Source organism: Pelobates fuscus, chromosome 4, assembly GCF_036172605.1.
Source record: "Pelobates fuscus isolate aPelFus1 chromosome 4, aPelFus1.pri, whole genome shotgun sequence".
Lineage (NCBI taxonomy): Eukaryota > Metazoa > Chordata > Amphibia > Anura > Pelobatidae > Pelobates > Pelobates fuscus.
This window is the reverse complement of record NC_086320.1, coordinates 198,752,740-198,824,828: the sequence shown is the minus strand read 5'-3', so window position 1 is coordinate 198,824,828 and position 72,089 is coordinate 198,752,740.

Sequence of the window (72,089 nt, the reverse complement as noted above, 5' to 3'; positions counted from 1 at the left end):
AGCAACCTCTTATAGTATAACCTGTGCAACATCAGGGAGCATCCACAGAGAATGATGCATGTCTAAGAGATACAGACACTGTTAGTCCATTGCCACCAATGACAACTGGTGTGTCTTGAGGACTGTCTTATATTGTGGTCACCTGTACGCCCAACCAGCCAACCCCAGATATTTCAGTCCAGTGGACCAGTCCAGACCTCATGGACAATGAAGTCACCATTTGTCAACACCAGTCCGTGCAAAAAAATAAAAAAATGTTGTCCTGGGCCAGAAAATAACCTGTTCAAATCCTGCCTTCTGCATTACTCCTGCAATACTGCTAAGCTTGCAGACATCATATCGAGATTATTATATCTTTTTTTTTTGTTTTTGTTTTTTTTGCCAGTATACATTTTACATTAATAATAATATACTCAAAATGAATACATACACACCTTTTTAGAAGCCAGATTAACGAGTTACTACAAACACCATGACCACGTCAGTTACTTGAAGTAGTTGTGGTGATTGGGGTCTGTATGTGCAGTGTTTCAGTTTGAAACACTTTGCTGCCAGAGGTGTAACAGAGGCTATTTTTTTTTTTTTTTTTTTTTTTTTATATAAAATACTGTTTTTGGTTGGAGTAACGTTTTAAGATGTGATCCTCTGTTGCTATTGGTTAAAATATTTTTAGAAAAAAAATATAGAAATGCTACTATTAGCATTCACTTAAACTGGATGTGATGGATAACAAACCAGAAAGCATTTATAATGATTCTACTATTCTGTTTACATGTATAACCTTACCTGCTGCCAAGAATGAATTAAGTGGTGTGATTCTGTTAATGTTACACTCTGTTACAAAGTACTCTATGTGAAGAAATAAATTCTATAAAGGTGACCTCCAGTAATAATGTACAAATAAGGCAGGAGTGAATAGGGAAATGGATTGAAAGAACTATGTAGGAAAAATAGATTTAAATGTAAATTTTTGTTGTTAGAATTGACCACACTAAACAGTCAGTTATGCCAACCAACATTTCTATTAAAATTGTAGAGACTAAAAAAAAAAGTCTTTCAGAAAATTAAGCTGTTTTTGTCAAACTTTTGCAAGCGTGTTATCAAGTCACTGCAGCTCAATGTTCTATTACACCTATCTATTAAAGGGGCACTAGGGGCACCCAGACCACTTCAGCTCATTGAAGTGATCTGGATGCAGTGTCTCAGTCACCCTAAGTCCTGCAATGTAAATCATTGCGGTTTTAGAGAAACTGCAATAATTATGATGCAGGACTAAAACTGCCTCTATTTCAAAGACACCCCCTACAGGCACTCCCTGCTTGCTAGGTGACTTTATATCACCTAACTGACGCTGGTGCCTCAAGCTCTGCATGCAGATATCCTTTCCTTGGGGGGGCATACTGTTCTTTGTATTCCTTACATTATAGAATCCCTTTAAAGGTGTGTATGTATTCATTTTGAGTATATTTTCCTATTATTAATGTAAAATGTATACTGGCAAAAAAAAAAGATATAATAATCTCGATTTTACTTTTTTAAATTATGGTTATGAGGAGCAAGATGCTGCTTTTATTCCCACTGAAAGCACTGCTGCTAGTATACATAGTTCTCCCCCTGCAGTGGGGAGGCCACTTTCATAATTTTTAACCATACCTTCAAACACAGCATCCGTTGCAAAGTGGCACATGACATTTTCTTCTTTAAAGCATTTGTCATTTGTGTGAACTGAAAAGAGGGACATGGGGGCGATATCCCTCTAACCATTTGCATACAAGCATTGTGTGCAGCAGCCTCTTATTTTTTTATGTGGATTAAAATAGAACAAGCTGTGATATGATGTCTGCAAGCTTAGCAGTATTGCAGGAGTAATGCAGAAGGCAGGATTTGAACAGGTTATTTTCTGGCCCAGGACAACATTTTTTTATTTTATTTTTAAAGTGGCTCTGTCACCTCAAACTTGTCTTTCTCCTACTCTTTACTCTTCTCTTTCTTATTCAGAATCTGATATTTGTTTCTTCATGTCTGCGCCATTTCTCTTTTAAACATGATACCAATGTAGGGACTACTTTGTCTTATGTATTTTCCTACACTTGGCTAATCTTGAGGAAGGGTGGAGCTTAAGGCAAGCTCCGCTAATTTGACAAAGCAATTGGAACTTGCCTTAAGCTCCATCCTTTGTCAAGACTGCCAAGCATTTGAAAAATACAGTAGTCCATTCTTTGTCTTATGTTGCATAGACATGTTCTTGCAGTAAAACTGCCTTGAGACCTACATGCATTACCTGCTATCTGTACCCAGTTCAGTGGCGGATCCAGAGCCTGATCTCGGGAGGGGCACTTGTAGATTATTTAAAAAAAATAATCCTAGCACAATAACCACTACAGCTCAGTGTAGTAGTTATGGTGCCAGTAGTGCCAGGATCCCACCCCGGAGTAAGTAGTCATACCGTTTAAGAACAGTTTGACAACTTACCTGGGGTCTGCTGGGATATAGGGCATAGGAGAAGTGGTGTGTGTTAGGGGTGAAGTGTGTGTGAAAGGTGCAGTGTGTGTGTGAGCGGTGAAGTGAGTGTGAGTGCGTAAGGGTGGCAGTGTGTGTGTTAGGGGGCAGTGTGTGTATGGGGGCACTGTATGTCTGTGTGGGGCAGTGTGTGTATGGGGGGCACTGTATGTATGTGTGGGGCAGTGTGTGTATGGGGGGCACTGTGTGTATGGGGGGGTCGTGTGTGTATGTTTGGGGCAATGTGTGTATGGGGGGGCAGCAGGGTGTGTAGGGCACTGTGTGTGTATAGGTGTGCAGTGTGTGCGGGGCAGTATGTGTGTGGGGCAGTGTGTATGGGGACAGTGTTTGTGGGACAGTGTTTGTGGGACAGTGTTGTATGGGGACAGTGTTTGTGGGACAGTGTTGTATGGGGACAGTGTTGTATGGGGACAGTGTTTGTGGGGCAGTGTGTGTATGGAGGCAGTGTTTGTGGGGCAGTGTATGTATGGGGGCAGTGTGTGTATGGGGTAAGTGTGTGTAGTGTTTGTATGTGGGGCAGTGTTTGTGGGTCAGTGTGTGTAAGGGGGAAGTGTGTGTATGGGGCAGTGTTTGTGGGGCAGTGTGTGTGTGTGGGGGGTCAGTGTGTGTAGTGTGTGTATGGGGTCAGTGTGTGTAGTGTGTGTATGGGGTCAGTGTGTGTAGTGTGTGTATGGGGTCAGTGTGTGTATGGGGTCAGTGTGTGTAGTGTGTGTATGGGGTCAGTGTGTGTAGTGTGTGTAGTGTGTGTATGGGGTCAGTGTGTGTAGTGTGTGTAGTGTGTGTATGGGGTCAGTGTGTGTAGTGTGTGTATGGGGTCAGTGTGTGTAGTGTGTGTATGGGGTCAGTGTGTGTATGGGGTCAGTGTGTGTATGGGGTCAGTGTGTGTAGTGTGTGTATGGGGTCAGTGTGTGTAGTGTGTGCATGGGGTCAGTGTGTGCATGGGGTCAGTGTGTGCATGGGGTCAGTGTGTGTAGTGTGTGTATGGGGTCAGTGTGTGTATGGGGTCAGTGTGTGTAGTGTGTGTATGGGGTCAGTGTGTGTATGGGGTCAGTGTGTGTAGTGTGTGTATGGGGTCAGTGTGTGTAGTGTGTGCATGGGGTCAGTGTGTGCATGGGGTCAGTGTGTGTATGGGGTCAGTGTGTGTATGGGGTCAGTGTGTGCATGGGGTCAGTGTGTGTATGGGGTCAGTGTGTGTAGTGTGTGTATGGGGTCAGTGTGTGTATGGGGTCAGTGTGTGTATGGGGGCAGTGTGTATTGGGCAGTGTGTATGTTGGGCAGTGTGTATGTGGGGCAGTGTATGTGGGGCAGTGTATGTGGGGCAGTGTGTATGGGGCCAGTGTGTATGGGGGGAGGGGAGGAGGGAAGGGAGGCTTTTTAATTAAAAAAAAAATTAAAAAAAAAAATGTATTTAATAAAATATATTTATGTCCCCCCTCCCTTCTTACCTTTATTGAGGAGGAGGGGGGACATTTCTGGATCCCTGGTGGTCCCAGTGGGGAATCCCTGGTGGTCCAGTGGTTCCAGTGAACTCTAGCCCGCGCTCCAGGGCTAGAGTTCACTCTCGCGAGATTTGGAGCGTTGCCGTGGTAACCGCGGCAACGCTCCAAATCTCGCGAGAGGAGGACCCGGAGGAGCTGCTGGTAACAGCTCCCGGGTCCTCTCTCCCTCCCCTTCCGGTCGGCTGTCAGTAATGTGCCTGCGGACCGGGGAGGGAGATCACTGATCACTGATCTCCCTCCCGGTCCGCAGGCACATTGCAGGGCTGGCGCTTGGGCAATGCCAGCCCTGCACTAGCCGGCAGGGGAGAATCTCGGGGGGGCAATTGCCCCGTTGCCGCCCCCCTGGATCCGCCAATGACCCAGTTGCTATACAGAGTACAGTAAAAGGCATGTTAATTTACCTTGGTCTGTTTGTGATTATGAATGATAACGCTAACGTTTATTATGCTATAATAATTTTATCACTATGTAGTCAGTTAATATTGCTTCTGAAAGGGGACCCATCTCTGAAAACAAGATCATTAAATAAGAAACTAAAAACATTGAAAGTCATCTATGACTTATGATAACATTTTTAAAATGCAAAACTGTTTTCTTTTAGCTTTATTTAAAAATAAATAAAAATAAAATAGCAGTTGACATCACAACCCAGTTCAGTTCTAGTACAGCCAGGGCACACATTGCATTTTTACCCCCCTCTATCTCTGCATACTATGTCATCGATGACAGACAGGGAGCCATGATGTTGTGGATTTTTTTTTCATGCATTCTAATTAAAGTGATTTTGGCTACTTTTATACTGTGATTGTGCCATTTTCCTTTTTTATTGCTTTTTTATTTTTGCCTGGCATCCTGTGCATCACTCCAAAGAGGATCTCAAAAAAGAATCCTAGTTGTTGATTATACCAATCACACCTTATTCATTGAGTGTTGTGTCTGCTCAATTAAATGTGAGTACATTTATTTTTATTTATTACTCCTGGCTTAGTGTACACAGTGAGCACTATTGTGGTCATTGTATGTCTTTTTGGGGCTCATGGTCCCTATACCACTGTGAAAACTGCGCTGATAACTTCACTACTACATGTATCCTACAAGTGGGGATTATACCACTGTATTCCCATCATACTAGAGCTGGTCTTAGCTCTATAAAACATAAGTAGGACCATATTATATAAGACTTGCACTTTAAAGTACCACATAATATTGGAACATATTGCACTATTGGTGTTTTTATTTGTTTTATTTTGTATATCTATACGGTTTTCAAGAAACTTTAGATCCCTTATCCCTATCGAAAAGGACAAAAAAAAAACTTCTCTATGGGATTTGGCTGCTACCTTTGCAGGTTTTATACCTTTGCACATTTACTTTTAATATTCTAAACACATTTGCTCATAACTGGCACAACCGTTTCCTCTTTTGCTTCATTATTCTATTTCTGTTGGGTTTTTGAGGGAGACCCATTTTTTAGGTTTCCTGACGCTTTTTATTTTCTATTTGTTTGTACAGTGCTGATCCTTCTGTTTGCTTTTTAATAATAGCCCCAGTCGTGATAGGAGCACTCGGGGCTGTGACTCCCAAGATTGGAAGTTACTTCAACCGATTCCAGGTGGGACATGTGAGATCGCTGTCCAGAAGATTGCACAGAACTCTCAGAATCCCAGGCCTCTGGAAGAGTACACAAGAATGAGGAATAAATATACCACCCAGGATTGGTGAAAAAATCGTATATTATATATATTAACATACATATAGTTTACCTTTTTCCTCTGACTATTCCCCATAGCTTGTAGTTTTCTGTTATAACCATGAAATGCAATAGCTTTGTTTTGAGTCCATTTATTTTTCTATTTGTTCTGTACTTATATGTATTTACTAGTGTAGATTGGATTAGCCGTATTAGTTCAGTAGACAAGATGCCAAAATACCAGAGTATTGCAGTATACAATGATACCTTTTTTATTGGACTAACATAATATTTCAAAGACAAGCTTTCAAGAGTTTCCTCTCTTCCTCAGGTCTGAAGCAATACTGATCAATCTTAAAGATTAATATTCCCATTAACCCATCTTTGAACTCAGCAGGCTCTAAACTACTTTCAATTACTTTCCCCCGCAGACTATCACAGTGGGCTAATTCTCCCACCCATGTTGCTGGCAATACCCTCGCCCTCATTTTCTCTAATGCATGTACAGTATCTAATATCTGCAATACTCCATTTCCTCCCTCTGATCACCACTTCTTATTGTTTGCTCTCAAGTACAACAACCTCAGCCTAACCATAGGCGTGCGCACGGGGTGTGCCGGGTGTGCCTGGGCACACCCTAATCCCCGCGGCACGCCTATGTATTGAGACCGGCAGGGGAGATCTCGGGATCTCCCCTGTCGGCTCATGCAGAGCCGGCGCTATCCGAGCGCCGGCTCTGCTCTAAGCCTCCCTCCCCACCGACCCACAGGCAGGGAGGGAGGCAGGAGAGGACCCGGGGAGCTCTTGCCAGCAGCTCCGCCGGGTCCTCTCGCGGGATTCTGAGTGTTGCCGCGGTTACCGCGGCAACGCTCAGATCTCGCGAGAGTGAACTCTAGCCTGCAAGGCTAGAGTTCACTCTCCACTGGACCACCAGGGAAGGCAGCAGCAGAAATGATCCCCCCTCCCAGGCATAATGTAAGAAGGGAGGGGGGATATTAAGAAATCTGCCCCCACCTCCACTGGACCACCAGGGAAGGCAGCAGCAGCAAGGTCCCCCCTCCCTACATAAGGTAAGAAGGGAGGGGGGATATTTACCAAACGGCCCCCACACAATACACACAATCCCCCAAACATACAGCACACAAACAGCACCCTCACACACACATCACCCTTACACATACACACTAACAGCACCCGTACACACACCACCCTTACACACACACACACACACACACTAACAGCACCCTCACATATACACACTAACAGCACCCTCACATATACACACTAACAGCACCCTTACACACCCTAACAGCACCCTTACACACACATACAGCGCCCTTACACACACATCACCCTCACATATACACACTAAAAGCACCCTTACACACTAAAAGCACCCTTACACACGCATACAGCGCCCTTACACACACACAGCGCCCTCACACACACAGCGCCTTCACACACACACCGCACCCTCACACACACACACAGCGCCCTTACACACACAGCGCTCTTACACACACAGCGCCCTCACACACACATCACCCTCACATATACACACTAAAAGCACCCTTACACACTAAAAGCACCCTTACACACGCATACAGCGCCCTTACACACACACAGCGCCCTCACACACACAGCGCCTTCACACACACACAGCACCCTCACACACACACAGCGCCCTTACACACACAGCGCTCTTACACACACAGCACTCCTTAAACACACAGCACCCTTACACACATCGCCCTCACACACACAGCGCCCTTACACACACAGCGTCTACACACACACACACACAGCAGTATATATATATATATATATGCGGCGTGTGTTTTTGTGCTTTAGGGTGCACACCCTTATACAATAGGCTGCGCATGCCTATGAGCCTAACCCCCCTCAACTCAGGAGGAAACTTAATTCTATTGATCTCCAGCAGCTGTCAGCTGATATTGAATCACAACTGCTATCCATCCCTTCCCTCTTCTGTCCCTCACTGACCATCTCCACGTATAACACTACCCTCACTTCTGCCTTGAACGCTGCAGCCCCGCTACACACATGCACCTCGAGTAGGGCACGCCCCCAACCGTGGCATACAAAATCAACATGCTACCTGCAAAGATGCTCCCATTGTGCTGAACGCTCCTGGAGGAAGTCTCGCACCCAGGCAGACTATCTCCATTATAGATTCATATTGTGTTCAAGCAGCGCAACCCTTACCCTCGCCAAACAGTCATACTTTTTCTCTCTCATTAGTTCATGCTCCTGCAATCTCAGGCGTCTCTTTGACAACTTTAACTCTCTTCTTTGCCCTGCTGTGGCCACCCCCCAAACTAACCTTACAGCTGATAGCTTTGCATGCTATTTTACCAACAAGACTGAACAGCGAAGGAAAAAATTCTCCCCATCCTGCCGTTCGCTTTCTCAACCACACGTTGATCATGCTTTTCCTACCCTTCAAACCTTCTCCCTTATGATTTCTTTAATAGAAAAATCAAACAAACTTATTCAACAGCACTTATGAATGAATATATAAACAACTCAAGTAACTAGTAAATATCAAGTTACAATTTATACAAAATAACTGAATTAATGATGGCCTTGCTGAAGCAAACTTGTCCAATATAATCATATTTAAATCAATTGGTTTTTAGGGTGTTCTTAAAACAATGGGATGATAGAATTAATAGTGATTACATCATTAGTCACCATGAATAGAGCCATTTCAGTTTAGTTCTTGAAGCAGAAGTCATAAGGGTGTCAAGTTGGAAGGGTATACCAAGGCTGTTCAAAGGGTATTAAAGCTATGGTATAGTAAAGACTATGAGTAGTTCACTAACTCACTTCAGATTTTTGAGATGTTAAAGAATAAGAGTTATATAATGTATCCTACGTATGCTGTGTCCTTATCCCACTCTTTCTGTGTAATGAATGGCGTATGTTAGAAGTAATTTTATAGATGTTAGATATTTATTGTTGTTTTTTTAATTTTGGTATGAGATATTTGTAAATTATTCTTGTCTAAAATCAAATAAAGATTTATACTAAAAAAAAATAAAAAATAAAGCTATGGTATAGTAATTAACCAAAAAATTTAGATCATTGGAGTGCTTTTTTAATTGTGGGAGTGATAGCAGTATTTATAAAGAATCCTGTGAAGTAGAGATGTCTCGAACATAACATTTTCCGTTCGCGAACGGCGAACGCGAACTTCCGCAAATGTTCGCGAACGGGCAAACCGCCATAGACTTCAATAGGCAGGCGGATTTTAAGACCCACAGGGACTCTTTCTGGCCCCAATAGTGATGGAAAAGTTGTTTCAAGGGGACTAACACCTGGACTGTGGCATGCCGGAGGGGGATCCATGGCAAAACTCCCATGGAAAATTACATAGTTGATGCAGAGTCTGGTTTTAATCCATAAAGGGCATAAATCACCTAACATTCCTAAATTGTTTGGAATAATGTGCTTTAAAACATCAGGTATGATGTTGTATCGATCAGGTAGTGTAAAGGTTACGCCCGCTTCACAGTGACAGACCAAACTCCCCGTTTAACGCACCGCAAACAACCGCAAACAGTCCATTTGCACAACCGCAAACTCCCCATTTGCACAAGGTTGGATACCAAGCTAGCCATGTCCCGTTCCTTGTCTTCACTGATGTCATTAAAGGTCTCTTCCTCCACCCAGTCACGTACAACACCAAGGGTCCCCGAAAGGTGACAACAAGCCCCCTGGGATGAAGGGGATGACCCAGCAATGTTGCTCCTACCTGACCGCCCCAACATGCTTAATAGCGGTCAGCAACTCAACAGAGTCTTACTTACCTCCGCGTGGCAAGTGTGGCCTGGTGCTCACCGGGCGGGAGAGGCGGACGATCTCCCGATCCTGGGATGCCCAGGAGCAGCTACTTCCCGGCAGGAGCTCCATTTCCCCCCCCCCCTCGGACCGGTGAGGGTTATCCCGGTCCACCCCTGAGAGGCTGTCTGGAGCTAATGGACGCACAGAGCACAGCCGCCCAGGCTGACATACTCATCTGTGACTCTCCCAATATGGCGGCAGCCGCGTGTCCTCAAGGTACCAGCAAAGCATGGCAGGATATTGAGTCTAAGCTGGACAGACTCTTTAATCAATTTTGGAAGCAAATTACAAGCAGGAAGCCCCAACAAGCTCCACCACAGCCCCAACAAGCTCCACCACAGCTAAGCGAAGCAGTCCCCATTAAAATCCACCAACACAAAAGGCGTCGAAGACGGGACCGGAGGCACAAACAGAAATGAAGAGCCTGCCCCACGTCAAGCACTCGCCTCCACCTTAAGCCACCACAATCCCGCACCGGACGTGAAGCACCACCGGGACAGATCCGACCACCCGACAAAACAAGCTTCCACCACCTCAAGCCGCGAACCCGGCACTCAGCCAGAGACTTGCCTTTGTTGTTCCAGGTATCAGGGACTCCCAGGGTCTGCGCCTGGCGCCCAGAAGGGATTGGATGAGCACAAACAGTAAACAGCAGCCTCCCAAGCATGTCCCACTATAGCCGATCCTCCACACCATGCCTTTGATCACATGAACTGCTCTCTGCACATTAACTAATCGTAAAATAGCAAGCATTTAAGCATGTCATTATTTCACCTCCTAAAGAGTTTATTGTCGTAGTTCCTTACATGCCTTTACCTTAACTGTTCATGTATTATGTTATTCACTAGTCTCATCTCATGGGGCGACTCACACTTGATTTATAACTAGTGGTGGAGCTGCTGATATAAATACACAGTTGATAACGTGCAAGCTACAAACATGACAGCCATCTTTTACAACAATGTACTGCTATATACTCATACCCTCAGTGCAACTAGCCATGATATATGCACATTCAGCCTAGCATGCTCAAATATAACACACTTCTGTCTAAAAAAAAAAAAGAAAGAATGCAGCTTCAGCATTAATCTAAATTGTATGCTGTCTAGGAGGTGAGAGGGTCTGGGAGGGAGGGTCTGCTGCTGATTGGCTGGAATGTGTCTGCTGACTGTGAGGTACAGGGTCAAAGTTTACTCAATGATGACGAATAGGGGGCAGACCGAACATCGCATATGTTCGCCATCCTTGGCGAACGCGAACAAGCTATGTTCGCCAGGAACTATTCGCCAGCGAACTGTTCGGGACATCTCTACTGTGAAGACATCATCAAAAGAGAGAGACATATAAAGGGATTGAACCAATGGCGCAAAGGAAGAGAACGACAGAAACATCCACATATCTTATAGCGCCATCAGAAGAGATGGCAGCATGTTTATATGCAATTTACATTATAAAACAATCTCCAGTAACAATAAAAGGAGTGTAATCCTAACTCCACATGTAGTCCCAAGAGGAGCGCCATATATGCCACATGACCACATCTCAGTTAAATCAAGTAGATTGCAGTGGCTAGAGCACTCCAAAAATATATGAAAGCTCCAAGACATTAGCTCAGTATCAAAATGGATATACCACACAGCAGCTAACCTTAGTATGCACTACCCTGCCTTGGGTTGATAACATTAAAGCGACCTGGGTTTTCAGTTCTTTCACTGTAACTATCTAATCTGTTGCTGGCCCAGCATTCTTTCAGACAATACGATGAGCTGCAATTAAATCTGCATTCAAAAAATAAATTAGGCCATTATATTCAATATATACAAAGCCTGTCTTGATTGACATAAAATCATGTATTTTTACATATAAAAAAAAATGGAGTCCCATAACTGGAAATATGATCCTTCCCAATCATTCACACCACAGATGGCTGTATGAGGCATAAAATAGAGCAAGTGGCAGTTAGGGCATCCATCCCAGTCCTGACAACATTCACTAAAAGGTGGGATTGGGACTTTTGTCTTAATTAAGTTTGGGTTCACAGATTTCACATATACTCTAGGGCAAGGCCCATTTACTAATCCTTACTAGTGCTCATTTAGTATCTGATGGGTCAGGGGTTAGTGACAGAACATATGAAAAGCTGTGGACAGTTATATTTGCTCTTCTTCTATTAAGTTTTCTTCTGTGATATAACAGTGTGATGGACAAGATCAATACAACCAATTATCCTAACCTCTTACAGCAAACAATAAAAGACAGGTCCACATGGGTTAACAGGGAAGTCTAAAGAACCTGCTGTTTTTCTTTTTAGACTTGTGCATAGTAAGAAAAAATCGACTGAGCCATTTCGTGTGGAAATAAAAAAAATTAGGACAGCAGTATTTGGCGGTTTGGCTCATTAACAAAAACAAAAGCAGCCAAAGTACTGCAAAATGTGTACATAATATAAATATTTGGTTCACTGATGAAGTAAAAAATAATAACCTCCACCACCGCCAACCCACAACAAGCGACGAACATGACGCTCATCTACCTAACCCCCAACCCAATCCACCCTATTCGGGGCCCTGGGAGGTAACCAAGAGGGCAGCATCATCGCACCTTCCCCCCCAAGATACTCCCCTCTCCCCTGCCCCCCACAAACCTACCTCACCTACCCTATCGTCCCCCCGACCAATTAATCGAACCCACGTGCCAGGCTCTACTGAGCCAGCCCTACCCAACAAACCTACCTAAGGCAGCAACCTCCACACCAGCCAACACCCTCCCAAAAAAGACTATTATCAATACCCCTGGCACAACAGACACACAAGCTATACCTCCACTCTCAGCCGAAGAAGCCAACAAACCGGACCGCTACCCAACTTAGAGCATCGCATCTCAATTACAACCCCTCCGTTAAAACACGAAAACAGACAACACAAACAGCTGACTATGGGACCCCCAACAAATAGCGGTCCACGACAGAAGGTATAGAAAACGACACCAAAGACCAAAGTGCCAGACTCGTATGCAAAAAACCCAATGTCATACCCTACTGTTGTTACCCAAATAACCAATTTCTTTTTGTACAAATGCTCATATGAAATATGAAAATGAAAATAAAGAATCTTTAAAAAAAAAAAATAATAACCTATAGAGGAAAAAAATGAGAAGGAACAGTAAAACATCTACATTTTTAATATTTATATATAATATATTTATTAAATATGTAATATATAAATATAGATTTTTTTCATGCTTTTCTTTTTCCCCTTTATTGGTTATTTCTCACTTGATTTGTAAAACAAATCAACATTTAGAAGCTGTCCCCTAACCATCAATCATCTTTGATTCCCATCAAATATCTCTTATTTTTGTTGCAACCCACAGAAGTCGGATTTACAAATTAAACAAAAATACTTAATTTCAGTTTGGGATTGCATAAATCATATGATCAGCTCAATTTTCAACAATTTTCATATTTTTTTTATACCATCACCACCCCCTAGGGTAATTATTATGTAGCAGCATTTGCTGCTGACTCCTATCGGCTGACCATAGTCAGTAAACGCATTGAATACCGAATACATTGGGTCTTAAATTAAATATATGAGATTTTAATCTTTTCTATTCATATTTATTTTTGATCGCTGGAATTACATATATTCGTTAACTTAGAATTTTGAGGAATGACCTTATAGCTTTGGCTATCATCCATTTTTGGATGTCCTCTGTGTTTGGGTTTACTTACAGCTTGAATCGGCATTCGTTCTTAAGTGTCATAACCTAAATATAAATACGACGGCAGCATTAGATATGTGCACTTACAGTTTACACATTCCTTTTATAAGGATCGATACATTGTTCCGATTGAATATATAGTCAATGTACATTGATAGGGCACATATGCAGCTGACTATATCTCATGGCAATTTAATGTAGTGTCTTTTACTGTAATAATATTATTCCCTTTATAGATTATGGATTTGTAATAATCTGTAGTTTCCCCTTAAATGCCAATTTAGGTATGGCATTGAATGGGTTAAATTCCAATGAATTATGAGATCTGCATTAACATATCACTCTAAATACACTGAAGGGTGTTAATATTCATTAGAAGTTTATTCTTTGATCCCATTATGGAATTTGTTTTGAGGAATTACTAAGACATGTAGTATCTTTAGTCCACATTACTCTTCTTTTCCCGTTTGATATATATTTACAGATGAGTTGAAAGGTCATGTGTCACGTAGTATTGTATAATACCAGCGGTCTTTTCCGTTTCAACATCGGAGCAATTATACTCACAATTAGACATCTCTATAGTTAGATCTGTACCATTGAGTACCTATAGAGTTAATAGTCAATTTCACTGACGTCAGTGTTTGCTTTGTGTGATTGGACGATGCCGAAAGGCTCATTAGCATAATGGGCGGTCGGCAGTTTGGCGCCCGAAAAGGTACTCACGCTCTATCCTGATAGGCTTACTTTGAATTACCAGATAAGGTTGAACATATATAAATTGAGACCCTGAGGTCAGTGTCACGTTAGCCCCTGACGAAGGTGCATTACCGAAGCACCGAAACGCGCGTCGGGTTTCTTCTTCTTTCTTTCTATTACTGTCATTTCACTAGGGCACTCTGTCGACATGTGCAGGTAACCAACATATCTAAGTATGGGTCTGCACATTAGCACATTTTAATCTTATTTTATCTTTTCACCTCCTTATACTGGTCTTGATCTATAATGTGGGTAATATAGCATTTTAGGCTGACACCATGGTATAATATACTGTATCAGTACAGACTTTACATTGTTATTGCGATTATTAGATACATTATAGTTTTATTAGACTTTGTTATTTAACTGTAGCAGTCTTTTTTCTAGTCATGCTTTTGCAGCTATATATTTCAAAGACTGTTTCCTTACCCACTCTCGTATTCTGATATTTAAAAGGTAGCCTTAGAGAATTTATAGTATAGCTACCGATAGCTTCTCAGATTTATACTAGTTGTTTGTCGTTTGACCAGTTTCCTAGTTATTTATGTATGTCCTTTTCTCAGGGACATGACAATTTAACCTCTTGGCTCTCAGACATTTGACCCCACGTAATATAATTAAAGTCTGCGGTCTGTAGCATTGTAGAGATATAGATTTTGATAACTAGGATATTTGGAGGTGTAGCCATTAGGCTCGATTGTTACCACTTATGGGATTCTGACTATTTATGGGCATTTATGCTGTACTGTCATTTACTTCTTATTATCAATTACCATTACATAGATTTCACTTTAAATCATTCCAGAGCATACTCTAAGCTTCGGGATTTTCCATCCAGAGGCTAGAGTATTCTTTTAGTTCTACGCATAGGGGTTAAGCCCCAGGGCACTTCTGGAGTGTCCACTTAGGTGTTTTTTCAACAGGTGAAGGTGGTACCATATTTGGACCATCACCACTTGTGGATTTCTTCACTTTTGAGTATTTTCATATTTTACCTTTGTTTAGTTATGTTGTATTTAATAACTATAACTAATAATTATAAGGATAGAAAAAAATTAGATATGGGGACAGGATTTTTAAAAGGACACTTAATGTACCAATAAAAAAAAAAAGCACTATTAAGCTGACATACCACCAATAAAAACATGCATGCATTTAATTATGTTTTTTTTTTTTTTACCTGATGGTATAACTGAAAGCACTTTTTGAAGCCCTCATTGTTGTCCCCAACCCAGACTTTCTGCGGCTGTCCAATCACAGACTAGCCTATCCAACTCAATGAGAAGTCTTTGCAAGGCAGGTGTTCGGGCAATAATCTGCTCATGTGTTTCACTCCACTGAGCTAAACGACCTAAAAGTAACAGGACCAATGGCTATTGGGGGTTAACAATGATATTTATAAAATATCCAATTTCTATTAAAATCTGCACATTTTGTAAAATGAAAAATGAGAATAAGCTCTTCACGCATAAAGCACTTCAGCAAACTGCAGTGCTTTAGTTTGGTGTGTTTGGTGTGTTTGTGGAATGTAATGTTTTCCATTTCAATGCAATATGCTCTAATATACTTGGGTATGAACTTCATAGCATGTATAGCAATTTGAGTGCTAGAATAGACTGGTATTAAACACATTCCATGTTATTTTGCATTTGATTAAATCTGAAAGAAGGGAACATTTAAAAAAAATTGCTAACAGCAATGTACAATAGTTGTACAAAACCATTCGCAACATTCTCACGTGACATTTTCTCTTTAATTTGGAATAACAATAAACAACAGAGTGTACAATGCATGTACCGTATATACTCAAGTATAAGCCAAGTTTTTCAGCACATTTTATATGCTGAAAAAGCCCCCCTCGGCTTATACTCGAGTGAGGGTCTGTATTATGGCAACTTACATTGCCATTATACAGACCAGGACCGCCAGGCTCATGACAAGCCCGGCGGTCCTGGGGGGGCCCACAGAAGCTGTTACTTAACTTTCCAGCAGCTCCCTTCAGCTCCCCTGTCTAAATCTTGCAAGTCCCGCGGCCCTCAGAGCGTTGCCATGGGTTACCATGGCAACGCACCCCACGGCACGCAGACCGCGAGATTTACACAGGGAGCTGAAGGGAGCTGCTGGAAAGGTAAGTAACACCTTCTGCGGGCCCCCCACTGCTCAGTACATGCCACCGGACCACCAGGGAATGCCATAGACCCCCTCCCTGGCCAGGTAACAAGCAGGGACGGGGGACAAAAAAAAAGTTTAAAAATTATATATTTAAGTAATAAATAAAAATATTAAAATAATAAAAATGAGCTCCCCCACCCAGTTTAAATTTGCTTCCATTGTCTTTTCTATCTATCTACACAACTGTTATATTTACACACACTACATAAACACACACACTCTGCATTATATACACACACACTGCATTCACACAAACACACACTCTGCATTATATGCACACACACTGCTTTCACACAAACACACACATTCTGCATTCATTATATACACACACACTGCATTCACACAAACACACACTCTGCATTATATACACCCACTGCATTTTCACAAACACACACTGCATTATATACACACACACTGCATTCACACAAACACACACATTCTGCATTTATTATATACACACACACTCTGCATTCATTATATACTCACAATACACAAACACACACACACACTGCATTCATTATATACACACACTGTAAATAAATATTCAAAAACATTTAACCTACTGATGCCCCAATTAATGTAATTTTATTGGTATCTATTTTTATTTTGCAATTTAACAGTAGCTGCTGCATTTCCCACCCTAGGTTTATACTTGAATCAATACGTTTTTTGTGGTAAAATTAGGTGCCTCGGCTTATATTCGGGTTGGCTTATACTTGAGTATGTACGGTAAGTCTAAATACAGTAATAAAAATAATATATCCAACCTCCACTTTTGTGAGATAAATCCAATATTATCTCAAACATGAGAGCTTGTCTTTGAAGGCAAATCATCAAATTTTTATTTGTGATCATTTATTTTATTAGTATTAGTGTTTCTTCATACTAAATATACAGCAAAGGATTGTAACAATCTACTCATCATCTACAGCAGGTAGTTTGTGCACTGAGCTGCCATAAGTAATTGTAGAGCCCTTTTTGCGGGGGGCTTGACATACATGCCTTGATATTGACAGATATTCAGAGCAAGAAATATTCCTAGTCTCAGGCACATGCAGATACAAACACACACAGCTATACACTGCCAGCTACACGCATTCCAAAATACAAACACAGGCACACTCACAGTCACTCACCCTCAGACACAAAGTTTCACATATATATGCTGCTTGTCACACAAATTCTCATGCGTACTCTGACAAAAAAAATTACAAAAACATATGCACAAACATAAACACCCCATGCATTGTTGCAAACTACCACACACAGATACACAATAACACACACACACAGATACATAATGATACACAGAGATGTGCACTAACACACATAATTTCACACACTTATACACTGCCACACACATACATATACCTTGCCACACATATAGAAAACTATGAATATACACTTATTTTAGCCACTGTCTTGTCTGCATAACTTGTGTGCAGGATAGTGGTTTTCCTGGAGTCTAGGGGAGAGCAAGCTTGTGAAGGTAGCAAACTCTGTTCTCTCGGGTGGCTTCCTGTGTATGCTGGGAGGAAATGTATAAGGTCACAATCTCCCAGTGATGCTGAACAAATGAGCTAACAAATTGGCTTAGTACTATTGTAATGTGGCTGCTAAATTGGTCCAGTCTGTGGAGATATTTCTATCTGTCAAATTGGTCCACTCCGTGTTAATGGGCCCAAAGCGGGCCCCTAAACTTGACCAAATTCCTTACCAGAGTATCACCTTTACTGATGTGATGCCGGCCCTGATATTTCGCCACCAAATACATTTTCTTAAAGGCAGTGAGTCTTGGGAGTAAAATGATGATGTCCAATGCTCAAATATAGCAAGGTCTTGCTTACTTCTTCTGCACAGTTGACTGGTCAAACACAGCAATATATTTACTGGAATAAATAAAAAAATTAAAAAGATACAGAATGTGACAGAAATACTTTAAATCAATTCAAAGTAAATTCATGGTTAGTTTCCTATTGACTAAGAAAGTATAGGCTAAATATAGAATAAAACTTTTTTTTCTCTTTTAATTCACGAGTATTCTATTCTAAAAAGTTCTTCCTTTAAATGACTATTCTTGTCTGAGCGAGTGCAATTTTATCTCATTTGTTTGCAGTGATATTGTAACTATATTTGGAAATGCAGCAAATATCAGTTAGAAGGATGTTGCATGATTTCCCCATCACATTCCTCATTGACCACAGTCACAACTGAATATATAGAATGTGTCAGATGTGACTGTAACACAGCTAGAATCTAAACATAAGCTTAAAAATAACAGGTTAAATTTATTGTAGAATGACTGCATAAATGTAAAAATATATATTCTGTCTATCTATCTATCTGTCTATCTATCTATCTATCTATCTTTCTATCTTATATATTTGAAAGAGTACTCCCATCGGAGTTGGTCCTCCGTTGCTTGGCACAGCTGCTCCATGACTTCCTTCCTTTCTGAGTTGCAGTATGAGGATAGTTTAGTCGGTGAGGAGCTTCAGCTGACCTTCTCAGCCTATCACTGGTCACCCATTGAGAGATACAATGCAACATTTTTTAAACCCTGGAGGTAATATGGAGCCCAGACTCAAGTGACCCATAACAACTTTTCATGATTATCAATGGGGCTCCAAAGTCAGATTAGAATAGTAAGGTACTTTTACCTGTTGGTAAATATTGTATACCAATAAATATATATACACACACATACATATTTTTGGGAACTGCTAAATCTATTCAGGATCAGGATTATTTAAATCCTTTGTTTATTATGCAATTTTGTGAAGTCACAAATACTTTGAAAGTGATGATGTTAACCCTTTCAGGACCAAGGGACGTATTTGTCCCATGTTTTTAATTGCCTGTATCATCTGATTAAGAACTTAAAATACTTAAAATGGCTTAGTTACAGCAACTGAAGTGTACGAACATAAAAAAAAATAACAAAATTGTTTCTTTTGGGCTTCCATAAAAAGTGACCTAAATAGTCAGAATTTGACTCAATTTATTATTATTTATTATGACCTTCTTTAGAATTCATTGTAAAATAAATTAAAAGTTCCAGAAACAGACAATGCTTGTAACCTTGTCTCCCTTGAGGGCCATAGGGGCACATTTGTCCCGTGTCATAATTCCTCCCCCAAAAATGACACAAGTGTGGAAATAGTTTTATTAATTGTTCAAATACATTCTTAAGGGAAAAAAATATAATTATTTTTATATTGATGACGGTAATCTTATGGTCCTCAAAGGGTTTTAATGTTGTTCTTTTTTTAGTTGACAGATTATCTTTACGAATCTCTTTAAGTGTGGTGGTTCAATTTGGGAGAGAAAGTGATTACAGATCAATATAACTTTTAAAAAGAACAAACCTTGCAGTTTTAATTGCTGTGAGACTGAACTGTATGACAGTACCATGCATTCTAAGCAAATAAATTGAAAAGCACACTTTCCATGATAGATTCTTTTTTAGTCATTCTGCAAATCCTACAGATTCTGAAATGAGAAACAAACCGCTCATTTTGTGTACTTTGAAAAAAAATTACAGAGCAGCAGAGAGCTAACAGCACACAAAGTTGGCAATTCTGATACATACATTATAGGTCTGCAGTGCTGGACTGGGAAGAAAATATGGCCCGGGCATTTTTTAATCACAGCGGCCCACTGAGAAAGGCCAGATAGGGTTTGTTTTGTCATCACCAATGACGAGCACGCCCCGTCACAAAGTGAGCATGTTGGTTCAATGCTCTTCCAGGGCAGACCATGCAGAGAGCTCTGCCAAAGAGCTCTAGCATGATGAAAAGTCCCTGTGTATTCTGCACAGCGCTAGCAATTTAAAAAAATGCTTGCACTGTGTTTGCTTGATACTTGTCTCTGGTTTCTCCATAGATAGGATACCAGAAGACACAAATGCCAGGAAGTACCCAGAGTGTGTGTATAGTAGATTGTGTGTGTGTGTGTGTGTAGTGGATTCAGAGTGTATATAGGGATCAAGTGTGTGTGTGTGTAGATGATCCAGAGGTGGGTAAAGGGTCTTGTGTGTGTCTGGAACATAATATGTTTAGGGGTGCAGTATGTGTGTGAGGGGTTATCTATCTATCTATCTATCTATCTATATATGTTTGGAGGTATTGAGTGTGTGTGTGTGTGAGTGGTGAAGTGTGTGTGAAGGGTGTAATGGGTCTGTGTTAGGGGTGTACATGTTTGGAGGTATTGTGTGTGTGAGTGGTGCAGCGTGTTAAGGGGATGCTGTGTGTATGTGTGAGGGTTGCAGTGTGTGTGTGTGCGTGTGTGTGTGTGTGAGGTGCAGTGTGTTAGAGTGGTGAAAAGTGTGTTCTTTTAACTGCCAAGCGTTCACCACCATAGCCATATAAGTGCTGAGGTGCCAGTCGCAGAGTGCACTGAGTTTCAGCTTATTGTATTCATATAGGGAAATTACATTGCTTTGGGCCTGTCAGGGTACCTGAGGTCTCTACCTCTAAGGGAGGTAGAGATTTGGTGGTTTGCCCGTCCAGGCGAGCTGTTTCCTTCGTTCCTCGCGGTTCATCCAGTCACTTAAACACCGGCCGCGAGGAATCCACGTCCTTTTCTAGCGGGACGCTCAATACGTGACGTCATGACGCTATCACGAGCGACCTGTCACTCAAGTGTCCGATATCCAATCGGTACTTGTCAGAGGCGTGATTACCATCCAGAGCCAGGGTATTTAAGCTTACTTCTCTCTTCAGCTCATTGCCCTGTCGTGGTTCTAGCTTGTCTAGTCACTCAGTGCTCTGGTATTCTAGTTTACTCTATTTGGTTTTGACTCGGCTTGTTGTACTACCCTGCTTCTCTGTTCTCCCTTGACCCGGCTTGTCTCTCGCTTATCTGTCTTTCCGTTCCCTCGACCTCGGCTTGTCTCTGACTATTCTCTATTACTCTCGGTACGTTAGTCCGGCCATTCTAAGGCCCGGTATACGTACCTTTCCACTCTTTGTACTCTGCGTGTTGGATCCCTGTCCCGATCCTGACATTACGACAGGGCCAATGGATCCTGCAGGTACAAACAGTCAGCTTGGTTCTTCTGATCCCAGGTTTGACGCCATGGAGCATAGGATGGATCAGATGGCTCTAGCACTACAGGCACTTTTGTCTCGTGCTAGTAACCCACCTGAGGAGACACGTACTCCTTCTATTTCTCCTGCAGTCTCAGGTCTAGAGGTAGCCACTGTAGGTGCTTCTTCCCGTATTACCCCACCAGTACGTTATGGCGGGTCACCGGAGAAGTGCCGTGGTTTTCTGAACCAGATTAGCATCCATTTCGAATTACAACCCCGCTCTTATCCTACAGATAGAGCGAAGGTTGGATTTGTTATTACTTTACTCATTGAGAAAGCTCTGAGATGGGCCAATCCTTTATGGGAGAATGATAATCCACTAGTCTATAATTATAATGCCTTTGTAGCTGCGTTTAGAAGAACTTTTGACCCTCCTGGTAGAAAGGTCAATGCAGCTAGATTACTGTTGCGCCTTAGACAGGACAATCGAACACTTGTGGACTATGCACTAGAGTTCAGGTCCTTGGCGGCAGAAGTTAAGTGGAACGAACAGGCTTATATAGATGTGTTTCTGAATGGGTTATCAGATGTAATTCTTGACGAGGTCGCTACTAGAGAACTCCCTGAGAATTTGGAGGATTTAATTTCTTTTATATCTCGTATTGATGAACGCATAAGAGAGAGGCAGAACACTCGAGATAGGACCCGTAGACCCTCCTTTAAACTAGCGCCTACCTTTCAAAATTCTGAGTTCGAGGACTTACGTATTTCTGAACCTATGCAGATAGGCAGTACTCATCTCACAGAGAGAGAGAGACAGTACAGAAGAAGGGAGGGTTTATGTATGTATTGTGGAGTCAGAGGACATTTACGCCTAAATTGTCCTAATCGTTCGGGAAACGCTCGCACCTAAGTTTCTCTAGAGGACAGGCCTTGGGTGTTTCTACTTTGTCCTCTATTCACAACTACAAAGAGTTCAGGCTTCTGTTACCCGTTTCTTTGAGGTGGGAGAAGGGAGTAGTAAAGACTATGGCACTAATCGATTCTGGAGCTGCTGAGAGCTTTATAGATCAGGGTTTTGTTGCCAAGCATGCTATCCCATCCCAGTTAAAAGAGACACCACTGGCTGTTGAGGCCATCGATGGTAGACCGTTACTTGAGCCTGTTATTTTCCATGAGACCATACCGATTAACTTAACTGTTGGCATCCTACATAAAGAGGATATATCCTTAATGCTCATTTCTTCTCCGTCTATTCCCATAGTCCTGGGGTACTCCTGGTTGAGGAGACACAACCCTATTATTAATTGGGAGTCAGGGGAGATAGTTTCGTGGGGAAAGAATTGTCAAGAAAAATGCTTGCGGAAGGTCTTACCTCTCGGATTAACTAACACATCGACTACCTCTGACAATCCTACAGAGACACAAATTCCGCCTCAGTATCTAGATTTAAAGGCAGTATTTGACAAAAAGAAAGCCGATACCTTACCCCCACACAGGTCCTTTGATTGCAAAATTAACCTACTCCCTGGTACCATGCCTCCCAGAGGTCATGTATACCCATTATCTACGAAAGAGAACTCAGTTCTAGAGGAGTATATTCACGAGAATTTAGACAAGGGATTCATCAGGAGGTCCTCCTCCCCTGCCGGGGCTGGATTTTTTTTTGTTAAAAAGAAAGATGGTTCTTTGAGACCTTGTATTGATTATCGAGGCTTGAATAAGATAACCATTAAAAATGCCTACCCGATTCCCTTGATCACCGAACTCTTCGATCGTTTGAAGGGCTCTACAATTTTCACCAAGTTAGACCTCAGAGGGGCATATAACTTGGTGAGAATCCAGCAGGGACATGAGTGGATGACGGCATTCAATACTCGCTATGGTCACTATGAATATACGGTTATGCCTTTTGGGTTATGCAATGCACCAGCGGTATTCCAAGATCTGATAAATGAGGTTCTTAGGGAATTTCAGCAAGAGTGCGTCATTGTATACCTAGATGATATACTTATACATTCTAGTGAGATTGAGACTCATCACAAGCAAGTCAGGAGGGTTTTGCACAAGCTTCTTCAGCATGGTTTGTACTGCAAGTTGGAGAAATGTAGCTTTGATCAAACCCAGGTAACCTTTCTCGGCTATGTGATCTCTGGGGAGGGATTTAAGATGGATCCGGATAAACTCCAGTCCATTCTAGAGTGGCCTTTACCCAAAGGTCTTAAAGCCGTACAGAGATTTATTGGTTTTTCCAATTATTATAGGCGCTTTATTAAGGGCTATTCTTCAATTATCGCACCTATCACTAATATGACCAAACAGGGGGCTGATACTAAGAATTGGACTACTGAAGCTCTTCTTGCGTTCAAATCTCTCAAGGAGCTTTTCGCTTCCGCTCCAATTTTAGTTCACCCCGACACTTCCCTGCCTTTTCTGCTTGAGGTAGACGCATCAGAGACTGGTTTAGGTGCTGTCCTATCTCAAAGGTTGGGTGTTGATAAACCATTACATCCATGTGGATTTTTCTCTAAAAAATTGTCCGGTACTGAGAGCAGATATGACATTGGTGACAGAGAATTACTAGCGGTTATCAAAGCTTTGAAAGAGTGGAGACATTTATTGGAAGGTACTTTACATCCTGTTACCATTCTAACAGACCACAAAAATTTGTCTTATATCGGAGAGGCCAAGCGTTTGTCCTCCAGGCAGGCTCGTTGGTCATTGTTTCTTACCCATTTCAATTACGTTCTGACTTACAGACCTGGCTCAAAGAATTCTAAAGCCGATGCGCTATCTCGCCAATTTGAGCCTTCTGCTTCAGTTGAACCACTTGTGTCCTCCATTGTACCCAAATGCAATATTATTGCTAATACCAGTCTTAAAATTCATTCTCCGCTACTTGACCAGATCTTGAAGTCACAACATCTAGCTCCCGGAAACACTCCTGAGGGAAGAAACTTTGTTCCTCCTGAACTTCAACTGGAGCTCTTACAATGTTTTCACGAAAGTAAGATAGCTGGTCATCCTGGTATTCGCAAGACATACTCTCTGATATCCAAGGATTTCTGGTGGCCTTCACTTCGAAAAGATATTGAGGAGTTCGTCGCAGCTTGTGAGACTTGTGCCAAGACTAAACTACCTCATGCTTCTCCATGTGGCCTGTTACACCCCTTGGACGTTCCTGAGAAACCTTGGTCCTGTTTGTCCATAGACTTTATCGTTGATTTACCTGCTTCCAAGAGACAAACTGTTATTCTCACGGTGGTGGATAGATTTACTAAGATGGCTCATTTCGTACCATTACCTAAACTTCCGACTTCTCCTGAATTGGCGGAGATTTTTGCGAGAGAGGTTTTTCGCCTACATGGGATTCCTTCGGAGATTGTTTCTGATAGAGGTTCTCAATTTGTCTCACGTTTCTGGAGATCCTTTTGTTCTCAAATGGGTATCAAATTGAACTTCTCCTCTGCCTATCACCCTCAGTCTAACGGAGCTGCTGAACGTACTAATCAAAAGATCGAACAGTATCTACGTTGCTTTGTTTCCGAACACCAGGACGATTGGGTCGGTCTGATTCCTTGGGCGGAGTTCGCACACAATAACCTTGTTTGTGATTCAACTCGCTCTAGCCCTTTCTTCATGAACTATGGCTTTCATCCTTCGATTTTTCCTTCGGTTTCCTCTTCTCAGGGGATACCGTCGGTTGATGATCATGTCGCCAACCTGAAGAGATTATGGGATCAGACTCGGCAAATTCTATTACATAGTTCTTCGTTGTTCAAGAAACACGCTGACAAGCATAGAAGAGCGGCTCCTGTTTTTGTTCCTGGGGATAGGGTATGGTTGAGTACTAAGAATATTCGCCTAAAAGTCCCATCTATGAAGTTTGCTCCTCGCTACATAGGTCCTTACAGGATTCTCACTCGTATCAACCCGGTTGCGTATCGCCTTGCTCTGCCACCTGCCTTACGCATTCCTAACTCTTTTCATGTCTCCTTGTTGAAACCTCTTATTTGCAACAAATTCTCCTCTAAGGTTTCCTCCCCTCGTCCTGTTCAGGTGGAGGGTCGGGAGGAGTACGAGGTCAGCTCCATCATTGATTCCAGAATTTCAAGGGGAAAATTGCAATATCTGGTCAACTGGAGGGGATATGGTCCTGAGGAGAGGAGTTGGGTACCTCAGGAGGACGTTCATGCGTCTCGCCTTCGCAGAGCATTTCACCTCCGCTTCCCATCTCGCCCCGGTTCCTTCCGCCCGGTGGGCGTATCTGAGAGGGGGGGTACTGTCAGGGTACCTGAGGTCTCTACCTCTAAGGGAGGTAGAGATTTGGTGGTTTGCCCGTCCAGGCGAGCTGTTTCCTTCGTTCCTCGTGGTTCATCCAGTCACTTAAACACCGGCCGCGAGGAATCCACGTCCTTTTCTAGCGGGACGCTCAATACGTGACGTCATGACGCTATCACGAGCGACCTGTCACTCAAGTGTCCGATATCCAATCGGTACTTGTCAGAGGCGTGATTACCATCCAGAGCCAGGGTATTTAAGCTTACTTCTCTCTTCAGCTCATTGCCCTGTCGTGGTTCTAGCTTGTCTAGTCACTCAGTGCTCTGGTATTCTAGTTTACTCTATTTGGTTTTGACTCGGCTTGTTGTACTACCCTGCTTCTCTGTTCTCCCTTGACCCGGCTTGTCTCTCGCTTATCTGTCTTCCCGTTCCCTCGACCTCGGCTTGTCTCTGACTATTCTCTATTACTCTCGGTACGTTAGTCCGGCCATTCTAAGGCCCGGTATACGTACCTTTCCACTCTTTGTACTCTGCGTGTTGGATCCCTGTCCCGATCCTGACAGGGCCACAGAGTCTACGAACATTTCATCATGCTCTTCTGGTTCAGTGTCTTCTTTGTTAACAGCATGGACATTTGTCCTGCAGCTGAAAAGGCACACTTTGGCGAAGTGGTTAAGTATTCCACACAATTTGCATATTTTCCCCCTTGCAGGACATTGATAGCGGGTGGAATGTGCTTTACTTACACAGTAGTCAAACTCTGTGTTGTGCGCTGAGTGAGAGCCACAAGATCGTAAAGCTTGCTAATACTTCTGTTTGCGAGGGGCACTATGTTGTCTCCAGTCTCCAGTCTGCATCTTTGCTAGTATGGCAGAAAGCCTGGTGAATGATGTCGCCATGAGTAGTATCTGGGCATTGGCCCTTGGAGATGGACAGTAGCTGTGACAGGGCCAATTCATGTGATCTGGTGATATTGATTGCTTTCTCTAGCGTTTACTCAGGCCTGACTTGATCATTTTTCTCTCACTCTTGGAGAGTATGCCGAAGACAATGCGGTCTCATATCATCTCCTCTCTCTGAGCATAATTGCAGTCCTGAGCAGTGGCGTACACACAACCCATGGGGCCCCGGTGCGAAAACTGATCCGGGGCTCCCCCTCCCCCCGCGCGAGCGCTTACTCTGCACAGGCTGGGGCCGCAACACATGGCGGCGGGCACCTGGTCGCGGTATGTATGCCAGTGCATGCATAAACACATACACTTAAAGGAACACTACAGACACCCAGATCACATCAGCTCAATGAAGTGGTCTGGGTGCCAGGTCTCTCTAGTTTTAACCCTGCAGCTGAAAACATAGCAGTTTCAGAGAAACTGCTATGTTTCACTGAGGGTTAATCCAGCCTCTAGTGGCTGTCTCATTGACAGCCGCTAGAGGATTTTCTGCGATTCTCACTGTGAAAATCACAGTGAGAAGACGCTGAACGTCCATAGGAAAGCATTGAGTAATGCTTTCCTATGGGCGGTTTGAATGCGCGCGTGGCTCTTGCCACGCATGTGCATTCGGAGCTGAGAGGCGGATGGGGACGGAGAGATCCCCAGCGTTAAGGGAGTCCGGCGCTGGAGAAAGGTAAGTGCTTAAGACACACACACACACACACTCTCATGAACAGACGCACACATTTACTGACATACACACACTCAGTGACAGACGCACACAAACATACTCAGTAACAGACACACACACTAACACACACACTCTAACACACACACTAACACACACACACTCTAACACTAACACACACACTCACTAACACTAACACACTCACTAACACACACACTCTAACACTAACACACTCACTAACACACACACTCTAACACTAACACACACACACACACTAACACACTAACTCACTCACACTCACTAACACTAACACACACACTCTAACAGTAACACACACACTCTAACACTAACACACACACTCACTAACACACACACTCTCTAACACTAACACACACACTCACTAACACTAACACACACTCACTAACACTAACACACTCACTAACACACACACTCACTAACACTAACACACACACACTCACTAACACACCCACTCACTAACACTAACACACTCACTAACACTAACACACACACTCACTAACACACACAAACACTAACACACACACTCACTAACACTAACACACTCACTAACACACACACTCACTAACACACACACTCACTAACACTAACACACTCAAACTTTTTTTTGTTTTTTTTAATCCCCCCAGCCTCCTTACCTGTGGGAGAGCTGGGGGGATTCCCTGGGGTCCAGTGGTGTTGCTGGCCAGGCTGTCACCCGGCTGGCTGGCGGGCGGGTGACAGCAGGGCCAGCCTCGGGGGGCCCGGAGGTGGCCGGCTCCTGGGCCCCCCAGCAGAAGAGGCTGGCCCAGTGACCTACATACCTGGGTCGCAGGGCGGCCGGGCCCCCTGGTGGGCCGGGTCCGGTCGCAGCCGCGACCCCTGCGACCCTGGTATGTACGCCACTGGTCCTGAGCAAGGAGCTGCAAGTCTGTTAAGAACTTCCCAAGGGGGTCCTTGTCCTTTGTCATGGAACTTGTAACATGCAAACATCATGTTTGCTGTGGGCTTGACAAATGCTTCAAAATGGTCATAATATGACTTTAATAACTTAACATTGTCTGCAGAGTAAGGCCCATGTATTAAAAATGTATCTGCCCTTTTCACCAAGTAGAAGGTAAAAGCATTTTTCATCATCATCCTTATTTTTCTGGGGTCTGCCGAACATGAGATTTGCGTGTTGTCTGAACTTCCTCCATGCATCAGGCAAGTTTCTTGCTTCCCAGTAAATTGTGGGTGTTGGGACTCCAGCTGTATCTATGTCGATAGAAGAGATCTGTTTCTTTCTGATACCATGTAATGTTTTATTGTCATGCTAATGAAGTTTATGTACCAGTAAAGCTCAATGCCCCATGGTGCTGAAGGGGTTAAAAGTGGAGCGGAATGCACATGCTCAGCAAGAGCTGCACGCGCATTCTAACAGTCCATAGGAAAGAGTCTCTCAATGTTTTCCTATGGACGTTATGCATCCAGCGTTGCAGAAGCGCTTCAAGCGGCTATCAGGAAGACAGTCACTGAGTGTCATGGCCGTTACTTGCACTGCCTGTCTCTTCCGGGTTGACGGACTGTAGCCACACCCCCCTCTGACGCGGTCTCATTGCGCTACATAATGCGACCGCGCCAGGCAACAGACGCTGGATTAATGAACAGCGTACCGCGGAATCATACCGGCTGCAACTTTTCTCTTCAAACTTACCTGTGTACCGAACCGTAAACGACTAACCTCCTTCTCCTTCCTCGACCACGGCTAGCACTTGACTCCTCTTGACCTCTCTCCACGGAACCTCTCCGGAAGGCACTCTGGAACCAACCTCAACTCCTCTGGAAGCTAAGTTACCTCGCTGTATTATACGAACTTTCCCTGACTACTGAGCTCACGCTCAGCCTGCTCACACATGCTCCTATCGTTATAGGAGTAATTCCTAATTATTTACCTTTCTACCTCCATATGAGATGTTTTCTATAAATTAAGCTAAAACGAATCTCTGCAAGTTAAAGCTACATTGCTTCCTTCATATTATTGCTTCAATTCAATTGTATAAATTAATCTAAGAATCCACTCAACAACTTGAACCATTTAAAGATACAGTACCTGTGTTTATTCAATCAAAATTATTAAAGACACAGTATCAGTTAACTCCCTGGTGAACTGTCATCTCTTTATTTTCTCAACTCCTCACATTCACATCTAATTAATCAGAAATCTGCAGCTGAGCTCCTTCAAACTCTATGTGAACCTGACAGATTAATCCAGCCCTGTAATGGATCCAGCAGATTTCGATTCAAAATTGACGATGCTGAATCAAAGAGTCGATACACTTGCTCAAGGCATGCAAGATCTACAGGTTACAAATGAATGGATTCTTACTTATGTCAGAGACTTACAAACCCACACTCCTCATGCTGTTATGCACTCAGCCAGTGAACCTGCTGTCTGTAATCCGGAGAAGTTTTCTGGAGATAGATCAAAATATAGGGAGTTCCTAAACTCCTGCAAACTATTGATTGCTCTAAAACCCCCATACAGTCATCGGAATTGTCACAACCCTAAAAGATGACATAAAAGGTCTTCATCCAGATGCTCTTGACCTTCCTAAATCAACTAAATTATCACTGAAGGACGGTCTCTATTATTTTCATGATAGAATTTACATTCCTCCCCCGTTTAGGAATAAAATACTTGAATTCATTCATGACTCTCCTCTGGCAGGTCATCCAGGTATTAAAAAGACCCTTGAATTATCCAAAAGATACTATTGGTGGCCGCGTCAGGACAGCACCATCGAATCCTACGTGAAAAACTGTTCAACCTGTCAAAGATCCAAATCTGACCATTATCAACCCTTTGGTCAGTTGATGAACCTACCAGTTCCGGAGAGACCTTGGCAATCCTATGGATTTCCTGGTGGAACTTCCCCCTTCTCAACACCATTCTACCATTTTAGTAGTAGTAGACCGATTCACAAAGATGTCCCATTTCATTCCTTTGAAGAAATTACCCTCATCCTCAGAACTTTCAAAAACATTTCTCGATAACATTGTGAAACTTCATGGACTCCCAGATGAAATCATATCGGACCGCGGAACCCAGTTTACCTCCAAATTCTGGAATGCATTATGTACTTCCCTTCGTATCCAACGTAAACTATCTTCCGCTTATCATCCTCAAACCAACGGGCAGACTGAAAGAGTTAATCAATGCCTGGAACAGTATTTACGTTGTTATTGTTCCCACCTACAGGATGATTGGATAACGTGGTTACCTATGGCCGAATTTGCTTATAACAACTCAGTTCATACAAGTAGCAAAATGACTCCCTTCTTCTCCAATTACGGATTTCATCCCTCCTCATTTCCTTCTCAAATCATTCCTTCATCTAACCCCACTGTCTCGGATCAAATCTCTCATATGTCCTCCTTATTTCGACAATTACATGAAAATCTTGAAGTGGCATCTTCTAACCAGAAGAAGTTTTATGATGCTATGAGACAACCTTCCCCTTCTTACAAAGTTGGCGATTTTGTCTGGCTCTCCTCAAAGAACATCTCCACCAACCGTCCCTCGAAGAAGTTGAGTTCCCTGTTTCTTGGCCCTTTTCAAATAACGTCTATCATAAACTCTAATGTTGTGAAATTGAAGCTTCCACCTACTTTTAAGCTTCACCCCGTCTTTCATGTGTCCTTGCTCAAGCCCTATCATCCTGATCCTTTTCAAAGAAATGTAATCACTTCTCCTGATCCTATCTTGGTACATGGTACTGAGGAATACTGATGTAGAATTATTAAAAAATCTTTATTGAACTTGTATTGAATTATTGTACTAACTCCATTTTAACCTCACACTGTGACAAAACCTCCATTTTGTCCTCATAACCTGACTTCTCCATTTTAAAACTACATTACATGACAAAATTTCCCAGCACATTCAATACAATGAACAGAGACTGTATTTTCTATAAAGACATGACTAACCCAGGAACTGCTGAATTTCCTTTAACTTGCAACATAGTATAATTTGAAGGCCATGAGAACACTGTACTAATGAAATGTTCTATTCATAAGAGAACCTTGCACCTGACCACAAGACCTGACATCACTGACTGTGTAAAATGACGCTCAAGCCCCCCTTTCCACCGAGTAAACCTCATGCTAGGGAAGATGGCGCTTGAGCCCTCTGTCCCCACCCGTGTCCAGAACAATACCACCTATCGGTGGGTGGACACTTAGCTAACCACTTAGTTTTTGAGCCAATTAATTATATTGATAGGTGGACACTAACCCAGACACTTAACAATTAATCCAATTAATGATGTTTATTTACTGATATCTTGATAATCAATGATGACGCAAAATGCCTCTTAAAAGGGCCTGCGAGCCCGCTCTTGTTTCACTTGCCAATAAATTTCCTCGAAGTTATTTTAACCTGAACTCCGTGTGTCAGTCTGAATTACTTCAGCGTATATACGCAATTTAATTTTCTCTAATTTGGACAGGAACAGATAGACATTTAAACATCTTTGTTTATTTCTAAATTATACTATAACAAATTTGGCGCCCAACGTGGGGCACCGGGCTATGTCTGGCCGGTGAGCCGTCCTAAGGAAGACGCTGTTGGACGGAGGAATCCGGGGGGAAGGAAAGGAGCCTGATCACCTCCAGGTACACGGTAGAGACTTCTGCAAAGCCACCGGTATGTTCCGGCCCCTTTGATTGACCCGTCCACGTGTCTGTGACTGCTTCCCGGGAGGACATCAAAGACAGGTAATATCTTGCCCGGTGTCTCGTTACTCACCTGTTTACCTGCATTTAGTCTATCTGTTACCTGGGTGTGTTTGAATTGGCCTGTTTTGGTTAAGTGCCCGGGTTGAGTGTTTATTTGTTTCCCCTTTTTGGGATAAAAGGGGGGTGGACCTGTGGTAGTTTGCCTGGGGGTCCTGTGTTTGTCTGTTGCCCCTTTTGGGATAAAGGGGGGGGTGGACCCGGGGGATTTGCCTGGAGTCCTGTTGCCTGTTTACTCCTTTTAGGAGCCACGTGGCTGTGGCTGTAGGGAAAAAAGGGGGTGGACCTGTGGAAGTTTTCCTGGGGGTCTTCTTTGCCTGTTTACCTCTTTTAGGAGCCTCGTGGCTGTGGCTGTATGGAAAAAGAGGTGTGTTGGAACTGTGGAGATTGTGTAGACTCATAATTTCCTGTGATCCTTCTTGTGTCACTTTGATAGCCTAGCTAGCCTCATTGTGCACGTAGCTCTGCTGCAGAGCGGTGGTACCCTCCAGCTTTGAGCGCTGAGTTGGAGTCATTCCTGATTTTTTTAATTGTGGCGGGCGGATTCAAGCAGGCATTGCTTGTCTCCCGCACCACGTGGTAGTGAGACTTATGAGTGGGTTCATAGGGGCACTACGGGAGTGAGGATAGAGGTGGCCACACTTTGTGGACTGCTATAACGAGGGAGGCTATACAGGATTCGGGTCGGAGATGGTTGCTGTTTCCTGTGGCCGCTGGTAGTGAGACTTACGAAAGTCGTTCTCCGAGCGGGGACACTACGAGGTTGAGGGAGGTGACTTCGGTCACACGAGTAAAGGAAAGGGATTATTGTTGATTTTATTTGAACTGTGATGCATGCACTGTATTTCAATTGTATTGTTGTCCTGTTTGTTTAATTAGGAGTCATTCAAACTCCTGTGTCTGTCTCTAAAATTTCTCCTTACTTTTTACCTTTCCTACACTTCCTGTATTAGTACTCTATCCACTCCTATTTCTCTTGATAGAGAAGTGATTGGTCACACACTTCTCACCTCGCTCCAATCCGTGTCTACCACCCCGGGTAGGCGGATTCAGTGACTGGTCTACGTTTTGGGAAGACGCACTTGGGGGGGACCCACCCTTCTTGAGTGGCAGTCGAGCATTGTAGACGTTCTGGTTCATTTCTCTTTTCTTTCCCTATATCTGGGACGCCTGTATAGGGGAAAGGGGAATATGGGGCAGGAATTGAGTAGGCCCAGTAAGGGCTGGCTCGCATGTGATTTAGTTGAAGACAGAGAGGGAGAGGAGATGGTTAAAGGTGTTGAAAGAATTGCTAAAGTGTGTAAAATTGCTGTGCCTTCATGTGGTAGATTGCAGCCTGAAAGCTGGCGTAGATTACTGACAGAGAAGAAAGGCAAGCTTACAGATAACGATTTATTAAAGACTGCTGAAGCGTGGTACAGAGTAGCGAAGGCTATTCAGCAAGAAGGTTGGGTTGAGGAAGAAATAAATCACAAAGGTGTGAAATTGTTTGTGTATCATAATAACTGTGTTGCTGGGGTGTTCCCTCAGCCAGCGCCCCAATATGGCGCCCAGGGGATGTCTATCCCCAAGGTTCAGTCAGCAATAGGTGATAGCCAGCTGACTATGTTCCCCACTCCCAATCCTCCCGATGCCCATCCCATCACCTCCCCTGTCTGCCCGGTCCTGAATTCTGATGGATCTTTCTTTTCCCCTTCCCCATCCCTAACATTCCCATCATCCTCATCCATCCCTACACTAACTTCTGTACCTAATCCTAATGTTTCATCTGCCATTTCTTCTCTACACTCTCTCTCTGTTGATAATCCTACCCTCCCATCTGCATCCGCCCAACTAATTAACCCCTCCTCCCTTGCTGCTGCCAATCCTACTACACCCGCTCCGGCTCCTCCTTCTACACCCACCTCTACTAATCCCTCTCCGTCCTCTCCCTTACCCGCCTCTACCACGGCCCAAGTTCCCACCTCCTTCCCAAATCCCCACCCAATATGGCGGCCCCCAGTCATTCAGCACCTCTGATGCCGGTACTTCCCGGTGACTACTTATCCCAAGATTAAGACCCACTAGCCACCCCCGCAGCTGGGACTCCCTCCCATCCCCCGGTTCTGTCACCTCAGGTGGTCCCCTCACGTAGAAGGGCCCAGATCGTAGAAATAGAAGAGGAAGAGGATGACAGGGTATCCCAGGACTCATTGGAGGCTGCGGGAGCCTCAGCCCACCGTTCCATCGATGATCCTTTTGGACACAAGGGTCGGGGAGAACGGGCCCCTCCTAAATATGTTGCCTTTAACCCTACTCAAGCTAGTGCTTTAATGAAGTCACTCCCTGACCCAGAAAAGCAGCCTATGCCTTTTAACCGAGGGATAGTTCAAATTCAAAAGACTTATTCCGCAGCATGGCGTGATTTACTAAGCATTTGTACTATTAAAGCCGGGGATGCATATTGGCCCAGCATGGCCCGCCACCTCAGTACAGATCTGCTTGTAAGTGATGTTGATTACCCCTCCGGAGTAACTTTTTGCAACCAATTGAAAGACTGGGCTAAGGACAAACTTGCAGATCAGGCTGCTGGCCTCACTGATGTTATACAAGATAAAGGAGAATCAGTGGAAAGGTTTCATGCAAGACTGTATCAAATGTTTACAGATTTGGGGTTTGATCTTACTGACAAGATTCATTCACAAATGCTGTCAGGTGCGTTTGTCCAAGGTGTTAAAGACTCCATACGCAAGGGAATCATTGCTGCACGCCCTGAATATAAGGTTGTCCCCCTGGATACTTTACTCCTAGTTGCTAGAGGTCTGGAATCTGCCCAGACCCCCAAAAGGCCCAGTTTAGCTCCTCTCATGGTGTCCCGCACCACCCCTGCCCTCAAGGGCACTAAACCAGAGGATGTAACTTGTTTTAATTGCAAGGCTAAAGGACATTATAGAAGTGATTGCCCAGAACCTAAAAGAGAGCCAAGAGAGCCAAGAAAGCCGTCCAAGCCTGCCCCGGCCCCCAAGGCCGAGACAACGGTTCCAATAGTTGAGGAACCTGATGATTAGGAAATTGGCAAGCCTGTGTCTGTAACCCCTGTCATGGCAGTGTCTACAGGGGATAAGGGGGGGCCACTTGCTACAGTGACTTTACCCATTGAGGGCCAGCCAACCACATTTCTTGCTGACACAGGTGCAGCCCGAAGTGTTCTGCGAGAACAAGACCTGCCAGACCCATCTTTTCTGTCAAATATTGATGTCTCTTGTGTTGGAGTGGATGGCCAGCCAAGACACAGTCCTTTAACAACTCCACTACGAGTTGGCACTATCCTGCTTGCTCGTTTTGTAGTATCCTCCACATGCCCAATTAACCTGTTAGGCGCTGATGTCCTCTCACGCCTGCAGGCATCTATCACCTTCACTCCAGATGGACAAGTAGAAATGTCTACACCTCTATCTGAATCAGATACCTCAGCCTTGTGCTCCCTACCTCTGATGCTGCATTTAGAAGAACCCCGTGGGGAAGCAGCAGAACAGAGGTCCAACTTTCCAGATGTGTTAAAAACAAAGGTGCCTGCTAAATTATGGTCCTCAGGCCCAGAGGACATAGGTCACCTAAATGTCCCACCTGTGGTGGTAAAGCTTATTCCAGGAGCTAAGTTACCAAGAAAACCACAATATCCTTTAAAACCAGCACAGGCTGCAGCCATTTCAATTCAAATCAAAGCACTCTTGGAGAAGGGTGCTCTAGTGAAATGTAAATCAGAATGTAATACTCCATTATTTCCTGTGAAGAAGAAAACTCCAAAAGGTGAGCCAGAAAAGTACAGCATGGTCCAGGATCTCCGTGCTGTCAATGAAGCAACTGTCCTGGACACCCCTCTTGTACCAAACCCTCACACTCTGCTCTCTGGAGTCCCACCATCTGCAAAGTATTTCACAGTCATTGATCTGGCTAATGCCTTTTTCAGTGTTCAACTGGATCCAACCTGTCAATACCTGTTTGCCTTCACCCATGAAATGCAACAGTATACCTGGACTGTCATGCCCCAAGGGGCACAAAATTCTCCAAGTCAATTTGCAAGAGCCATGTGCTCCATCCTTGACCCATGGCAAGCTGAACACCCAGAAGTTGTCTTGCTCCAGTATGTGGATGATTTACTGCTCTGTGGAGATGATATACCCACAACTGAAGACTGTTCAATTAGTCTCCTTTGCTATTTAGCAGAACAAGGATGCAAAGCTTCACTCCTTAAGCTGCAGTTCTGTCAACCTTCAGTAATTTTCCTTGGTCATTGCCTATCTCAAGGTACCAGACATCTCACTCGGGACCGAGTAAGAGCAGTACTGGATATCCCACCTCCAAGGACTTCAAAATCTCTTCATGCCTTTTTAGGCCTCATTTCCTACTGCAGAGCATGGATCCCAGAAGCCTATCTGCTTATGCAACCCCTCTATGATGCACTCAAGTCAGACCCATTCTGCCTGACCAATGAAGCTCTGGATAATTTCAAGTCTCTAAAATGTGCCATTGCTTCTGCTCCTGCTTTGGGCCTACCAGACTATACCAAACCCTTCAAATTATTTGTCTCTGAAAGACAAGGCCATGCTACAGGAGTTCTTACCCAAACTAATGACTTAAGAGGCCGCCAAAGGCCTATTGGATATTTTTCCTGCCAGCTGGATATTGTGGCCAGAGGGACTCCTTCCTGCCTTAGGGCTGTTTTTGCTGCAAGAGAACTTATTGAAAGAACTGCAGACCTGGTCCTCAGCCACCCTCTGGTTGTTTTGGCCCCTCCTGACATCTCTGCCATTATCAACCAAGTCCAGCTCAAGCACGTGTCTCCTGCCAGACACCTGCGTCTACAATGTCATCTTCTTCTGCCTGACAACATTTCCATACAAAGATGTCAAGTTCTTAATCCATCCACTCTTCTTCCACTCCCTGAGGGGGGTATCTACTATGGGTTTATCATGGATGAAACCTACATATACCTTCTCTGCGGGTGCATCAAGAGAATGCATCCAGATTTAACATTTTATGAAGAAAATACACCTCTTTGTGAAGGCCCGGATTACGCCTTCTGTACCATGTGGTACAAGCCAAACATTACTCCTGAACCTTGCTACAAAGATGAGCTTTATCACTGGATAGAGGTGAAGCTCACTGCTCAAGATTTCTATTGTGACTCTGAAGGCAATAGCATGGTCCTGATCCAACTACCTCCAGAACTCAATTACCTGTACCGTCATTGGGATACTGCTATCCCACATGTCCCCGTTACCAAGTTAAAAACAAGGTCATGGAATGATCTTGGGCCCATGGCAAAATTATGGGCCACCATGGATGAATCACAGCTACAGGAAAATGGTATTGCCAAATACCCAACAACTGATCTTCTTGAAGCATGGCCACGCCATTTCCTGGAAAAAGAATTTCAAGATCTGGTCATAGTGAATGATTATGACCCAGAAACACCTCATGACTGTTTTGAACAGATGAAAATGGAGACAATACACTTACCAACTGTGCATGAGAATCCATTACCAAATCCTGATTTTACCCTGTTTGTGGACGGTTCAAGGTATGCTGATGAAGAAGGAAAATACCATACAGGATATGCCGTAACCACAACAGATGAAGTTATCAAGTCATCATCTTTACCACCTGCAATGTCTGCGCAGGAAGCTGAATTACAAGCCCTGACTTCAGCATGCAAAATTTCCGAAGGAAAACGTGCCAACATCTATACAGATTCAAGATATGCTCTGGGTGTGGCACATGACTTCGGCCTCATTTGGAAGACAAGAGGATTTCTTACCACTGCCGGTACACCAGTCAAACACAGCTCTGCAATCAAGGAGCTAATGGATGCCCTCCTACTCCCTGAAGAAGTGGCCGTTTTGAAAGTCAAGGCACATGGGAAGTTGGATACAGATGAAGCAAAGGGCAACCATTTGGCTGATCAGGCTGCTAAGCAAGCAGCCAGAGATTTGCAGGAAGTGGATGAAGAAGTGTCCGGACAAGAAGAAGAAGTTCCTATTTTTACCTTGCAAACCCTTCCTACCGATCTCAGAATTTTGCGAGAGCAGCAAGCTGCAATTACCCCTGAAGAAATCCAGAAATGGAAGAATAAAGGCGCTATCCTAAAGGACGGGATATACTACAACAACTTCAAATTCTGCCTTCCGAAAAATTTATATCCAGCAAATGTCCAATGGGCACATGGACCTGCACATTTGTCAAAAGACCTAATGGCCGCCCTCATACAAAAGTATTATGAAGCACCTGGAATCACAACATTGATCAACAGCTTCTGTAGGGCCTGTGTCATTTGTGCAAAATGCAACCCAGGAAAACCAATCAAGGTGCCTTCAAAACACCTGGCAAAACCCATGTACCCATTCCAGAGAATTCAGATTGACCATATACAAATGCCCAAGAGTGGGCCTCATGAATATGCACTAGTAATAGTGGACATGTTCTCAGGCTGGCCAGAAGCCTACCCAGTGGCCAATATCACTGCCAAAACAACAGCTAAACGTCTACTTGCAGATATTGTATGTAGATTTGGACTTCCAGAAGTCATTGAAAGTGATCAGGGCCCAGCTTTTACAGCAACAGTGACTAAAGAAATTTGGACTGCTCTGGGGGTGACCCTAGCCTTTCACACCCCTTACCACCCACAAAGTAGTGGTAAAGTAGAGCGCATGAACGGCACTTTAAAAGCTAGAATGTTAAAAATGTCACAAGAAACAAAGATGCCCTGGCCAGAGAGCCTGCCAATAGCCCTATTCAGCGTTAGGCACACACCTAGAGGGAAGCACTCATTATCCCCATTTGAGATTCTATTTGGGACAGCACCCAGACTAGGTTGTTATTATCCGCAACAGTTACAGCTTCAATCTGATGTTTTAGTAGACTATGTAACTGAACTTGCAAGTGCCTTAAACAAAATACATGCCCAAGTTTTCTCTTCAATTCCAGATCCCGATTTGGATACAGGTACCCACAACCTGCTTCCCGGAGATTGGGTTCTGGTCAAGAAATTTGTGCGGAAAAATACCCTGGAACCAAGATTTGACGGTCCATTCCAAGTTCTCCTGATCACCGCAACCTCCGTCAAATTGGCCGGCAGGCCACATTGGATCCACGCTTCCCACTGCAAGAAGTCTCTAGCCCCAGAGGAAGCAGATACCGCACAACCATGTACCTCTGGTACATCATCTCCTTAATTAGTCTAATTAAGGCCCAGCAGGTAGCCATCACCAAAGATGTTAGTGGGTACACCTTCTGGTATAATTCATCATGTACCCATGTGGCTACCTATACCTTTGATTATTGTGACATCGTAGAATGCCCATTCCTTACATCACAAATTCAGAATATCTATAGAGATATCCCTCATGCAAAAGATCCATATGTTTGTGTAGTTGACAAACAATGGGGGCACAATTGTGACCATTGGGGGGCGGCGGGATGGAATGCCGGGCCTGCCTGGGGTTACAAACCAAAAAGTGACTTATCTAAAGTAGACGATCATGGTAGATCCCTTCTCCAGAGAATGACTTTGAGAAAGCCTGGGGGGGGGGGTACACCAATGAAATTAATCCTCAATATTGAGCATCCGAGTCCAACAGATGCAGACCAATATGTAATGGGAATGTATTGGAAAAAGGGTTCCTATAACAAGTTAGGGCATTTCTACCTCAAAGATATGTGCAACTCTTCGGAGTGGCAAGGGGCCACCCATATGGTCCCTAATCCATTAAAACCACACATCCAGACCTTTCAAGACATGATGGCCATTGCTAACCCCACCTTTGAAGATACCATGGCCGCTGAAACAGGTTTTAATGATGTTAATCTATGGTTAGAATGGATGAAATATAATGCCAATAAGCATAACAAGACCGCATGCTATGTGTGTGGTGGTGCCCGGCCTCATCTGGGCACCGTGCCTTTAACCCTGCCAGTAGATATAGAAGAATGTGTTTTAAGTCTTTTTGCCTATCACTACGATTTCAACAGGTCCATATGTAAAGCATGGACAGTAGAGTATCCTCTTCTAACTAAGGATGTCAAACCCCCAGATGGTATTACAGTATATAAAGGTAATTACACTTGTTATGCTAATTATGATGGAATTGGTAGATTCTTGGGTAACTTCTCTAAGGGGTATTGTGCTACCTACAGAAATGTCTCCATGAACTTGTTGCAGTTTCATACTAGATCATTAGGGGATATTTACTGGTTGTGTGGGGATTTACAGCTAAGATCCAGAATGGACAAAGAATGGTGGGGGGAGTGTACTTTGGCTAAAGCCATTATGCCCATACACATTATCTTTGACACACACCTCAACACCCATGAGTCCAGTCACACTAAGGTTAAGCGCGAAGCCCCAGTAAAAGGAAGTTTTGATCCTCACATTTATATTGATGCCATTGGGGTGCCTAGGGGGGTGCCCAATGAATTTAAAGCAAGAGATGAAGTTGCCGCAGGATTTGAATCACTCTTTACCATAGTTACTGCAAACAAGAATTTAAATTGGATAAATTACATTTATTATAACCAACAGCGCTTTGTTAATTATACCAGAGATGCGCTCCAGGGATTAGCCGAACAGTTGCAGGCCACATCCCAAATGGCCTTCCAGAATAGAATGGCCTTAGATATGATTCTAGCCGAAAAAGGAGGAGTATGTAAAATTTTGCCCGACACCATGACATGTTGTACCTACATCCCAGAAAACACAGGCCCTAATGGTAAAGTTACCTTAGCCATAGAAAAATTGAATGAGCTCTCTGAAGAGTTAAAAAGGAATTCTGGGATAAAAGATCCCTGGGAAAGATGGTTTGGTTGGATGACAGGATGGCAAAAGGCTTTAATGCATATTGGTATAGCAATACTAATTTTTCTTTTTATCTTTGCTCTTCTCTTTTGTTGTGTCCTCCCTTGTCTGAGAAAATCCCTCATGAAGACTGTTGACCAAGCGGCACCCACTTTCACACACCTCGAAGTTGATGACCAAGATTTCCAAGATCTCAACTCACCCTGTTTACCGCTGCAAACTATCCCTTTTGTTGATAAAGTGCGAGAGTTCTAGGAAGGGACCAGCTTAGGGACAGCATCTGTCAGTGAATGGTAAAGGCCCCGTGTGGAGAAGTGGTGGGCAAGCCACCATGGGCCACCCATGGGAGTGAAGTGTTCGAGAGCCATACTGACGATGAGTTAGCCTATTAGGGTCAGAGTTAGGGACAGAATTGCACTTTGCATTAACACCTAGCTAGCGGCCACGGGGTTTCTGTGCCTTTGGGCTAACACGTCTTCTGGTATTAACAAATAAAGTTTATCTCTTAGAATCTAACATTTCATAGGGGGGACTGATGTAGAATTATTAAAAAATATTTATTGAACTTGTATTGAATTATTGTACTAACTCCATTTTAACCTCACACTGTGACAAAACCTCCATTTTGTCCTCATAACCTGACTTCTCCATTTTAAAACTACATTACATGACAAAATTTCCCAGCACATTCAATACAATGAACAGAGACTGTATTTTCTATAAAGACATGACTAACCCAGGAACTGCTGAATTTCCTTTAACTTGCAACATAGTATAATTTGAAGGCCATGAGAACACTGTACTAATGAAATGTTCTATTCATAAGAGAACCTTGCACCTGACCACAAGACCTGACATCACTGACTGTGTAAAATGACGCTCAAGCCCCCCTTTCCACCGAGTAAACCTCATGCTAGGGAAGATGGCGCTTGAGCCCTCTGTCCCCACCCGTGTCCAGAACAATACCACCTATCGGTGGGTGGACACTTAGCTAACCACTTAGTTTTTGAGCCAATTAATTATATTGATAGGTGGACACTAACCCAGACACTTAACAATTAATCCAATTAATGATGTTTATTTACTGATATCTTGATAATCAATGATGACGCAAAATGCCTCTTAAAAGGGCCTGCGAGCCCGCTCTTGTTTCACTTGCCAATAAATTTCCTCAAAGTTATTTTAACCTGAACTCCGTGTGTCAGTCTGAATTACTTCAGCGTATATACGCAATTTAATTTTCTCTAATTTGGACAGGAACAGATAGACATTTAAACATCTTTGTTTATTTCTAAATTATACTATAACAATACGAGGTCCACAAAATTCTTGATTCAAGGATCCATCGTGGCTCTCTACAGTATCTCGTTAGATGGAAGGGTTATGGAGTTGATGAAGATTCATGGGAAGATTCCTCTGAGATTCATGCTGATAGGCTGCGTACAGCTTTCCACAAACGTTATCCATCCAAACCACGTGGATAGCACCCGGTGGGTGCTCGTTACAGGGGGGATACTGTCATGGCCGTTACTTGCACTGCCCGTCTCTTCCGGGTTGGCGGACTGTAGCCACACCCCCCTCTGACGCGGTCTCATTGCGCTACATAATGCGACCGCGCCAGGCAACAGACGCTGGATTAATGAACGGCGTACCGCGGAATCATACCGGCTGCAACTTTTCTCTTCAAACTTACCTGTGTACCGAACCGGACTCGTAAACGACTAACCTCCTTCTCCTTCCTCGACCACGGCTAGCACTTGACTCCTCTCGACCTCTCTCCACGGAACCTCTCCGGAAGGCACTCTGGAAACAACTTCAACTCCTCTGGAAGCTAAGTTACCTCGCTGTATTATACGAACTTTCCCTGACTACTGAGCTCACGCTCAGCCTGCTCACATATGCTCCTATCGTTATAGGAGTAATTCCTAATTATTTACCTTTCTACCTCCATATGAGATGTTTTCTATCAATTAAGCTAAAACGAATCTCTGCAAGTTAAAGCTACATTGCTTCCTTCATATTATTGCTTCAATTCAATTGTATAAATTAATCTAAGAATCCACTCAACAACTTGAACCATTTAAAGATACAGTACCTGTGTTTATTCAATCAAAATTATTAAAGACACAGTATCAGTTAACTCCCTGGTGAACTGTCATCTCTTTAGTTTCTCAACTCCTCACATTCACATCTAATTAATCAGAAATCTGCAGTTGAGCTCCTTCAAACTCTATGTGAACGTGACACTGAGACTGCTATGTTTACATGTGTAGGGTTAAAACCTGAAGGAAGCTAAAGGAGATAATGAGTTTCAAAGGGAGGCAGTATAGATATAGAACAATAGGGGACCAAGGACTGAACCTTGGGGGACACCAACAGAGAGGAGTTGGGGAGAAGAAGCAGAGCCAGATAAAGAAACACTGAAAGAGTGATGGGAGAGGTAGGAGGAGCACCAGGAGAAAGCAATATCTTGTAGACCAATATTGTGGAGGATGAGAAGAAGCTATTGATGATCAACAGTGTCAAAAGCTGCAGAAAGGTCAAGAAGAATTAGGATAGAGTAGTGACCACGAGATTTTGCAATGAGTAGATCATTGGATTCTTTGGTCAGTGCCGTTTCCACAGAGTGCTTAGAATGGAAACCAGACTGAAGCGGGTCTAGCAGAGAGTTGGACTTGAGGATATCTGTCAGTCTTGCATACATAACTCTTTCAAGGATCTTGGACACAAAAGGCAGTAATGAGATAGGACGCAATTTGGACAGGGAGTTAGGGTCAAGGCTGGGCTTCTTTAGAATTGGGGTTACAGTTGCATGTTTGAAGGGCGATGGAAATATGCCATTTGAGGAGAGAGAGCGATTGAGAATTTTAGTGAGAGGTAGAGAAAGAGAAGAAGAGAGAGTACAGAAGAGATGCAAGGGAATTGGATCTAGGGAGCAGGTGGTGGGGTGGGAGGTCTGGATCAGAGCAGAAACCTCTTATACTGGAGCAGGTGTGAATGAACATAGAACAGCAGAGGGAGTAAGGTTAGGGGAAGTATTGTAAGGGGAAGAAGAAAGATGAGGGATCTCTTCCCTGATTGTCAGTGAAGTGAGTTGCAAAGTCTGCGGCGGTCAAGTTAGTAGGTGGAGGAGGAACAATAGGGCGAAGAAGAGTTAAATGTGTGAAATAGTTGTTTGGGTTCGTGGGAGAGTGTGGTTATGAAGGTATTGAAGTAATGTTTCTTTTGCAAAGGAAAGAGCCAAACTGTATGAGTGCAGGATAAATTTATAGAGGAGAAAGTCAGATGCACAGTGAAACTTTCTCCAACAGCGTTCAGCAGTTCTGGAGCATTTTTGGAGGTATTGAGTCAGCTTGGTGTGCCAAGGTTGCTGTTGGGGGCGCTTGCTGCGTTTAAATGTAGGATGTGTCATGATGTCTAGTTGAGAGGAGAGGGTGGAATTGTAGAAGGAGGTTGCAGAGCTAGGACAGGTGATGTTTGAGATAGGTAAAAGGAGAGTTTGGAGATTAGTAGAGAAATGTTCTAGGTCAAGACATTGGAGGTTTCTGTGAGATTGATTTTCAGACTGTGGTGTCAATTGCAGCTTGGGTATGTCGATGTCAAAAGTCAGCAGATGGTGGTCAGATAGAGGAAAAAGAATATTGGAGAGATTAGAGGTGGTACAGAGATTGGTGAAGGCGAGATCAAGAGTGTTTCTCGCTGTATGGGTTACTAAATTGGACCATTGCTTAAGGCCAAAGGAGAAGGTTACAGAGAGCAGACGAGAGGCATCAGTGCAGTTGGGGTTGTTGATTTAGATATTGAAATCCCCAAGTATAAGGGAAGGAGTGCTAGATGAGAGGAAGTGGGGAAGCCAGGAAGAAAAGTGCTCAATGAATATCCTAGTATGACCGGGGGGTGGAGTGGGGGCTGGGGGCGGTAGATGATAGCAATTCTTATCGTAGTGGGTTTAAATAAGCGGACAGTGTGAACTTAAAAACAATAACAATGTATCTAATTTACACAGACTGATTTCTAAACACCTTGTATTTTAAAGACCTATTACTGTGAGTATTATTGCTGTGGAATTCTGTTATACACTAAGACAAACCAACAACATGGAACTCCTAGAAAAGAGGGACATTTGGATAGAAAATAGGGACAGGGGGATTTGGGCCTAAAACAGGGACTTTCCATTCTAAATAGGGTCACTTGGGATGTATGGACAAGGAATAGAGAAAACTGACTGGGCAAGCAAGCATTACATCACAGAAAAGGAGTGAGCAGATTGGCCTAGATTAACGCCCATCATGCCCTTCCTTTTCACTACGTTTCATCAGGATTAAAACTAATGGATTCAATATATTGTTGGTGCATTTGGTTTTGTTCAAATTCAGTTTGGTTCGAAATTAATTGCACTTGTCTATTAGAGACATAATTACAAAAGGTCACTAGTACTATATACTGATCACAGTTAAAGGAGTGCTAAGGGCTCAGGTCAATGTCATACATTTATGACTGTAACTAATACATTTCCCCAAATCATTGTATCTTTCATAAAAGCATATTTGAACTACGGATGGTCAATAGGTAGCTCTCACCATAATCTTCTGTTAGCCGTTGACATAAACGCTATTGGCTAAATTTGTCAAAGTCTGCAATCATTATGGTTGTTTTAAAACTGCTGGAAAGCTGTCTAGTTAACCTCCCATCTTGATGTGCAGGTAAAGAGTTCTAGATAGCTTGTGATAACTGTCGGGGAAGAGGATGAAAGTTTAAGCTTGTAATAAAGTGAAAAGGAGGGGGAGAGAGACAAGAGAGTGAGACACACATACACAGTTTAAACAAGATAGTACATTTCATTCGCAGGGAATTGCAGTAGGCTGACGAATGCATTAAGCATTTTACATTTTATACAAAAAGAAGAGTGGAAAAACAATTGGGTTCAATTTCATTTAGCCTTAGCTATTTTGGCCTTTGTTTTTCAGCACACCTAATGACTGACAGCTAAGTTATGTTTGCTGAATATATCCTGATGAAAAATAATAACAGGAGGGATATAATGAGAGCCAATTGAGAATGATGGTGTAGGTGGAATGGAACTAGAAAGACAGATGATCAGGCTTAGTGGAAATAGCCAATACCGGGTTGATTATAAAGATGTGTACAGTAATACAAATAAATCCTACCTAAGGGAACATAAGATCAAGCAAGCGTTGCAGATTGCAGTTTTCTTTAAGAATGCTATAATATGTATTTTAATTGTTAAAACTTCTTTTATACTTATAAAGATAATTTTTTCTCTTTAATCTCAGGTACAGTGACTTTTAGCAGTGAAATCATAATCATAAGGTGATGTCATATTGTGAGCTCATAAATGTTAAATCTGCTATAAATTCTTGAACATTCTGTTTCTACCCAGTTCTAGTTGAAACTTTGACAGAGCTTTACTACATCTATAAGACTTGGAGCTTGACAAACGGTTCTGGAGCCATTGTTCTACCAGATAACATTATATTTTGCTAATACTACTCAAATTTCCATGATCAAAGATTGGAGCTTCTTTAAAGAGGATAAGTATAATTAAAAGTTTTGCACTCTTTGTTGTCACCAAAACAACTTTAGGTTAATGAAGCAGGTTTGGTGTAAATATCATGCCCCTGTAGTCTCACCGCCTAATTTCCTGCATGTGACTTACACAGCCTTCTTAACCCTTTAGCGACCGAGGACGGTTCAGGACCGTCATCGGCATTTTTGCATTGCCGACCGATGACGGTCCTGAACCGTCCTAACGGTGCAATGTACTTACCCGATCGCCGTCGTTCCCCCGGCGGCGATCGGCGTTGCTCCCGTTGTGGGGAGACTGCCTGCAGCCCAGACAGTCTCCCCATGGCGGATTAGGACCCCTGGGGCCATGTGATCGCTCAACAGGGCGACCACATGGTCACAATAGGTGTCCATGTGTCTGCCTGCAGGGGGACTGTCTGTGCTGACAGGCAGTCTCCCTGCATGTGTAAAATCATAAAAAAAAAAATTAAGTTAAAGTTAATAAAAAATAAATATTATTATATATGTGTGTATATATATATGATATATAGACATATATATTTTATCTATATAATATATGTCTATATATCATATATATAATGTCATGCTAAGTGTATTTATATATTAATATGTACATATATAAATATAAAAATACACTTATAATTAAATTACACACGTATATATATAATAACTATATATATTGTATATATATATATTATAAAATACAAATAATAAGTAAATTAAATTAAATTAAAAAAAGTTAAAATAATAATAAAAATTTAAAAAAATTATATATCTATATGAAATTTTATTCTAACTGTATTTTGATATTAAAATATATACATTTATATCAAAATACACTTAGAATGAAATTGTATATATATCTATGCATATATAAATAAATAAAAATAATACGAAATATACATATGTCCATATACAAAATTACATAAATAATTATATAAATATACACGTAGACTTCAAATATATAAATATGCATATATATTTAAATTCCACGTGCATATTTATGTAATATTTTTACATAATTAAGTAATTTTATTAATTGCAGTTTGAGGGACCTGCCTGCCAACCCAGGCCATAATTCCAGAGAATTTAATTTGCTAGCACTGTATTTTACCCTGTAACTTTCTATGACACCCTAAAACCTGTACATGGGGGGTACAGTAAAACCTATCACAGCGATGATATTGTCAGTGAAAGTGACTTTTTTTTCGCATTTTTCACACACAAACAGCACTTTTACTGATGATATAATTGTTGTGATATGTTTTCCTGTTTTGAAACACTAATATTTGTGTTCAAGAAAGTCTCCCGAGTATACCAGTACCCCCTATGTACAGATTTTATAGCGTTTTTGAAAGTTAAAGGGTCAAATATATGGGTCAAATATTTTTACATTGAAAATGGCCAGGTTGGTTAAGTTGCCTTTGAGAGCGTATGGTAGCCCAGGAATGAGAATTACCCCCATGATGGCATACCATTTGCAAAAGAAGACAACCCAAGGTATTGCAAATGGGGTATGTCCAGTCTTTTTTAGTAGCCACTTAGTCACAAACACTGGCCAAAATTAGCGTTCAATTTAGTTTTTTACTTTTTTCACACAGAAAACAAATATGAACGGTAACTTTGGCCAGTGTTTGCGACTAGGTGGCTACTAAAAAATACTGCACATACCCTATATTGAATACCCTGAGTTGTCTACTTTAAAAAAAAATATGTACATGTGGGTGTTATTCAGAGACTTTTGACAGATAATAGTGTTACAATGTCACTATTGATAAATTTGAAAAAATGTATGTTTTGAAACCGCAATATCCTACTTGTACCTATAACCCTATAACTTGCAAAAAAAAGCAAAAAAGCATGTAAACACTGTGTATTTTAAAACTCAGGACAAAATTTTGAATCTATTTAGCAGTTTTTTTTATTCGCTTTTGTAGATGAGTAAAAGATTTTTCAAGTAAAAGTAAAAAAAACATGTATTTTTTAAATGTTTCATGATATTTGTTTGTTTTTTAAAATTAAATTACATGAGATTATATAAATAATGGTATATAAAGAAAGCCTTTTTTGTCCTGAAAAAAACAATATATAATTTGTATAGGAACAGTATAGGAACAGTAAATGAGAGAGCGGAAAATTACAGCTAAACACAAACACCACAAAAGTGGAAAAAGAGGCCTGGTCGCAAATGTACATCATCGCAAAAACAGTCCAGTCCTTAAGGGGTTAAACACTTCCTGTAAAGAATCATCTAATGTTTACATTTCTTCTATTGCAAATTCTGTTTAGTTTAGAATGTCTTATCTCCTGATCTGTTAATAGCTTGCTGGACCCTTCAGGAGCCGCCTGTAAGTAAAAAAAAATCAAAAATCAATTTACACAGTAAGAGATACAAACTTTTAAAGTCAGTTACATCTGATTGAAAATGAAACCATTTTGTTGTCATGCAGGCTGTGTCAGTCACAGACAGGGGAGGTGTGGCTAGGACTGCATAAACAAAGTGATTTAACTCATAAATGGCAGGGAATTGAGCAGTGACGCAAAGGCATGATCTATAAACCAAAACTGTTTCATTTAGCTAAAGTTGTTTAGGTGACTATAGTGTCCCTTTAATACATGAGGATGGGTAAAGAGCCAGAGGGGCTTATTTATTAGAAACAGTAGGCACCTCTAGATTGTAATCTCGTTTGAGCAGGGTCCTCATCAACCTTTTTTTCCTGTAACATTTTATAATACTCTCATTTATTGCTAAATGTTCCCCCTTATAGTATTGTAAAGTGCTAGGGAAAGTTGGCACTACATAAATGCTAATAATAATAATAATAATAATAATAATAATAATTAGAACTTGATTCTTGGATAGGATCCTAAAACAATTATTAACATTGAATTCCATTATTAACATTGAATTAATAAAATCAAACTAAATCAGAAAATGTGCTGGTCACAAAGATTTCCATGCCACTTGTACATATCTGAATAAGGTTTTGCATATTGTTTGAGATCTATGTAAATAAAATATTAGTTGGCATCCACTCTCACATATATATTTCCTGCTAACAATACATTTTATTTGTATTTCTTTCCCTTTTGGAACCACTGTAATGTATTTTGCTGAAAGTAAAAACAGAGTAAGTAAAGTTAAGCAAATGAACAGACATATGTATTTCATGTTGCGTTGCACTGTCTCTTAAGACATTTTTTTTTAAATCTCAACAGTTTACTGAAAATGAGCTATTGGTTGTTGTATTTTATTTATTGTTAAATCTGCACTTCACTTTATTTGTTAAAGGAACAGTATAATGTTAGGAATACAAAGCTGTATTTCCAATACTGTAGTGTACCTCTGCCCCCGCGCCCCTCTTCCATGGCAATGAAAAAATTAAAAACTCTTTAAATTCTGGTGATTAATGAGGCCATTATTAATAATAATAATAAAGGTGGGAGGACCTAGAGCATGGGCAGCATGGACCTAGAACCCATGGGCAGCAGGAGGAGACCTTAATCAAATATAAAATTTGAGGACATGCCATTGTCCTTCCCCCCAAATACTAGAAAAAACCTGCCCACAACTGATGGCTAGGATTTCCCCAATCGCCTAGTCACCCCTATTAAAAATAAATTACACCCTCACCCTAATTATAGTGATAGGACAATTTAACTGGTATCTGTTGAAAAAAATGAAACTTACTGTTAGAGATCTTTTTTTTTTAATCAATTCCCTATATTTACTATATACAACTATATTACATTACATATACATTGCCCATTAAAAAAAATGTATTGCAAAAAAAAATAAAAAAAAATCAGCTTGGCAGAATTTTGGTAATACAAAATTATTCGGATAACAAATCAGATGAACCAAAATGATCAGTGTTCTGCAATATTTATATATATTTTGTAGTACACTGATAGGAGCATTGTCCTGTCCATATATTTATTAAATATATAATATATAAATATAGAGATGTTTTGCTGCTCGTCCTTTTTTATCTCTATTGCTTACTTAATGTGTGAATAAAATCAACTTTTAGTCACTGTTCCCTAGCCAATCAGTAGTTTAATAAATGTATTTAATTGTATTATCAAATAAATAGTAGGGTACAGTGGTTACCACTTACTCCACAATAGGAGGAAAGGGTGCTACAGCATCTAACCTCCAAAATTGGAGGGCGGTCGCCTAAACTGTGCTCTCAAAAGGGGGTAACCCTTAAACGTAAATTACAAAAATCAAAATGGTACTTAGTGTACTCCTCCAAATCCTAAGCAATACACTGAGCGAGAGCACTAATAGGAGAAACAAAAGTGTAAAATAAGGAAAGAAAACCCTACCTTTATTCAACCTAAGATAAAAATGGGAAAAGCATAATATTACAAATTACCACAATGAGAATTAGGGGAAAAGGAAAAACAGACTGGGCATCTGATAAATAGTACAAGATCAATTCTTGAAGTGATGAAGTATTGCGCTTCTCTTGGATAGAGTGTGATCCAGGTCCGAAACCCACGGGGGACAGTGCCTATAGCGGCCTAACCACGCTCATAAGGAACAAAACCATTTAGGGCCTAAAGGTATAACCAAGACAAAGAGATGTACGCTGTCCCTAAGTTACCTGGGCATCGCACAAAGCTAGTGTCTGCCTAAACCAACATGCCGTACACACCCAAGACTCATGGTAACAAACATAAATAAACTAAACAGTGCTCATAGTGCTACCACAAAGGGGTAAAAATAAAGTGAAGCTAAAGCAAAACGCCCTTGTGGTAATCTGTAACTGTGGGCTTTTCCCATTTTTATCTTAGGTTTAATAAAGGTAGGGCTTTCTTTCCTTATTTTACACACATTTTTCTCTTTTCTGTGCTCCCTCACAGTGTATTCCTTAGGATTTGGAGGAGTACACTAAGTACCATTTTGAATTTTGTAACTTAATTACCATGAAGAATCTAACTTTGTAAAGAAGAGGTTCCTGGAAAAGAAACATGATACTACGAAATTAGAGCAAACAATAAGGAAAGTGGAAAAACTTGATAGGAAACACAAAGAAAGGGAAATACAAACAGAAGAAGAAAATCAAGTACTTATCATTTAAAATTTGAGTAATCAGGCTGAGGAAATTAAATTTATTATTAATAATAGATGGTCCATTTTCAGATAGGATGATTTTGTTTTTAACATTCTAACAGAAAAAAATCTAATATAGTATTTAGAGGCTTGAAAAGTATTAAATCTGTGTAAATACCCCAGTCAATTACCAGAGATTCAGAAAATGATTTCTATAGTGTAGTGCCTATAGAACATGCACCAAGATGGATAAAAACAATGTAGCATTTTTAGTTGCCCCTGTGGACTCCAATACATTACACACAATGGAAGTGAAGTGAATCCAGGAGCATATTTATAATATTAGAAGAGGCCATGAGGATTGAGGATCATAGCTTATCAGCACACTTTAAAGCAGAACATCAACATGATCCGACCTACATATACAGTTGTACTCAAAAGTTTGCATACACTTTGAGAATTGGTTAACATATGTACCATTTTTAAAGAAAACATAAGTGAGCAGGCAATATACATTTATTTTATTTCTTGGTCGTCTTGCATGAACCACACGTTTGAAATCTCCCCAGAGTGGCTCAGGAGACTGTCATGGCCACTCCAGAACCTTCACCTTTTTCATGTCATGTTGCTAACAGGGTGGAAGAGTTATTGGGAGGGACTGGGGATGACCCAGCAGTCATGGTCCATGTTGGTACCAATGACAAAGTTAGAGGAAGATTGAAGGTCCTGAGGAATGACTTTAGGGAATTAGGTAGCAAACTTAAGAGAGGACCTCCAAGGTGATATTCTCTGAGATATTGCCTGTGCCGTGAGCTGGAGTGGAAAGGCAGGGGGAGATTAGAGAGGTCAATGCATGGCTGAAGTCTTGATGCAGGAAGGATGGATTGGGGTTATTAGAGTACTAGGCCGACTTTGCGCTTGGGTACAACCTTTATAGAAGTGATGGATTGCACCTAAACGGGAGAGGGTTTGCAGTGCTGGGGGACAGGATGGCTAGAAGGTTGGAGAAGATTTAACAATGGTAGTGGGGGGGAGGGTCATAGCAATCTAGAAAATGGAGATATAACAGAAAGGAGATGGGCTTTAGCTCATTATAAGGGGGGTGGTGATGAGGGAGGGGCAAACTCAGAACAAAAGAGGTATGTAATATTGATAAAAATGACCCAAAAAGTACAAGTGACTCATAATAATATTAAATGTATGCTTACTAATGCAAGGAGCCTAAATAACAAAATGGTGGTACTTGAGGCAATAGCATATACTAAACAATATAACACAATAGGCATAACTGAAACATGGTGGGATCAGACACATGACTGGTCAGTTAACTTAAATGGGTACACACTATTTAGGGAGGATAGAAAAAAAAGGAAAGGTGGTGGGGTATGTTTGTATGTCAACCATGAGTTAAAGCCAAATCTTAAGCAAGTGAAAGTGATGAGGAAAATGTGGAAGCTTTATGGGTAAATATCTGCTTGGGGCAATTGTCCCCCCCCCCCCCCAACAAGATAGAAGTGCAGCACAAGGAGATGGCTTTCAATGGCCCAGCTTTGCCGCTGTCCTTCTATCTACACCATTTGTACATTGGCAGCACCAGTCGCTGTCCCCCATGAAGGCTCCTCCCCCTGTATAGGCCCGACCCCATACAGATTCCTCAGCGACTGCTGCAAGGAACTGTCTGCACAGTAGCACATCTCCCACTGGACCAACAAAGAACAGGATTCCCCCTTCCCTGACCCAAGGTAAGCTTCAGGGAGGCGGGAAAACACTAGGTTTTTTTTTCCTACAGCACCCCAAGTGCAGCCCCTATGCCCATATACACCCCCTTACCATCCACTAGAGCCCTAACCTCCCTTACTAAAGCCCCTAACACTCCTTTCTAAAGCCCCTTACTACACTCCTAACCCCCACTACAGCCCCTAACACTAAAGCCCCTTACTCCAGTCCCTAACCTCCCCTACTAAAACTCCTTACTACACCCCTAACCCCCACTACCACCCCTAACACCCCTACTAAATCCCCTTACTACACCCCTAAACACCCACTACAGCCCTTAACCCCCTACTAAAGCCCCTTAATAAAGCCCCTAACCTCCCCTACTAAAGGGAGTCCCTAACCTCCCCTCCTAACTACACCCGTAACCTCCCTTACTAAAGTCCCTTACTCCTTACTATACCCCTAAACCCCCATTACAGCTACAGCCCCTAACCCCCTACTAAAGTCCCTTACTACTTACTACAGGCCCTAACCTCCCCTATTAAAGCCCTTTCTCCTGCCTACAGCCCCTAACCTCCTTTACTAAAGTTCCTTACTCCCGCCCTTAACGCCCTACTAAAGCCTCTTACTACAGGCCCTTACCTCCCCTACAAAAGTACTTGTGGGCGGGCACCGGACCCTCAATGTCTAATTATCTGGGAGTTGCAGCGGCGGTAGGACAAAGTAAACCCTGATGAAGTAGGCAGACAGGAGCAGGACAAGGGTCTATGAGTCAGTTTAGCATTGTCCGAAAACATTAATTAAACATATTTTAGATAGACAATCATTCCATAAACTAAAGCATCAGTCATCCGTTATAAATCGAGACCAATAAATGAACAGATACATTATATAATACGTTGTTGTTATATAATACTTCAGAAAGTATGTGTGATTTGTCTGATGCAGGTGAAAAAGTTGCAAATTACAAAATCACCATTTCTATATGAATGGCATTTATTCTTCTGGCATTTAGTCATTTTAAATTTGCAATTGTCATCTGGAGAATGCCTAACACCACATTCAAATTGAATACATCAGGACATAAAGTTAACTTGAGAAGACAGATGTCAAACCTAGCTTGGTTATTTTAGTAGATAGATTAAGAACTTGCTAATAGAATGGTGGACAAAATATCTAGCGGTGGACCCTCTACATAAAATAGATTGTATGTTTTTGATGGTTTTAATTAGCTTTGGTCAAATTGCTTATATATGAATGTTGTGCCAGAACCATCCTTTAACATCATTACCTACTAATCTTCCTCACTAGCCATTACTGTCTAATTTTAGGCATAGATTCGATTATTTTTCTTAAGATGCAATAAATAAACCCCACAGAGCTTTTTGATTTCATCATTGCACAGTTACGGCAAAAAAAGATATTAACTATAGTAACTTTACTGCAATGGCTGATAGTAAAGGGTTTCAGCAGGTATGCAATTTGTTTGCATGAAATAACAGGTAACTGCAGAAACTTGCAGCATCCTTTGGTAGACATGGGCATTTATTTATTTATAAAATATTTTACCAGGAAGGATACATTGAGATTTCTCTCATTTTCAAGTATGTCCTGGATCCACAAAACATTGCATTGTTGCAATAGGGTACAATATTACATAAAAATAATAATACAATATACATACACTCATATATAAATTTAACACATATTAGGTAATAAATAATAAATATAGTCAATCATGACAGGTGCATTCTGTGCTGATGTATATTGCCATAGATCTCTAAAAAGATTTTAGATTGAATGAAGATTTGACTGTGTCCCTGAGTTTATTGCGGTGGCACTTTATTTTTGTATAGCGGTATGCTAAATATCATGCTGGTTCTGGATTGGAGGTTATATGAGGAGAGCATTTTACTCTGGTAGGGTGGGAGCTTCCCAGAAATGCTCTTATGCACAAGGCTAAAAGATGAAGAGTGTGCCGGGATTCCAGTGTTCGCCAGTTTAGCTCTTTTAACATGTCACAGGGGTGGGTAAAGTAATTACATTCTAATACAAAGCGGCAGAACTAATTATATCACGTTCACGTATTACATTTATGAAGGTGGGTTTGCGATGCAGTTGCATACACTACATCTCCATAATCAATTACCGGCATTAGCATTTGTTGCACTATCTGTTTCCTTAATTAAGGGCTTAGGCAGGAATTGTTTTCTGTACTGGGCACCTAGTGTTGGATAAAGTTTTGAAGAAATGTTTTCAATGTGAAGGCCAATGGATAGGTTGGGGTCTAGAAACATACCTATATATCTGAAAGAACAGACTGCGGTCAGTGTGCTATTTGAATTTGTTCTGATACATAGTTGTTGATTTTGTAGTTTACGTAATTTAGGTACAGTTCCAAAGATCATGTACAGTTCCAAGATCTTTGTCAGTGTTCAGGAAGAGTTTGTTAACCACAATCTACTCTTCTACCTCTGTGAATTTGTCTTGGAGCACGGCCTCAAGCTGCGGTAGATTGGGTTTACTTGCATAGATTACAGTGTTGTCTGCATACATGTGTACAGTTGAGGATTTGCAGATGCTAGGTAGATCATTTATAAATAATGTGAATCATAGGAGGCCAAGTATGGAGCCCTGGGGAACATCATACGTGACTGGAAGAGGGAGGCGCTATCAGAAATGGTCACACATATTGCAATTGGTCAGATACGTATGATCTAAACCAGGTTAGCGGACGATCACCATTACCTGAGTTTTTAAGTTTTTGCAAAAGAATGCCATGGTCTACTGTGTCAAAGGTCTTGACAGAATCAAGGAAAATAGCTCCAGTTAAATCTCCTTGTTCCATGCCAATTTGGATGTCATTGTAAACTTTTAAGAGGGAAATCGAAGTTGAGTGATTTGGATGAAAGCCTGATGGATCAGGAGTCAGATAGTTTGATTGTTGATAATATTCACATAATTGCATGTAAGCACATTTTTTACGGGGAGCAATGATATCGGACGATAGTTAGATACCAAGGTATTGTCACCACTATTATGGATAGGTAGTACTTTTACAGTCTTCCAAAGTTTGGGTATTCATAAATTGCCTCCAATACAGGCCCAGGAAATTCAAGTTAGGAATTACCCCTAAACATTATTGCCCAACAAGTGACCAGAATGTTTACATGACATGACCCCTCAAGATTCCCAAGCCCCAGCCAACCTCCCAAAAATATATGTCCCTACGTCTTCACACTAATAATAGTAAAGTAGAAAAATGAAGTGAAAATTATCACAGACAAGAGTATTGACCTAAAATAATCTTAGTTTTCTTTGCTTAATTTCCCACCACTAATGAACTAGTAGTAGTTAGGTAACGCTGAATATTTTGTTCCGTACTTCGCCACTGTTGTTCTTCTCTCTCAAAAATGTGACCTATATTGAAAAAATAGCTCATATTAAACTTATTGATAGATTAGATAGATCAAACACTGGCATTAGATAGATAGATAGATAATAAGAGAACAGTTGCATGTAAATCAGAATCATGTAGGACACTACTTCCTCTTGGTTACTCTACTAGATTTTCTTTTTGCAATTATTCTGTGTTGGATTAGAAGAAACGTATTAACATGTCTTGGTTTGGGTATTCAAATCTTGTTATTCTTTTAGAAAATTAGCATAGCTAAGTTTACGTCTGCTAATAACTCTCACTCACTTTTTATTTTCTGTGTTAATGAAAAATAACCAAATAATATTTTACTATTTAACATTTTGTAAAAAAAAGGGTGAGATTTTAGGTACTACTGTGTCTAATTTTGTCTAGTTTAAGTCAAAATGTTTTTTGTTGTTGTTTATTTGGCATGGAAAATACCCAGCCAGGGCACTGTTAGCATTTACTAAATACAAAGCCTAATTCACTCTAGTTTCTACACTACGTGGTTATTTTGTGATTTCTATCCTGTATGACACATTATACGGGGATATACTTCACTCATAGAATGTTCAAAGACATTGACCCAAGTACACTATGTAAACGGTTTAGATAGCAGCAAAGAGATAATACAAATGAGGAAGACAGTAATGTTCTAAGACCCTGCTATAATGAATACGTCCTTTGCATGCACAACCCCTGGTGTTCAACTACAGTAGTTTTAATAATTGTTCAAAACCTCGTCCTGCTTCAGTGAATGTTAAAAAATTAAGGAATCTAAAAAATGTGTGTGTGTATATATACATACACATGTATCAGCATTCTATATTATGCTGATTAAACCATTTACAAATCAGTTATTTAAAAAGCTTATAAATTAAAATAAAGAAAAATAATAACCACTAATAATAGTTATTGGAGACACTTACATTAAAGTCTAAAATGTAACCTTTATTATACCTGCTTAAATGGACATTTAATGTAGTTGTTTTGGTGAGTATAGTTAGTCCCTGCAGACTTTTTGCAGTAAACACTGTCTTTTCATAGAAAAGGCAGTGGTTACATTAGAAACTAGGGACACCTCCAGCGGCCACTCCTCAGATTGCCACTGAAGGTGCTTCCTGGGGCAGTGCTCTGCATGCAGACACTGAACTTTCCTCATAGAGATGCATTGAATCAATGCATTTCTATGAGGAGATGCTGAATGCCCAGGGTAGCGTTCGGCCCTGACCCGCCTCCTTGGCGATCTCAGCCAATCCAATTCTGATGATGTCAGCCAAAGAGGCGAATCAGGGTGGGGTTATTTACAGTAAAACGATTTTCAAGTTATTTTTTTTCTTATTATAAGACATAAAAGGTGTTATATAGATTTGTTCTTAATCATTTTTAATAAAGGTTTTATTTCAGACTTTAGTCCAGTCTCCCACTAACCTGATTAAGTGTCATTTTTTTCATTTGTTTGGCTCACTGGGAGTTACCTTCACTTATAGATATTGTGTATGCAATGTTACAGCTCTTTACATTCTTTTTTAATTCTAATATTTTTGTTTACGTATTTGTATATTCCAAATCAAATTACATTTTGAGTTCGGTACAGAAGATTGATTGTAAAATTCTTCACGTCTGAAATAGTTTCGGATTAGGAGTAATAAGAGGCTGAGGAATAATATAAATGATTGAGAAAAGTCTGTTGCAATTAAAATATTAATATATATGCAATATATTCCTGCTTATGAAGTAATAAAGCAAGATGTTTGTCACTTAAAAAAAAGAAAGTGTTTCTTCTTGAGGGTATATGAACACTTGAAGTTTAAACACCAAGACATTGAATTTACTTTAAATAGTGTGAAGAAACTAAGGGGAAATAAAGTACACACATGTATATATTAATACAGAGTTCTCCTTAATGAAAACCTGTTCCAGAAGGATCAGGAACTCATATGCACACAGCCGAGACAACAGAGGAGTATATGAACACAGTTGAAAAGACCTGAAATGGTGATCCAACTTGACAGAGCTTGAGAGGATCTACAGAGATGAATAGCAGAACTACTCAAATCCAGGTGTGCAAAGCTTGTATATAACATTCCTCTTTGTGGGCTATTTTAGTTGGTAATGAGGTCGGTCATGCATTGCTCTTTTGACCCTAACTTTATGGACTTGGGATCTGCAGCTCACTAAAAGCACTTCAATAAGAACAAAAAAGCATCTATACTGATGCAGGTACACATACACACTGGCACACACATGTACACAAACATACTGACACAGATGCACATACACATTGACACACACAGATACACAAACTTACTGACACGGATGCACATACACACTGACACACACACAGATACACACACATACTGGCTCAGGTACACGTAAACACTGAGATACACACACACACACACACACACACACATATTGACACACACACACTGACATAAATACACACTGACACACAAGCAGGTTCACACACATACTGACAAAGACACATATTGACACACACTAATACTGACACAGTTATACATACACACTGAAATATACCCCCACTGAAGCAAACACAAGACATTATTTGCATACATTTAGCCATCCTACTGTTTCCATACCTTTTGGGTGCAAAAATCTGTAAATGTTTCAACTATAGTTAAAGTATACAATTGTTGCTAAGACATGTCTCTTTGAACTGTTACAATTTAGTAACAGAGAATATAAATATATATATAATTACATGCTTGTGTCAAGCATGACGTGTGAGCTCATTTCTGCTACAGAAAGTTGGTGTCGTTGAACTTTATGGAAGATATTCTTTAGGATGATTGCAGTGTCATTTGGACAACATTTAAATGTTTTATTTTTTTAATTCTCAAAATGGGAGGTAAAAGCACATCTATTTGTAAATGACTGCTATTGGATATGTTCACTAAACTAGGGATTAGGTGGACCTGACAAGGAACAATCCAAAGTCCATTTCTCAGACAGGGCTTCTTTATGACCTAACCTGAGTACCCTAACCTGAGTACCCTAAGTGGGAATACCAAATAAGGACTGCACTGGGAGAAGGACGACCTAAGGAGGAATAGAGCCAGTAGGTGAAATAAATAAAAAGCAGTTGTAAGAATATAAAAACAATCAGTACATAAAAACCCTAGTGGTGTGCGGATTAATAAGACAGAAAATATATTCGGAGCAGGAAATTATTGCTGTATTTTGTAGTCTATGGGCCTTGTGTAGTTAGCAAATGTAAGTAATGAAATGGCTGACATGATTAGCTGTCAGCTATTGTAAAATCCATATTCACCTTCAAATATGATGGAAATAGTTTGTTAAAAAGGTAAAGCTTTCATAGAAATTAATAAATGTGTGAATTTACAAAAATGTTCATATCTAAAAAGTGTTCAAAACCAGCAGACACATTCTATTGGCGACCACTATATGCACCAGTTTGTAGAACAGAATAAAAAGAATAGAGTGCACTGAGTTGAAGGAAAAAAACACTTCAGATAAACCCAGTGGAGCGCTAAAAACTATTTAACACTTACCCTCTATAGGGGAATAAATTAATATGAAAAATAACTGGAAAGAAAGAAAAACAACAGAATACGGTGTAGTATATAAGGGTGTTGTAGTAATTACAGTTAAGTGTATAACTCACTCACATGGTATAGAGCCTTGGAGGAATAGGCTTAGGTCACACTTGCAGAGGTATATTTAGGTAATACCAAATCCCTTCTTAATATATAGATCCAAGTGCTCAGTAAAAAGACTCCTTCTAAAGAGCCAAATATGCTGAGTTCTTGGTGTGAAAAGCACTGTGCCTTTAAGAGGGCACAACTCTTCTTTAACAGCAGGAATATGCAGGAACTCACTGGACTTGTTAAAAGGCTATAATACTTTATTAACACAAATAAGTAAAAAATAAATAAAAGCAAGCCAAAACACCAGTATAATACTGTTCCAAAGAGTCGTCCTAATCGTCCGAGATGCGTTTCGCCTTTTCCTAGGGATTTCTCAATCGTATTCCTGATTTCAAAATGTTGCTCGTTTTTATGTCTGAAGATCATAACCTGATTGGTTGTTACTAGTGATGTACCGAATTGTCCGCTGGCGAACAGTTCCCGGCGAACTTAGCGTGTTCGCGTTCGCCGCGGCGGGCGAACACATGGGCGGTTCGATCCGCCCCCTATTCGTCATCATTGGGCAAACTTTGACCCTGTGCCTCTCGGTCAGCAGACACATTCCAGCCAATCAGCAGCACTCCCTCCCTTCCACACCCTCCAACCTCCCTCCCAGCATCCATTTTCGATTCATTCTGAAGCTGCATGCTTAGTGAGAGGAGGGAAAGTTTAGCTGCTGCTGATTAGATAGGGAAATTGATAGCTAGGCTAGGGTATTCAGTGTCCACTACAATCCTGAAGGACTCATCTGATCTCTGCTGTAAGGACAGCACCCCAAAAAGCCCTTTTTAGGGCTATAACATCAGGCTGCTTTTTTTTTCCCTGTGTAATGTAATTGCAGGTGCCTGCCTGCCAGCTTCTGTGTGAGGTTCACATTGGATACTATGCCTACTTGCCCAGTGCCACCACTCATATCTGTTTTAACAATTGGTTAAGCTTTAGATTTAAAATAAATAATTTGTTTTCACTGTAATAGAAGAGCAGTTGCCTGCCTGCCAGCTTCTGTGTCAGGTTGGATGCCTTGCCCATTTGCACAGTCAGTGCCACCACTCATATCTGTTTTAACAATTGGTTAAGCTTTAGATTTTAAATAAATAATTTGTTTTCACTGTAATAGAAGAGCAGTTGCCTGCCTGCCAGCTTCTGTGTCAGGTTGGATGCCTTGCCCATTTGCACAGTCAGTGCCACCACTCATATCTGTTTTAACAATAGCTTAAGCTTTAGATTTTAAAGAAATCATTTTTTGTCACTGTAATAGAAGAGCAGTTGCCTGCCTGCCAGCTTCTGTGTCAGGTTGGATGCCTTGCCCATTTGCACAGTCAGTGCCACCACTCATATCTGTTTTAACAATAGCTTAAGCTTTAGATTTTAAAGAAATCATTTTTTTTCACTGGAATAGAAGATCAGTTAGTTGTCTGCAAGCGTCTGGGTGTCAGGCCTACTTCAGCGTGTGCTCTGCAGACCTGTGCCAGCGTACTTTGACAGTTGCCACTAATATCTGGTGTCTCTATAGCGTGCTTTTACAACCAAAATTTTGTTTCCACTGTAATAGAAGAGCAGTTGCCTGCCAGCTTCTGTGTGAGGTTCACAGTGGATACTGTGCCCTCTTGCCCAGTGCCACCACTCATATCTGTTTTTACAATAGCTTAAGCTTTAGATTTAAAAGAAATCATTTTTTTTCACTGTAATAGAAGAGCAGTTAGTTGTCTGCAAGCGTCTGGGTGTCAGGCCTACTTCAGCGTGTGCTCTGCAGACCTGTGCCAGCGTGCTTTGACAGTTGGCAATCATATCTGGTGTCTCTTTAGCGTGCTTTTACAAAGAAAAAAGGTTTCCAGTGTAAGCTAATAGCAGCCAGTCAGTGTCCTTCAAGCCGCTCTGTCAGGCCTGCCTTCAGCGTGTGCCCTGCACAACCCTGCCAGCGTACTTTGACAATTGCCACTCATATCTGGTGTCTCTATAGCGTGCTTTTACAAAGAAAAAAGGTTTCCAGTGTAAGCTAATAGCAGCCAGTCAGTGTCCTTCAAGCGGCTCTGTCAGGCCTTCCTTCAGCGTGTGCCCTGCACAACCCTGCCAGCGTACTTTGACAATTGCCACTCATATCTGGTGTCTCTATAGCGTGCTTTTTTAAAGAAAAAAGGTTTCCAGTGTAAGCTAATAGCAGCCAGTCAGTGTCCTTCAAGCGGCTCTGTCAGGCCTTCCTTCAGCGTGTGCCCTGCACAACCCTGCCAGCGTACTTTGACAGTTGCCACTCATATCTGGTGTCTCTATAGCGTGCTTTTACAACCAAAATTTTGTTTCCACTGTAATAGAAGAGCAGTTGCCTGCCTGCCAGCTTCTGTGTGAGGTTCACAGTGGATACTGTGCCCTCTTGCCCAGTGCCACCACTCATATCTGTTTTTACAATAGCTTAAGCTTTAGATTTAAAATAAATAATTTTTTTTCACTGTAATAGAAGAGCAGTTAGTTGTCTGCAAGCGTCTGTGTGGCAGGCCTACTTCAGCGTGTGCTCTGTAGACCTGTTCCAGCGTGCTTTGACAGTTGCCAATCATATTTGGTGTCTCTTTAGCGTGCTTTTACAAAGAAAAAAGGTTTCTAGTGTAAGCTAATAGCAGCCAGTCAGTGTCCTTCAAGCGGCTCTGTCAGTCCTTCCTTCAGCTTGTGCCCTCCAGAACTGTTCCAGTGCACATTGCCAATCATATCTGGTGTCTCTATAGCGTGCTTTTAAAACCAAAATTTTTTTTTTCACTGTTATAGATTGAATAGCAGTTACTTGTCTTCAAGCGGGTGTGTCAGGCCTACAGTGTGTGCTCTGCAGAACTGTTCCAGTGCACATTGCCAATCATATCTGGTGTCTCTATAGCGTGCTTTTAAAATCAAAATTTGTTTTTCACTGTTATAGATTGAATAGCAGTTACTTGTCTTCAAGCGGGTGTCTCAGGCCTACAGTGTGTGCTCTGCAGAACTGTTCCAGTGCACATTGCCAATCATATCTGGTGTCTCTATAGCGTGCTTTTAAAACCAAAATTTGTTTTTCACTGTTATAGATTGAATAGCAGTTACTTGTCTTCAAGCGGGTGTCTCAGGCCTACAGTGTGTGCTCTGCAGAACTCTTACAGTTCACATTGCCAATCATATCTGGTCTCACAGTAGCTTGTACTTATAGTACCACTAATCCCAAAAAAAATGACAGGCAGAGGCAGGCCACCCCGCAGGGGCCGTCGTGGTCGTGGTGCTGTGATTCCCTTTTGCCCTAGAATAATGCCCAGTTTTCAGAAGCCACGTACCCTGAACTTGAAAAGTTCTGAGGACATAGTTGACTGGCTAACACAGGACACCCAATCTTGTACAGCCTCCGCTCGGAACCTTGACGCACCATCCTCCTCCAGCTTAGCTTCAGGCACCTCTCAAGATACCACTCACCCGCCTGCCGCCACCACCAAAACTAGCACCACAGCCGCTTTACTTGGTATGTCAGAGGAGTTATTCACACACCCGTTTGAAGAAATGAGTGATGCGCAACCATTATTGCTAGAGGATGTAGATAACAGGGATATGTATCAGGCAGGCAGCATTAAACACATGGAGGTACGGTGTGATGATGATGATGTTGTACCCGCTGCTGCTTCCTTTTCTGAGTTGTCAGATACAAGCGAAGCGGTTGATGATGACGATGCGTCCATGGATGTCACGTGGGTGCCCGCTCGGCAAGAAGAAGAACAGGGCGAAAGTTCAGATGGGGAGACAGAGATGAGGAGGAGACGATTTGGAAGCAGGGGGGGGTCGTCGCAAGGAGCTAGTGGCACAGTCAGACAGCATGCATTGGCACCCGGGGTCAGCCCGACAGCACGCCAATCAACGCATGCTGTGTCCACCACCAGAATGCCGTCATTGCAGAGCTCAGCAGTGTGGCATTTTTTTTGTGCGTCTGCCTCGGACAACAGCGATGCCATTTGCAACCTGTGCCAAAGGAAACTGAGTCGTGGGAGGTCCAACACCCACCTAGGTACAACTGCTTTGCGTAGGCACATGATCTCACATCACAAACGCCTATGGGATCAACACATGAGTACAAGCAGCACGCCTACTCTAAGCCGCCATCCTCCTCCTGGTTTAGCATCTTCAGCCACGTCAACCACTGCTGTCCTTCTTGCCCCCTCTCAACCATCCGCCACTCCGTCTCCCGCCTTGAGCAGTTCCCGCTCATCTGCCCACAGTCATGTGTCTGTCAAGGACATGTTTGAGCGTAAGAAGCCAATGTCACCAAGTCACCCCCTTGCCCAGCGTCTGACAGCTGGCTTGTCCAAACTATTAGCCCGCCAGCTTTTACCATACAATCTGGTTGAGTCTGAGGCGTTCAAAAAATTTGTAGCTATTGGGACACCGCAGTGGAAGGTACCCGGCCGGAATTTCTTTTCACAAAAGGCAATCCCCAACTTGTACTCGATTGTGCAAAAGGAAGTCATGGCATGTCTGGCACACAGTGTTGGGGCAAGGGTACATCTGACCACTGATACCTGGTCTGCAAAGCATGGTCAGGGCAGGTATATCACCTACACTGCGCATTGGGTAAACCTGCTGACGGCTGACAAGCAAGGAATGCGTGGCATTGCAGAGGAGTTGGTGACACCGCCACGAATTGCAGGCAGTCCTGCTGCCACCTCCTCTACTCCTCCTACTCCATCCTCTTATATAACCTCCTCGGCTGAGTCCTCTTGTGCTGCTGCGTCTTGCTCCACATCAACGGCACCCTCCCAGCTCCCCAGGTACTATTCCACATCCCGGATACGGCAGTGTCACGCCGTCTTGGGTTTGACTTGCTTGAAAGCAGAGAGTCACACCGGACAAGCACTCCTGTCCGCCCTGAACGCACAGGTGGAAAAGTGGCTGACTCCGCAGCAACTGGATATCGGCAAAGTGGTGTGTGACAACGGAAAGAATTTGATAGCGGCATTGAAGTTGGGCAAGTTGACACATGTGCCGTGCATGGCACATGTGTGTAATCTGATCGTACAACGCTTTGTGCATAAGTACACAGGCTTACAGGACGTCCTGAAGCAGGCCAGGAAGGTGTGTGGCCATTTCAGGCGTTCCTACACGGCCATGGCTCACTTTGTCGATATCCAGCGGCGAAACAACATGCCAGTGAGGCGCTTGATTTGCGACAGCCCTACACGTTGGAATTCCACACTCCTAATGTTCGACCGCCTGCTCCAACAAGAAAAAGCTGTTAATGAATATTTGTATGACCGGGGTGCTAGGACAGCCTCTGGGGAGCTGGGAATTTTTTTGCCACGTTACTGGACGCTCATGCGCAATGCCTGTAGGCTCATGCGTCCTTTTGAAGAGGTGACAAACCTAGTCAGTCGCAACGAAGGCACCATCAGCGACATCATACCATTTGTTTTCTTCCTGGAGCGTGCCCTGCGAAGAGTGCTGGATCAGGCTGTAGATGAGCGTGAAGAGGAAGAGGAAGAGTTGTGGTCATCATCACCACCAGAAACAGCCTTATCAGCATCGCTTGCTGGACCTGCGGCAACGCTGGAAGAGGATTGTGAGGAAGAGGAGTCAGAGGAGGAATGTAGCTTTGAGGAGGAGGAGGAGGAGGAGCAAGACCAAACACAATAGGCATCCCAGGGTGCTCGTTGTCACCTATCTGGTACCCGTGGTGTTGTACGTGGCTGGGGGGGAAGAACATACCTTCAATGACATCAGTGAGGAGGAGGAACGGGAAATGAGTAGCTCGGCATCCAACCTTGTGCAAATGGGGTCTTTCATGCTGTCCTGCCTGTTGAGGGACCCTCGTATAAAAAGGCTGAAGGAGAACGACCTGTACTGGGTGTCCACGCTACTAGACCCCCGGTATAAGCAGAAAGTGGCGGAAATTTTACCGAATTACAACAAGTCGGAAAGGATGCAGCATTTGCAAAATAAATTAAAAAGTATGCTTTACACAGCGTATAAGGGTGATGTCACAGCACAACGGAAATCTAACAGGGGGAGAGGTGGAAGTCATCCTCCTCCTCCTCCCACGACCACGCCGGCAAGGACAGGACGCTTTAAAGACGTGTTGTTGATGGAGGACATGCAGACCTTTTTAAGTCCTATGCATCGCCACAGCCCTTCGGGATCCACCCTCAGAGAGCGACTCGACCGACAGGTAGCAGACTACCTCGCCTTAACTGCAGATATCGACACTCTGAGGAGCGATGAACCCCTTGACTACTGGGTGTGCAGGCTTGACCTGTGGCCTGAGCTATCCCAATTTGCGATAGAACTTCTGGCCTGCCCCGCTTCAAGTGTCCTGTCAGAAAGGACCTTCAGTGCAGCAGGAGGTATTGTCACTGAGAAGAGAAGTCGCCTAGGTCAAAAAAGTCTAGATTACCTCACCTTTATTAAGATGAATGTGGGATGGATCCCGAAGGGACTGACACTGGGCGATACATTCAATTAAAAAAGGCCTAATGAGATGAGCTGCCTTGGGCTAAAAATGGTCCACACGCTGCTGTATTTGAGCTCTGAATGACGTTTGACTTGCGTGACTTATCTGCCACCAACTAGGGTTCAAGCCGCCATGTTTTAGGGCACTTTCTGCCTGTGAAACAAACATCAATTTTTCTGGCCGCTGCTACAGCAGCGGCTGCAACAATACCAAATTTTTCAGGCATGTGTACATGCCTAATTTTTAGGCCCACTGGTGCAGCACTGTGGCTTCAAAAACCAAACCAAAAAAAATCCTCCAAGATGGCACCAATATACCAGTGGTCTAAGCATCTTCCCACCTCGGCCTAAAAAGGGGAGGTGATTCAACAATTAAAAATCTCTGCCATTTACACATCCACTGATAGGAGACGCAGAAGGTATTAAACTGATATGAACAATACTAAACTCACCACTCCTATCTGGTGGCACATTAGCTTGCCCGCGCAGTGCCACAAATTTCAAGTAAGAGGACCGACCAAGCATCTTCTTCCATCTCCCTGTTACATAAATCAATGCCATATCCATAGAAATTGTACATAATATCCAGGAGAGTTTTACAGGGCCATATCTTGTCGCCTGTTGAAAGAGGTGACCTTGCTCGGGTCCCAGGTGTGCGTTTCCTAAAATGGCTGCCATATACATGTCCTCTGATAGGAGACGCGGAAGGTATTAAACTGATATGAACAATACTAAACTCACCACTCCTATCTGGTGGCACATTAGCTTGCCCGCGCAGTGCCACAAATTTCAAGTAAGAGGACCGACCAAGCATCTTCTTCCATCTCCCTGTTACATAAATCAATGCCATATCCATAGAACTTGTAGAGAATATCCAGGATAGTTTTACAGGGCCAAATCATGTCGCCTGTTGAAAGAGGTGACCTTGCTCGGGTCCCAGGTGTGCGTTTCCTAAAATGGCTGCCATATACACGTCCACTGATAGGAGACGCGGAAGGTATTTAACTGATATGAACATTTACTAAACTCACCTGTCAGGATCGGGACAGGGATCCAACACGCAGAGTACAAAGAGTGGAAAGGTACGTATACCGGGCCTTAGAATGGCCGGACTAACGTACCGAGAGTAATAGAGAATAGTCAGAGACAAGCCGAGGTCGAGGGAACGGGAAGACAGATAAGCGAGAGACAAGCCGGGTCAAGGGAGAACAGAGAAGCAGGGTAGTACAACAAGCCGAGTCAAAACCAAATAGAGTAAACTAGAATACCAGAGCACTGAGTGACTAGACAAGCTAGAACCACGACAGGGCAATGAGCTGAAGAGAGAAGTAAGCTTAAATACCCTGGCTCTGGATGGTAATCACGCCTCTGACAAGTACCGATTGGATATCGGACACTTGAGTGACAGGTCGCTCGTGATAGCGTCATGACGTCACGTATTGAGCGTCCCGCTAGAAAAGGACGTGGATTCCTCGCGGCCGGTGTTTAAGTGACTGGATGAACCGCGAGGAACGAAGGAAACAGCTCGCCTGGACGGGCAAACCACCAAATCTCTACCTCCCTTAGAGGTAGAGGCCTCAGGTACCCTGACATCACCACTCCGAGTGCTGTTATTTATTTAATTTTTTTTGTGGTGAGGCTTTACAGGACAGAGTGCTTCTCCACGGGACATGTTAACTCACGGGCAGCTGGCTCATCAAGGAACCAGAGCAGCTTGAACGAGGTGACCTTGCTCGGGTCCCAGGTGTGCGGTTCCTAAAATGGCTGCCATATACACGTCCACTGATAGGAGACGTGGAAGGTATTAAACTGATATGAACAATACTCCACTCCTATCTGTAGGTCCGTCCCATTGTGATTTATGCCCCCCACCCACCGCGCAGGGATGGGGGCTGGGGGGGAGGAAAGTAGCCCCCCCCATTGTGATTTATGGTGCCCACCCACCGCGCAGGGGTGGGGGCCGAGGGGGGGAGGACAGTAGGTCCCCCCACCGCGCAGTGGTTGGGGAGGACAGTAGCTCCCCCCAGTGTGTATCATGGGCTTTGAGGACAGGTGTCAATCCATACCTGCCAAGTGACCCTATGTAAGGGGAACAGTCCCTATTCTGCTCTGTGTCAGTGTGTATCATGGTCTCTGTGGACGGGGAACAGTCTCTATTCTGCTCTGTGTCAGTGTGTATCATGGTCTCTGTGGACGGTGAACAGTCTCTATTCTGCTCTGTGTCAGTGTGTATCATGGTCTCTGTGGACAGGGAACAGTCTCTATTCTGCTCTGTGTCAGTGTGTATCAGGGGCTTTGAGGACAGGTGTCAATCCATACCTGCCAAGTGACCCTATGTAGGGGTAACAGTCCATATTCTGCTCTGTGTCAGTGTGTATTATGGTCTCTGTGGACGGGGAACAGTCTCTATTCAGCTCTGTGTCAGTGTGTTTCATGGTCTCTGTGGACGGGGAACAGTCTCTATTCTGCTCTGTGTCAGTGTGTATCATGGACTCTGTGGACAGGGAACAGTCTCTATTCTGCTCTGTGTCAGTGTGTATCAGGGGCTTTGAGGACAGGTGTCAATCCATACCTGCCAAGTGACCCTATGTAGGGAGAACAGTCCCTATTCTGCTCTGTGTCAGTGTGTATCATGGTCTCTGTGGACGGGGAACAGTCTCTATTCTGCTCTGTGTCAGTGTGTATCATGGTCTCTGTGGACGGTGAACAGTCTCTATTCTGCTCTGTGTCAGTGTGTATCATGGTCTCTGTGGACAGGGAACAGTCTCTTTTCTGCTCTGTGTCAGTGTGTATCAGGGGCTTTGAGGACAGGTGTCAATCCATACCTGCCAAGTGACCCTATGTAGGGGGGACAGTCCCTATTCTGCTCTGTGTCAGTGTGTATCATGGTCTCTGTGGACGGGGAACAGTCTCTATTCTGCTCTGTGTCAGTGTGTATCATGGTCTCTGTGGACGGTGAACAGTCTCTATTCTGCTCTGTGTCAGTGTGTATCATGGTCTCTGTGGACAGGGAACAGTCTCTATTCTGCTCTGTGTCAGTGTGTATCAGGGGCTTTGAAGACAGGTGTCAATCCATATCTGCCAAGTGACCCTATGTAGGGGGAACAGTCCCTATTCTGCTCTGTGTCAGTGTGTATCATGGTCTCTGTGGACGGGGAACAGTCTCTATTCTGCTCTGTGTCAGTGTGTTTCATGGTCTCTGTGGACGGGGAACAGTCTCTATTCTGCTCTGTGTCAGTGTGTATCATGGACTCTGTGGACAGGGAACAGTCTCTATTCTGCTCTGTGTCAGTGTGTATCATGGTCTCTGTGGACGGGGAACAGTCTCTATTCTGCTCTGTGTCAGTGTGTTTCATGGTCTCTGTGGACGGTGAACAGTCTCTATTCTGCTCTGTGTCAGTGTGTATCATGGTCTCTGTGGACAGGGAACAGTCTCTATTCTGCTCTGTGTCAGTGTGTATCAGGGGCTTTGAGGACAGGTGTCAATCCATATCTGCCAAGTGACCCTATGTAGGGGGAACAGTCCCTATTCTGCTCTGTGTCAGTGTGTATCATGGTCTCTGTGGACGGTGAACAGTCTCTATTCTGCTCTGTGTCAGTGTGTATCATGGTCTCTGTGGACAGGGAACAGTCTCTATTCTGCTCTGTGTCAGTGTGTATCAGGGGCTTTGAGGACAGGTGTCAATCCATATCTGCCAAGTGACCCTATGTAGGGGGAACAGTCCCTATTCTGCTCTGTGTCAGTGTGTATCATGGTCTCTGTGGACGGGGAACAGTCTCTATTCTGCTCTGTGTCAGTGTGTTTCATGGTCTCTGTGGACGGGGAACAGTCTCTATTCTGCTCTGTGTCAGTGTGTATCATGGACTCTGTGGACAGGGAACAGTCTCTATTCTGCTCTGTGTCAGTGTGTATCAGGGGCTTTGAGGACAGGTGTCAATCCATACCTGCCAAGTGACCCTATGTAGGGAGAACAGTCCCTATTCTGCTCTGTGTCAGTGTGTATCATGGTCTCTGTGGACGGGGAACAGTCTCTATTCTGCTCTGTGTCAGTGTGTATCATGGTCTCTGTGGACGGTGAACAGTCTCTCTTCTGCTCTGTGTCAGTGTGTATCATGGTCTCTGTGGACAGGGAACAGTCTCTATTCTGCTCTGTGTCAGTGTGTATCAGGGGCTTTGAGGACAGGTGTCAATCCATACCTGCCAAGTGACCCTATGTAGGGGGGACAGTCTCTATTCTGCTCTGTGTCAGTGTGTATCATGGTCTCTGTGGACGGGGAACAGTCTCTATTCTGCTCTGTGTCAGTGTGTATCATGGTCTCTGAGGACAGGTGTCAATCCATATCTGCCAAGTGACCCTATGTAGGAGGAACAGTCTCTATTCCGCTCTGTGTCAGTGTGTATTAGGGATTTGACTATCTTTATTCAGATTCAAAAATTACAATTCCAGGAAAAATTTAACAAACATTTACAAGAACATGTTATGCACATCATAGAAACAACGTGAACCTCTTTAAAGCCACAAACTTAAGACAAAAAGTATGTACACACAATGTGTAAGGGTGTGAAAGAATATTCTGAATCCTTACATGTTTACTTTATCGTTTGTTTGATTTTTGTGAACCATATATAAACTACAAGCAGCATGAAAACTATAAAAACTCAAGTGGCCATGCTGATCAAATTAAATAGTATGCTTTACACAGCGTATAAGGGTGATGTCACAGCACAACGGGAATCTCTCCCCCTCCCACGACCCCGCCATATCTGCCAAGTGACCCTATGTAGGGGTAACAGTCTCTATTCTGCTCTGTGTCAGTGTGTATCATGGTCTCTGAGGACGGGGAACAGTCTCTATTCTGCTCTGTGTCAGTGTGTATCAGGGGCATGGAGGACAGGTGTCAATGTTAGGTGATTTCTGCCCTTTATGGATTAAAAGCAGACTCTGCATCAACTGTGTAATTTTCCATGGGAGTTTTGCCATGGATCCCCCTCCGGCATGCCACAGTCCAGGTGTTAGTCCCCTTGAAACAACTTTTCCATCACTTTTGTGGCCAGAAAGAGTCCCTGTTGGTTTTAAAATTCGCCTGCCCATTGAAGTCAATGGCGGTTCGCGCGGTTCGCCGGTTCGCGAACATTTGAGGAAGTTCGCGTTCGCCGTTCGCGAACCGAAAATTTCGGGTTCGCGACAACACTAGTTGTTACATTAGTTTTACCTCTAATCACAAATGTGGGTTGTGGAGGTATGTTGCTGCACGGCTGTACGTTATCCTCCTAATTTGTATAAGCAGAAGTGACGTATCGAGACATATACAATGTCACTTCCGGAATTATTGTACATGTCGTACATGTCTCGATACGTCACTTCTGCTTATACCAATTAACATTGCGGAACTGATGTTGTATTGGTCTTGATACGTAACCTCAACTTATACAAATTAGGAGGAT